The sequence below is a fragment of the Nelumbo nucifera genome, chromosome 5 (genome assembly GCF_055504915.1).
Source record: "Nelumbo nucifera cultivar China Antique chromosome 5, China Antique-T2T, whole genome shotgun sequence".
Lineage (NCBI taxonomy): Eukaryota > Viridiplantae > Streptophyta > Magnoliopsida > Proteales > Nelumbonaceae > Nelumbo > Nelumbo nucifera.
The window spans coordinates 82,177,541-82,249,629 of record NC_142653.1 but is presented as its reverse complement, the minus strand read 5'-3'; the positions used below and the strand labels follow the sequence as shown (position 1 = coordinate 82,249,629).

The 72,089-nt window shown below is 37.2% G+C and overlaps 5 protein-coding genes across 9 annotated transcripts; 4 read left to right on the top strand and 1 right to left on the bottom strand.

Moving 5' to 3' along the window:
- Positions 1 to 1,200: 1,200 nt before the first annotated feature.
- Positions 1,201 to 1,557, top strand: OFP17 (ovate family protein 17). The gene has a single exon (XM_010254117.3). The coding sequence runs from the start codon at positions 1,201 to 1,203 to the stop codon at positions 1,555 to 1,557; it is 357 nt and encodes a 118-aa protein (XP_010252419.1).
- Positions 1,558 to 18,590: 17,033 nt separating this feature from the next.
- On the top strand, positions 18,591 to 28,566 carry LOC104593790 (potassium transporter 2-like). Of its 5 annotated transcripts, none has more exons than XM_010253795.3 (12): positions 18,591 to 18,745; positions 19,151 to 19,319; positions 19,437 to 19,557; positions 20,580 to 20,678; positions 20,780 to 21,014; positions 21,130 to 21,375; positions 21,480 to 21,533; positions 24,088 to 24,348; positions 25,952 to 26,004; positions 26,297 to 26,420; positions 26,851 to 27,105; positions 27,202 to 28,566. In XM_010253795.3, the coding sequence occupies exons 4-12, from the start codon at positions 20,640 to 20,642 to the stop codon at positions 28,329 to 28,331; spliced, it is 2,397 nt and encodes a 798-aa protein (XP_010252097.1). In that variant the 5' UTR covers positions 18,591 to 18,745; positions 19,151 to 19,319; positions 19,437 to 19,557; positions 20,580 to 20,639; the 3' UTR covers positions 28,332 to 28,566. The 5 variants fall into 5 exon arrangements, with proteins under 5 accessions (XP_010252097.1, XP_010252095.1, XP_088743419.1 ...); XM_010253793.3 differs by having other exon boundaries at positions 18,617 to 18,696; XM_088887293.1 differs by lacking the exons at positions 18,591 to 18,745; positions 19,151 to 19,319 and having other exon boundaries at positions 19,375 to 19,557.
- A 5,331-nt stretch (positions 28,567 to 33,897) lies between these two features.
- On the top strand, positions 33,898 to 42,143 carry LOC104593791 (mini-chromosome maintenance complex-binding protein-like). The gene is made up of 14 exons (XM_010253798.3): positions 33,898 to 34,457; positions 35,206 to 35,319; positions 35,413 to 35,520; positions 35,875 to 36,009; positions 36,977 to 37,024; positions 37,939 to 38,043; positions 38,150 to 38,305; positions 38,859 to 38,930; positions 39,115 to 39,228; positions 40,372 to 40,574; positions 40,724 to 40,859; positions 40,960 to 41,187; positions 41,716 to 41,783; positions 41,884 to 42,143. Exons 1-14 carry the CDS (start codon positions 34,044 to 34,046, stop codon positions 41,993 to 41,995), a joined length of 2,013 nt encoding a protein of 670 aa, XP_010252100.3. The 5' UTR covers positions 33,898 to 34,043; the 3' UTR covers positions 41,996 to 42,143.
- Positions 42,144 to 62,463: 20,320 nt separating this feature from the next.
- LOC148791941 (uncharacterized) lies at positions 62,464 to 63,507 on the bottom strand. Its single transcript, XM_088888334.1, has 2 exons — positions 62,764 to 63,507; positions 62,464 to 62,529 (listed from the first exon to the last, which is right to left on the bottom strand). Exons 1-2 carry the CDS (start codon positions 63,505 to 63,507, stop codon positions 62,464 to 62,466), a joined length of 810 nt encoding a protein of 269 aa, XP_088744460.1.
- A 5,307-nt stretch (positions 63,508 to 68,814) lies between these two features.
- On the top strand, positions 68,815 to 70,113 carry LOC104593792 (CBL-interacting serine/threonine-protein kinase 14). The gene has a single exon (NM_001319693.1). The coding sequence runs from the start codon at positions 68,815 to 68,817 to the stop codon at positions 70,111 to 70,113; it is 1,299 nt and encodes a 432-aa protein (NP_001306622.1).
- The last annotated feature ends 1,976 nt before the right edge of the window (positions 70,114 to 72,089 follow it).

Here is a 72,089-nt window from a genome sequence, read left to right as displayed (position 1 = left end):
CTTTCAGTTCAAGACATTGAAAAAACAAAGCAGTTGGAGTGGGGTGGTAAACAATTAAGGGAAACAACCTATTGTACGTCCTCCACTCCTCCCTTTGATTCTAATAAGCATAGACTAGCTAAGCTCCATCACCTCACTCTAGTCATTATTTAAAAATCATATTTGCGTAATAAAATAAAACTGGTCGGTCCTAATGACCCTATAATGTGCTTCACATTCACTTGTTTATCATCTTGTTCATCAGGGACAGAGGAATAAATTACCTATCAAGAATCATCAACTATTACAATGTCATCAATTTCAATTACCACGAATTCAAAGGGCCCGCCTTTTTCAATTCCAACCACCAACCTAATAATACTGTGTAGTGCGCACCCTAGTCCCTAGCTAGCTACCAAAATCCTGAGTTTGTAATATATAGAATTGTAGCAAAAGGATCGTTTCGTTGTTTGTCATTGCCCATTCAATTCATCAACTCAATTCTGAGGGTTCAAGAATGGAAATTCAAATGGTCTATTCTTTCACTAATTTGGTGGTTCGGGCTGGAATTGGAATTAGAATTAGAATTGTTCCAGAGGAGGAAAAAGGAATGGTCATTCTCTCATTCTCTCAAATGGGGAATGTCATTCTACCAAGACTGAAAATGGGATTTTAATTCTTCCTAACTACACTCAGAATCGGAATGGTCTAGATTCCCATTCCCAACCTCTATTCCTAGCTATATGTCAAAAAACCCTTAGACCTTTTCTTTTTTGGTAAAAATAACGGACCCTGAGACTTTGAACCCCACTAGCACTGGGCAATAGGCATGAGTATAACTAACCACCGCCCTCCCAAATTCAAAAACTAACTCTCACCAAAAGATCTCAAAAGCACTCACACACTATTTCCAATTTCCAAAACAAAAGCAACCAAAAAGCCATAATTCCGGTCCATTAGTTCCTTCAATTTCACTCCCAGTCTCATTCATTATTCACAAATCAAACTGATGGTCTTCAGTGCCTTGGAATCCAAGCTTTTTCAATTTCAAGCCATGCATGCGGGAAACTCCTACAATAAGTAGAGCACAGGCATTCAGACTCAGACTAAAAACACCCCTTTTTTCGTAACAACCGTTAAATTCCGTCGATACCACTCTCTGCAGCTGGCTTCGTGGCTTACTCTCAGCTTGCCGGCCTGTCATCGACACAATAAGAAGAGATGGAGGAGGTTGAGGAGTTAAGGAGTGTAACTGACGCCGAACTCGACTGGTTTCTCTTCCCATCATCACCGCTTGCTCCGGCTTATGCTAGGATCTGTGAGGCAATTAACAAGAGGGAAGTGGAAAGGCAGAAGGACTTGAAGGATGCATGCCGGAGCTTTGAGAATTATTTGGTGGAAATGATAGTGGAGGAAGGGAAGGTGGGGGATTTGATGGACGTGGAGGAGTTTCTTTACTGTTGGAAGAATTTAACGTCTCCGGTTTTTACAGATTTGGTTTGTAGATTTTATGGAGAGCTTTGCAAGGACCTGTTTTCAGGTGACGAGGGAGAGGGTGATGTGAATGATCCCAACTAAATTGACTGCTTTCTTTTGTTATAAATAATGAGTGTAATATATATTGATTTTAATCCAACTCTTCATCAGTTCATCTTATTAATTTCTTCCGTTCTTTGTTGCCATGCATGGTGTAGTTGCTTCTTCCATCAGCAGAATTGAATAAACCAATGTTTTAAATTCATTGTTGACATAGACGGTTGGACCGTTCGACTTAGAAACAAGTCAGAAATTCAATTATATTTCACCCCATAACCATCTTTTATAAAAAAAAAATGTTGATTTGGTCAGAACTTTTGATATGAATAATTGAACTAGTAGATCATTTAACTTTGGGGGTGTTCTTTAGTGTGGATAAAAAAATTGGTGGTCCACACCACACCACAGTCTACAACTGTTTTAAACTGTAGACAAATTGTATGCATTGGACCCGTGGCGTTCTGTAGGTGTGGTGTGTGTATCTCATATATATTTATGAATGATCTACACCAACGTAAAAATGACCCGGAAACGGAACCGTTCTGGCTACCAGTTTTTGGGCTGACAGTCCAATCGTCCAGTTCAAATGGACAGCCCGTTCTGACAAACAAATTAAAAAAATAAAAAAAATAATTAAAAATAAAAAACTATCAAAAACCATTGAATGTATCGAGTGCCTAGGTCAACGGGTTATTGACTTTTTCAATGGTTTGGATAAAACAGAACCGCTTACTTGAACGATTCTAGGGCCGAACGGTTCGACCATCCAGGTCAATAGTGATTCGAAAACCTTGATCTACATAGTTAATCATAAATATCTAATTTTTGCATTTTATATGCTAAATATATTGAAAATGCATCAATGAATTAATATTAACCAATAAATATTATTTTTTTTATAAAAATAATAGTAAAATAATTAAAATTTTAAAAATATATATATTTTAAATATTTAAAAATATTATTTTATTGATAAATATATTAAAAATTTAAAAGTTAAGTAAAATAATTAATATTTTATTGACAAAAATATTAAAATGTAAAACAAATAATAGGGTTTCAGTCTTTCAAGGAGAGTGTGAAACAGGGGATCAAAAATAGAGTATGGACGAGCCCTAACCATGAGTTTATGCTATGGATGAAATATTGGAGTGTGGACGAGACCAATCCGGACCAGTCCCGTGTACAGCCATCCGAACGGGTATTCATCCCGTGGACAGGACCGAACACCACCTTAATGAATGATTTTCCAGTCAATTCTTTTGTAATTACTTTTTATCTTTATAATTAACATGTTCCATGCTGATCTATTCGAACCAAATTACCAAATAATTGAACCCCTGACTCAACAACCTGGCATCAAAGTGGTTCGATCTTCAGCTCGGTTTTTAAAAACTCGAAACTAATAATATCAATTATATACTGACAATATAGTCCAGCCCGGCCCTATTCGAGTCCAAAGAAGTTGGGCCGGAGCATAACATGGGCTTTAGCACTGGATTCTAGATGTACCCAGTACCCAATTCGAAGCCTGCAATAAGACCAAGGCGCCAGGGGCACCACCGCATAAAACCAATGAACATTAGATATGGCAGTCGGCAGATGAGTACAGATTAGGCATTGGCATAGTGTTTTCATTATTTTTTCCCCATCTTCTCAAATTGTGCATTGTTTGGTAGAGTGTAGAGACCGTACACTGATGAGGCACTTAAAAAATTGTGCAATTAGAATCTGACTTGTCACTCTGAAATGTGCCACATTTCATCTTAGATGGCAATGCATCAAAACCTCCCCACCCCTCCTGCCTTCCATTTATGTTGTTTTGCTATTGGTTATGTCGGGACCCTGTGATGTACCTAGGGGAGCCAAACAAGGGGGGAACTGGAAAGGAAAACTAGGACTTCCGGTCCAGAGTGGGGGCCAGGATGGACCTAGTCTTGTTGGGACAGGTTTACACTAGGCATTTCAATTTTGAAGGCCCCAATGAGCACACGGTGGCTCCCGTTTGGGAGGGCATTCCCATGGTGGCTTTTGGATTTGTGAGATGGGCCCGGCCCTATCCAGACAACATATAAACAATGCAAGTTTTGGGAAATTTTTCAAAGAATCTGAACTTGTTATCTTCCGGTCAGAAAAAAATAAATAAATGGCTTTCTGTTGAACCAATGCATCAGTCCTAGTAAACAGGCCCAAAATAGTCAAATTTTGAATGGACCTGGCCCAAAATCCCAGGCCCAACAGTGTAAATTCAATATACACACTCAGTCAAAGAGTTGCATAAGAAATAACGTACGTTGCAGTTCACTACTCACAACGGGCCAACGCCACTGAACAGTGGCCACTGAGGTGAAAACCACAACAGCACTACTGCTTTACAACATGTCTTATGTGTAGAATATTGGTGTCTTTTAACATGAAGTGAGTTTGATAACTAAACCACCCTACATGGGCAAATCTAACAATAATGATGAGAGTATTCTCTAATTGTAGTTACTATACTTACATGAGTGGGATTAGATCATTACAATTCTTCAGAAAGCCAGAAAGGGAGGAGAGGGTTGGCTTTGTTATAACTTTTCTTTTTTAATTTGGTTTATCTGACTAACTATTCATTAAGAAAGGTCACTTTTTTTTTTTTTTACATTTTCCTTTTCATATTCGAACGTTTAACCATCTATTTAGTTTCTTTAACCTCTAGGTCCGTGTGAGGTTAATGTAAACGAGATTAGATACATTATTTAAAAGTTAAGGTTAATCTATGTCAATTCCCCTACACCCTTTTCTGGTCCTCATTGAATAATTTCTATTTTTTTAATATTTTCTCATAAAATTAATATTTATTATTGATGGGAAAAAGGAAAGAGAAATGATGGATCTTCTTCCTACAAAGCTCATACAGACTTTTCCTCTCTCATTTTTCACACATAGTGTTTGGTTATAATACTTATAACAAATATTGGTTAAGTAAGAAATTATGAGATGCAGATTGAGATTAAAATGAAAAACAGTCTTCCCAATTCTAATGTCAATGTCAGAGAGAGCTGTATATCTACTGTCCAATTCCTCAGTTTAGTATACTCTCTTGGTGTAAATACCAATAAAAAAGACTATCAATGTTTGGTAAGATAGTGATGGTCCACAGTAAATTAAATGATTAATTTATGGAGAAGTACACGATAGCCCATTGCAGAAATCTGAAGTTACAGCCCTGTGGGGCCAAGAATTATGAAAACAGTTATTCTCCCATTAATTTATGGTACAGTATACTAATTTTTTTCTTATAATAATTATTTTATTGTGCCCATTAATTTTGCTTCCCCTTTTGATGTTTTGGCTCCATTCAAAATTAAATCACCAATACTGCCACACCACGGGTAGAACAGGTCGTGCTGGCCCGTACGGCATGGCCCGTATGCGGACCGAGCCATGTCTCCCTTTCATGAGATATTTTGGAGGGTTGGCTCGGCACAACTCATGGTCCGAGCTCGCACATGCCGTGTCGAGCCAAGCCAGGCTGGTCCATGGGCCGAGCCAAAATTATTTATTTAAGAAAAAATTGAAAAAAAATTAAATTTTAATTTTATATGAATTTTGATGTATACATTTACTTTTATATATATGTATATATATATATATAATAGCATAATAAAATTGAAAAAATTTTGTTTATTTTATATTATATATTATTATATAATTACAATTTATATAACATATAATATATTATATATAAATATATGAAAAATATATATGGGCTATGTCGGGTCGTACCAGCCTACGAGCCACAAGCGGTACGGCACAACAATGTGGGTCGTACCGGCCCAGCCCATTGACCTGAAATCCCAAGCCAGGTGCCCATCAACATATACAATCGTGTTGGGCCACGACACGGCTCATGCACCATCAGGTAGGGTCAAATTGGGCGAGACCGACTCAAAATCATACCGAGCCATGTCAGGCCACGAACGGCATGACCCAATTTACACCTCTACCACAAATGAATTAATTTGATATGAACTCACCACATGTCATTTAATTTGATATGACCACACCATGAGTGATTTAATTTGGTAGGGCACACGATGGATGATTTAATTTGAGATGGCACAAATTATTTAATTTGATATGACCACGGGGTGATTTAATTTGATATGAACACGCCATAGATGATAATTTGATATGACCATCACACATCTTAATGGGGTATTGATGGAAACATGAAGAAGACTTTAAAATTTAATATAATCTGTCAATTAAATATATATATTATCCGACTAGAATTTGGTTTGAAATCAATATTGAATAGTATAAAGATGTTAAAATCTTAAAATTATAAAATATTATATATTATTAATAAAAAGAATAAAAAATGACTTTAATACAAAATGAATTAGAACTTGCTTGTATAAAACTTAGCAACATCAAATCAACTTTAATAATATATAAAATTTAAATTCTTAGGGTCCGTTTGGTTCACAGTTTTAATCAGAATCAGGATCGAAATCAAAATCCTTCATTATCAAAATCAGAATGGTCTGTTCCCATAGCTTGCTTGGCTCAGAATCTTCAGACAGGAGTGGGAATGGAAATGACAATCAACAGGAATGGGATTACATTCTCAAGGGAAGGGCAAGGAATAGCCATTCCCTCAAATGGGGGAATACCATTCCAGCAAGAATGGGAATATGATTCCGATTCCGCTCAACTAAACAGTTGAAATCGAAATAGCCCATTCCGATTTCGATTTCAGACCCCTATTCCCGTGAATCAAATGGGCCATAGTATATTTAAACAGAACCCAATCGGATTATACCAAATTGAACAAGCATGAATTCATATTTGATCTAATTATTAATAGATCTATCACGATCATATAACTTTAATCACTAAAAATAAAAATAAATGTGTTTTAACTAAAAGCAATGCAATTTGGAAAACCTTGTTTACAACTTAGGCTGTGTTTGGTTGGAGTATAATTTTATTTGTATTAATAAAAATTTTGTCTTATAATTAATGCAAATTTTGGTTTAATTTTATTTTGAATTTTACTTTAATCTATTTTGTGTCTTATCAAAACTTGTATCCAAATAATTTGCATTACCATAATTTTGCATCAGTGCAAATGAAATTTTACAGCAACCAAACACAGCCCTAAATTTTAGTCATGAAGGAATTTCACAATTTCATTAATAACTTTAGTCAGTAAAAACAAAAATACTTTTTTTTTAAACAAAAAGTGAAAAAATTGTGCCAAACCAAGCCCAAACCGAATATGACTGGATTGGATTAAGGTTAAAGTTAGGGTGAGGTTTTCAATATCACCTGAATAGGGGTTATAATTGACCTCAACGGCTCAACTTCATGTTAGGGGTGCAACTTAGACGAAACTATCCCTTTAACTTCTAGGTCCGTTTGACCATCTCTTTATTCCCTTTAGCCTCTAGGTGTGTGTGAGATGAATGTAAACGAGTTTAGATGCATTTTTTAAAGGTTAAGGCTAACCCATGTCAACACACACACTTTTCTAATCCTAATTGAATAATTTCTGTCTTTTTTTTTTCATTTTCTCCTAGGATGTGTTTGATTGCAGTGTAATTTTATTTGTATTAGTATAAATGCATGACAGTACAAATAAAAAGAATGGAATTTCTGATTTAATTTTGTTTTGAGTTTTATTTAATCTGTTTCAGGTTTTTATTTTACTTCATTTGTACTGTAACCAAACAAAATAATTTTGAAATAAAAATAAATCATGATTTCAACTGAAATCATTTGCGTTACCATGATTTTGCATCAGTGCAAAACTAGTTAAAGTTACCCTTATATCCATAAATAATTTGGCATATTTTTATGAATAGGGCCATGGTAAAATGAATGCTCTCATAAGAACTTGAATGAGATGCCCTTCCTTGAGTCATTTGGACCCACACTAAATAGGTTTCACTTAAAAGAAATGTTGTCAAAATCAAATTGGCTAGTGGCTATCATGTGTCACAAGTCAAACTGCCTAACCACTGGATTGACCCAATGACACGTGGCATTATTATATACAGATGCCCTTAAATAGTTTACTATATTTCAATCGTAATATGTTATTTTATTTATATATATAAAGGAGAGCTTATAGTTCAAATCTCACTATCATGATTTTTTAAGTTATGCCAGAATGGCAATTGGGTCCCGATTCTAGTTTGGTTCAAGTCTGATAACTAACATCGCTTAAAAAAGCACTTTTCCAAATAAAGAAAAAATCAAACAAAACGATCGGATAAATTTAATCCATTTGATTTTTTAATTCTAATAGTAACTTATATATATTTACCTTCAGATAGAATTTAAGCAATTATATGTATAATTGGAATCATTAATTAATGGTGCTAATTTTTCTAAGTATTGTTTAGAGTGGGACTTATTGATGTTGGGTCCTCGTTGCTTCTATTACAAGAATGTCTTCGTTATATAATACAACTTCTCTCAAATGTTTCTGACTGTTTTGTCTATATTTATTTCTACAATATAAATATATAACCATATGGTTCACACTAACTATTTTTGGCCCTTAATTCTCTTTTTGCATCATATTGATGCATGATATTTGGTGGAAAATTTTTCATAAAAAAAAAGATATTTGATGGAAACTATTACATGCAGATCTAGATATGAACAATATGATTTTGTGTAGTGAGAAACTTTGTAGGGGGTTTTTGCTTTGCCTTCCACAATTTTTATGGTGAGAGTATCTCTATTAGAGCTGAATTTAATGCTCTCTATGATGACCTTCAGATTTGACTATCACACAACATTTTGGAGTAGAGATTGAAAGTGATAATCAATGCTTAATTGATATTCTCTTTGGAAAAATTCCACACCCTTGGCATCTAACTTATAGCTTTTGGAAAATTGAGAAAATATGTTCTGTTATGCATCTTTCTTTTGCTCTTATATTAAGAGAAGGGAACAAATGTGCAGACTTCTTTGTTAATGAGGGTATTAATGAAGAAAATTACTATACTTATAATTTCATCAATGAGGTTCTAAGAGAAGCAAGATTACTTCTTAAAAAAATTATTTTAAGATAGGAGAATAACGGTTTAGCTCAGGATCAAAATTTATAGACTTAAATTAGAGTAGGTGTCAATTCGAAATTGATGCCAATTCAAAAAAAACGTTGATGCATAAAATGTGGATTATTGACATTTTAAATATTTACTACTCTGCATTAGAAATCAGAGATTGCATTGAGCCTGTTCGTACTAAAATTTTTAGGTGACCACACCGCCCTTGGGGATAAAAAAAATAAAGGACTTTAATTGCAGCTCTATAGAATACTCTTTGGGTTGGGCTTGGCTGGTTTCCGACGTGACCAAAACCCAAGTTGTCAAGTTGAGAAGTCAAATCACGCACATCTAATATTGGTAATGGATGGTAATGGCTCTCATCTTAACTTGGAAGTTGGAGTAGATGTTAACGTGAATTATATAGTAATTTTTAAGTAGTCTTACCCCTCTGACTCTCTTGAGTTTTCTTTTGGAGTTCATGTTTTCGAGGGGATGAGGAGTCTATATCCTCCCACCAGGGGTTAGGTTTACAACTTCATTTCGACATTAATTTATAAAATTAAAAATTTAATTACTGGACCTCCCATGTCTAGTTTACAACCTTATTTGAATATAAATTAGTCCCCATTGGTTCTGGCTAGGGGCCAGGGAGCTAGGTAGTAGGTATTTATAAGTTAAAGAAAATCTACAAAATTAAATTATTTACATGTGATCATCGCTGCATTCAAAAAAAAAAAAAGTGACAAGACATGATTTCCATCCTATGATATATGACTAATTGTGGGTATAAATGCACAACGTCAAATCCTTACTAATTTGAAAATTTCTTAAAATGAACTAAAAATATAGAAAAATAAGTCTTCACTCTCCCTTTACTGATAACCATAACTTTTACGTACATACAGTTGCAGCAAACAAGGTTAACCCTATTTGGAGTCATTTGGTTAGATTTGAGGGCAAGCAGCATAGATGGGGTGTTGGGCGGTGTTAAGTTTTGTCATTTTTCTGATGTGATGTGGGGCTCTCCCTCTCTTAGGCCGGAGAGAAATTTCAAAACAGCAGGCTCCAATTAAACAAAAAAAAGGATAAAAAAACTGCACTCCACCTCAGAAACAACAAGGGCATATATATATATATATATATATGGCCTAAATAGGGCCCTAGGCTTTTATTATTATTATTAGTTGAATCCACATTTTTTTAGGACAATGGATATTCTAACTAGAAACTTGTAAATTAAAATCATCATCGTAGCGTACCCGTTTGGGCCCTTATTTTGTCCATACTTTACCTACTACCCATCGTATCATCCTCTACGTCTACCTTGTTCTTGTGATTTGTGAATCTAGTGCATGTCGTGTTAATTGCATGGACCAATCCAAAACATACTTCTTTGCCCGGCCCATTTGTCCAACTGTATTATGCTAATCCGGTCCTACTATCCGAGTATATCTTATCTTACTAGTTAGGCCAACTGGCCAAGGCAAGTCCAGGACTTACAAGCATTCAAAAGTTACTCCCTTAAACCCTACTTATTCATTTGTAGAATGGTAAACCAAAATTTGTCAGGCCTGAACATATATAACAAATGGGACCAATAGCATCAAATGCTTTGAGCTCAATTTTATATATAATACTCAATTATATATATTATAAGTAAGATGATATTTTTTAACTAATGTTATATTTACGTAAATGACAATAGTATTGAAAATAATCTGTAATACTATATTATGGAATTAGATGGCTAAAAGCCAAAAAGTCAAAACAGTCCTCAAAAACATATCTTTTACTGTCTTTTCCACGTACAGCAATCAGATGAGGATTGGCGTAGTCTTTTACAAAAGGAAAAGTGCTCAAGGGATAACGATTAACAACAAGATAAAAGCTCCGAAGCGGAAGCGGAAAAGGGTGAAACTTTGCTTATTAATTTGTTTCGTTTGAGAGAAACATGACGGAACCACTTGGTTTGTCAGTACTTAGAAATCAATGTGATAGCAACCTAACAACCAGGCAGTTGATGTTGACAAGACATTGGCAGTTGGTTAGGGTGTTTTAAGTAATTATGTGATCATTATTAATTAATTGTTCCTGTTATTGTTGATGCTTCTCCGTCCTCATAGCATCTGATTCTCACACAGCGCAGTTTGCACCGACCTCACGGACTTATCTTATCCCACTGTGTATTAGGAAGACCTTAGAATTTCAAACACTTTATCCAGCTGTTTGCATTTCTTAAAATTATTAATTTATTTTGTCTTTTCTCTTCTTTTTCTTAATTTTTGGTGAACTATGTTTATTGTTACATATCTGTAAAATCCTTGAATTTCTTTCTCCTTTCTTTCTTACGTTGAGAATTTTGTTTGGCTAGAAACGTTGAGGGTTTTGTGGGCAAGAAAAATAATATGCTTTGCTTTTCTTCATTTTGACATGTTATCGTCTCGTCTATCGAAAAGGAATTTTAGTAAATTAGTTTTATTTGTCAATGCAATTAATGGGGAGAGGTAAAGTATTGCAATCTCAAAGTTCAAAGGGTGTTTGGTGGAATTGAAATTTAAAAAGTGTCCAATACCCCCAAAGGTACAAAGTTGTAACGTGTAATTTACCCCAAAAAGAAACACAGTCCTTAATAAGCATGTGCCACCCGATTAGATCCATGAAGCTAGTCCATTATCTGTTGTGCATAATTTGTTGAGGCCCCGACTGTGTTTGGTGTTTCCAATAAATTGGGACAGCTGTACTCTATGCAATGTCATCTCTTCATTCAATTGACATGGCATAATTGTGTGTGCCCAATACAATAAAAAACAAAGAATTGTAGACTGTGTTGTTGACTTGTTGCCTTATTGTTTATCCCATTCAAGTTTTGGCAATTTTTCCTGCTGAGAAAATTATTTACCCACTGGGAAGATTAAAGGAAAATAATTTTTTTATAAACCCTACATAAATCTTAAAAAACATGAGTACCCATTGACCAATTTTTCCTACTCTCAAAATCCAAAAAAAAAATGGACCTTTAGGCATGTATATTTAATTTTTTTTACTTCTTCATAGCCATCTTCCGGTATTGTATGCAATTTGATTGGTTCTGATTTTGAACCTAAAGGAAACATTACCTGTGATAAACAATTCAGAAAGCATGCCACTACTTGAAAGAAAAGGAAAACAAATGATGTAATTGATTGAATCTGTTTCAAACAATGGTGCATTCCTTTTTCACTCTAGGTTGTTGAATTGTTTTGTGAGCTCTTGAATTTGAGGGGAAACTTCCCAAGTCTTAGTCTTTGGCATTGTTAGTTTTTCAAGAAGTGGGAGAGGGTAAGTTGGTAGGTCCTATAGAAAAAAAAAATATGTTCATTTTCCAATGTTAATGACTCTCACAAAAAAAAAAAAGATTTTCAAGTGGTTCATTTACCCAGGGAAATAATACTGTCCTCAAATTTAGATAAATTATTTACCCATGGATGTTGAAAATTACTCATACTTGATGGAACAATAGTGTCCCTTCAATAATGCCACATTTTTAGATAAATTGGTCATTATACACTTTTACCTGAGGAATAAAAGAATACTACTAATTGATTTTATAAGATTAAGTATTTTCTAAGAAACATTTCCCTAAATAAATACATTTATCTAAATTAAGCCATTAACCAATACACGAACGAAGCCTTTAAAGGAAGGTTGATTCTATCACACACACACAAAAAAAAAAGTTATGAAGGGTACAGACAGGCCCAATGCAAATTTTTTTATTTCCACTAAAAGCTATAAACATTCAAAATATCAGCAACCCACACTCTAAGCACCAACGCCCGCTCATAAGTTGGCAACAATTCCAAGCTGACACCTACCCCAACAGTACTTTGAGCCTACAAATTCTGACCATGGGCTGAACCGTCTTTCTCCCTTATTTATATGGTTATTAAGTGAAGGTTGGGTAAAAAACGTAGGCCCCGTTTGGTGCGTCTTTCCATGCAGTCTTTTGGCTACTTATAAGCTGGGAAGATTGAAAATCGGATTATTCCCGTTTGGCACATGGAAGATCTCGCCGCCAAAAGAGGGGGTACCGAAAAGACACGGGAAGCCCATTTTGGGCTGATTTTGGAAATCTCCTAATGAAGCTTCCTATGTCTTCTATATTTTCTTCTCACGCGGAAAGACCCGAAATGACGCACGGAAAGATGCGCGCCTGCCAAACGGTCTTCAAGCTGCCCAGATCTTATGTCAAAAGCTCAATGCATCTATTGACTGTCAGAACTACGAGAAGATCTTCTCAAAAAGACTTGCCAAACAAGCTCGTAATAAAGTGGGTCGTTGCCCCCTCCCTCGAGAAAAAATTGAACTAAAATGTAGATGATCACTTTCTCACACTCAAATTCCCAAAATTAAAAAAAAAAAAAAACTTTAAAATCCCTATTTCTTCAATTCCCCATCCCCATGGGGTGATTAGCAACTATATGTTCCCAATGTAGATCCGTAGGGTCCTGTGATTTTAATCATAACTCATTTATAGTTTTTTTGGCCTTTGAATTTTGATGATGGGTGTTTCGGCTAGCACGTTATCCACCTCTCGGGGCGGAACGGACTCCTAACGGCTCGGACCAAGGTTCTTGGAGGTGATTCATGAGACCCACGGAAACCCAATTATATAAGGACAGCAGCCCCTAAGATCCAGGTATACGCAATTTGTACTTACCGACTCTCTTGCATTCAAGTATTAGTTCACTTACACCGACTTAAGCATGAGAATGATCACCCCAAATTATATGTACTTTCTCTTCTTGCAGGTTGATTTACCAGTCAAGCAACCAGCGTCCAAATTGCCATCCATCCAATTAGGAACTCCAAATCGTTCACTATCAAATTCAATATCCCCAATTCCCTAGTGAAGAAATCGGATTTGGTGCACTCACCCGAATTGTATGATGACAATAGGAATTCTGAGGTGGCTGAACTCAAAGTACCCCCCCCCCTCCCCTTTTTTATATTTAACGCAACACACTATTAAATCTCTAAGATAGTTGAAAACAGAGCGGAACTCGAATATGCATCTCCGTTGGCACCACCTAGCTAACAAACTGAACCACTAGTTAGCTGGTGAAATCATATATATTTTTATACACCACTGTTATTTCTTTTACATCATTAAAATTTATGATACCAAGCAATCAGTACTCCCGGCATTTAAGTCCATTGTGCATTTGTACGACGAAGTCCACGAAGCCACTGCCAGTGCAACGTCTGACGTAGCGTGTACTATGATTCTCACCTTTTTATGCTCCTTTACACGGTGATAATAAAGCCACGTTGTCCTTATTTAAAAGAGTCTTGTACTTTTCATGATATACAAACATGGATGTGGTTGTAGTTTCAAGCTCTACGTACTAGGGTGATCTGGCGACGAAAATAACATATTGCCAGCCAAAAGCAAATTCGTACGACTCCCTCTACTAAACCCCTGAATTACAGCCCTCGGTGTAGTGACATAAGGTGGGGGTCACAAGACTCGCAACAAAGATGGAATTTGGCACTGATGCGTTTCATAAGCGATTCATTACTCAGAAAATCACTTAACCGTCGAAAAACATTCAATAACCATTTTACATGAACACGCATTTGATTTTTATTCATGCCACATCAATAAGAAAAAACGTTTTTCTCAAGAATGCATTTGTTATTATAATATTATTATAATCCAACAACATAAAATTCAATTTAAGGTATCCATAATTAGAAAAAGCGCATAATTTAACACATATAGGATGGACATTAATAGCACCCGTGAGCACTTTCAGAGTTAAATCGTTAACACGGGGAGCACTTCTTTCAATGTGGGCAGTGCCTGAACACCAGGGAGTGGGTAGTGCCTTAACTTCGGGGAGCACTTCTTTCCGGCGTTAATTTGTCACAAAAAGGGACAGGAAGGATGAACCATTAATAGCACAAATAGACATCGTTGACGGTAGGTTTAATAGGGTTTCGTCTGATTAACAGAGATCATTTATGGTTGAGAAATGGTGTATCAATAACAGGGGTTCATTTACCTATTATAAATGGTAAGTTTAACGGCAATATAGAAAACAGAGATTGGTGCTGCTGATATAAAATCATTTTTTTTTTTTTGTTTGGAATTGTTGCTGTCAGATAAAATTTTCTTTGAGCAAAAGTAACTTTTTTCTGTTTGGTATCAATGTTTTAGGAAATATATTCACCATTGGTACCCATTATTTAATGCCATATCACATTCCTATGGGCAATAACGAGCTGCAGTTCTAGGAAATACTAAATTCGGTATTGCTCCAAGCATTGTCTTCCTGATTTTCAAAGCGTTTTTTAAAATACCGTTTTTTATAGAATAACGTTTCTAAACAAAGACCTATTTTTTGGAACACCGTTTTTTCTGACATTACACTGATGTAGTGCTGTTTTCTGGAGCAACAACAACGATGCCAAATAAACGCTTAATAGCAAACTAAAAAACAGTTTAATAGGGGTTCATCAGTTAACAGAGATCATTTATGGGTGAAAAAGGAGTAGCATTATTTACCTTGGCAAGAACTCTACTCGATGAATGCAAGAGCAAAAAGAAATCCCGTCCCGCAACCATTTGCAATGGGATGCATTGGAGATTAGGAAAAAAAATAGTGTTGATGATGAGAAGAAGAAAATGGTGTTTAAACAGTGGATTCACCAGAACCAATGTCGATGAAAAGTAGCCCTCAACTGCGGCAAGAAATATGGAAGAGGAACACGAGGGTTTTTACTTTTTACCGTGGGTGTGTTCTTCACTACCATGGACGTGCGAAGCATCAGATCAAGTTTTATCCGATGTAGCGACTTGCCAAGTCGGGTAAAGTTGTAGCCACATTGATTACCGCAAACAACATCAAAAAGGCGTTTCTGCTTAAAAGGTGAAATTGGGGATTCTAAGGCAAAACGTTTTATGACCTTTTCTGAAAAAACATAATGCCAAACAGATGAAGAGCCAAGAAATTTTCATGAGGGCGCCAAAATCTAAGATATGGAGTGGGAGAGGGAGGGAGAATAAATGAAATTTTCGTACCAATTTCATTTATTTATTGTTTTATCATTCATGCCACATCAGCGAAAATGAATAAATTCTGAAACGCAATGCCAAACACCCACAAAAGATTCACAACAAACGGTTGGAAGACCTTATATTATTCTAATTTCTAGCTACTTAATAAAGGGGAAAATTATATACAAGTTTCTGTACTTTAAAGGTAGTCAAACTTATGCGGCTGATCTTTCGAGTGTGACAATCAAATGTCTAATTTTCTAAAATGAATACAAAATTCCAAGATTGTTAACCTACTTTATTAACTGTTAGAATAAATGAGAGAATAAAAACACAAAATTGTCAGCGGAAAACTTCAACCACCTAAACCATTGTGGCTTAGAAAAAGATCCAACACTTGTATGCAAATGCAATGAACCATATTGGTAGGACAATGGAGGAGTTAGGAATTTTCTATTGCGGGCAAAGAGATGAGAGAAAATGGAGATTAAGCATATTTTTCTGTAGTGTGCCTATTTGATGTATTCATCTAAAATTCAATAAAAAATTTGGATTTGAAGTTTCTGTTAAGATAATGGTCAAAAAAATATAAATTCTATTATTACTTTGGGGTTGGGCTAAGATTGAGGCATTATCCAATCCGATCTTACAATGTAACATAAAGTAAGGTTTTTAAAATCGATCCAATCAACTCGTTTTGACAATAAAAAATAAAAAATGATAAAAATCATTCGAACGGTTCAAACATTTAACCGCTTAAGTTAACGATTTACTGTTCAAAATCAACGGTTTTTGCGGAAAAATAGAACCGATCACCTAACCGATTCCACATATTTTTCTTGGTTCGATCGCCCGATTCAATCCGATTTTAGAAATCATGACATCAAGTAAACAATTCATTCCAATTTAAGCCCAACATGAAAATTCAATTCATTTTAAAATAATGTTAAAGTTAGAAAAGATAATTGAGGGTGGAGGGGAGGGGAGATATTAATCTAAGCTGGTTGTGGGTTGTGAGTACATGGGATGGGCTATAGGGATGGAAGGGATTGGGGACCCCACATAATAACTTTGCTTCGCTCATTTTTCAACGCGTGTTGGGCTTTAACAGATATTCTTAATGTAAAGTTGCAAAAGGATGTTAGAACAGTGTGGAAATAGATTTGCCCTGATCCTGGGCTTAGGCTTAGGCTAACTACTCGCATAACAGGGCAGGAGCAGTAGAGTTCCTGTGACAAACCACCTGCAGACATTCAGGAGTAGGCTTAGGCTACCGATCCTAGGCTCCTAGCGGGTTCGAATCGATACAAGGAAAACTTGACGTTGTTTCAGACTTTGAGTCGCATTTCACATTCATTAATATTAGGAATATATGCCCCGCGAAGATCGAGACAATCGTACTCGCACGTCACTTGATAAGCTCAAACCCCCAATACCAATAGTGCATACAATCATTTCATCTATACAATTTTCTTGTTCGTGTACAGAAACCAGCATCCCTTTTTTTTTTTTTCTGTTAAAAGACATTACATCGTTTTTTTTTTTTTGTCACCATGAAAAATAACACTATTTTTCTGTGAACTTTATAAATATTAGACTGATGAAAGGGGAGATCAAGTATACGACATGTTTATATTGAACGCGTAAAAAAAGGTGGTATTGTGTACAAACCTAATGGATTTTTTTATTATTATTTATGATAATTAAAGTATTACTAGGTGTGACATAGGTTAAAAAAGTCAAAATATTTTTTAGTCAAAGAAACATTATTTTGATATTTTCTCTCTATAATCATTTCACATAATCTAAGACAATTCGAATAGGACAACTAATTCACTTGAAATAAATCATTGAAATTAGAAATTAAGAAACACCTATATGACACCAATGGGGTGGTATTTTTTTAATAAATCACAATGATAAGAAACATATAAATAATTTACCCCCAAATGTCAAAGAGGTTTCGGAGAGATCAAAGTTCACAAGGAGACTAAAGTGATTGTGAAAAACCTCAAAGGAATTTTGAGGGAATGTTTAGTATAAATTCGGCTTTGGTCAGGATAAAGCCCGTTCGAGCAGCCTTTATCGCTTTGTATTGAGAATATCTTTATATTTATATATTTTATTTTATGAGAAAATATTTTTAATACAAAATTATAAAAAAATATTAAAATGGTATTGGCACAGGTTTTCCCTGATAGAAGCCAATCTCATTTAGTATGATTTTTATTTATTTGAAAAATATCTGTATTTGATTTTATTTTCAAGATCAAGAATAGGTATTTTTTTTGAAGGCACTAAGAATAAGTAATTGATAAACATTTTTTAGTGTTATTTAATAGCTATGCGTGATAAACAATCTGACCAAATAGAATTTTGACGATGAATTGACACCATTTTTTTAAATTAATGAAAGTCATACCAAACACCGTTAATTATAAAAGTATGAAAAAGAAAGAAAATACAATACTCCATATTATATGTTTTTTAATTACCAAAAAATATATATAAACAATTTTTAAAGTCCCACATTCCCTCCCAAGATGTGATTGTGTGCAACTGTGCATTATCACCAATACCATTACCTTGTTTGTTTGCAACTTGCGACGCATTTGCTGGCGCGTTCCACATTCGAAGTGAAAACAACCAACAAACAGACCCTTACATAACAATTAACAATACAAAAAAAAGGCCGGCCAGCACGTTCTGTGTTTCCTCTTTTTCCATTGCCTCGACAAGGTTCGCCGATGTCGGTTGGTCCTTAATTGAGCCTCCTGGCCTCCAGTGAATAATGGATAAGGCCATAAGGGAGGGAGGAGGTAGGACCCACCCACTCCACTTCACTTCAATTACCCCATTACAATTACATCGCTTTATTATTCCATTCTAGAATCTTCTTTTTCCCATGTATTGAAACTTGAAACGGCTCCATTCTCCAGTTTCCTCTCTTCAGATTCCTACTCCACTACTAGTAGTAGAAGTAATCTCTATTTCAATTCCTACAAAAAGCCACTGTGAGCGATGCGATCGGACGCGACTGAGCTTCAAGCCTTCATTGTTCTACAATGTACATTATCTACTGAGGTGATTGCCGGATTTGCATTTTAAACTTCTCATCTACTGAAAGTTAAAGGTAAAACGAGTTGGATATTCTTTTGTTCTGTGCACATCCACCTGTCCTCAGTACGTCTCAGTTTGGGATCTTGCATTAATAGTTGAAAATGACATATAGTTTGGTCTTTCTCATTGATGGTTTAATGGTCGCGTCAATTCGGTTTAATCCGTCTCGGCAAAAGCTTCCGAGTTCAGGTATTTCTACCAAGTACCAACTCACAAATTCACAGTTTCAGATGTGGAAACGCCAAAGCCGAATTATCAAGAAAGTAAAAAAAGAAAAGTTCCTGATTGTTATTGAAACAAAAATCGAAGCAATGTACTCAATTCGACTCCTGTAGTTATTAATTCTAATGATGGTTCTCAGGCTTTGAAGTTTGTAGCTTGGAAGTGTTTACTTATCGTCGTCTTGTTTCCAATGTAGAGATCAGGCGTTAATTAAACAAAAAGAGGAATCGACACGACGCAAAACGTGTGTTTGTGTTGAAATGAGAGACGACAAATGTCAGTAGTTGAAGAAAGCGCATTGGGGAAGACGAATACAAGGAGGCCTTGGATTTATGTTGTCAGGAAGGTTATCAAAGCGGCGGGTGGTGTGTAGTATGCTTTTTTTTTTTGGTAAAAAGTGTAGTATGCTTCGAGTGAAGAGCATATTTAGCTCTCATTTACAGAGCAGATACCATCCCTCACGTGCTCGTTCTGCTTTTCAGACACTTATCCGTATAAAGCCTTCACTCCACTCTGTTCATATTGCTTTTGGAGCTCAAAACTTTCTCTGTTTCTTTGTTCGAAGTTCTTCTGTATATCGTCTACTGGTGCGGATCTGGTCTGGTAAGCCCCAAATTCCTCTGTATTTCGTTTTACATATATTCTGATGCCTAAGCAATTTCAAACCCTTTTAACATTGCATATTCCTTCGCTTCAATCGAGAGTTTTATTCTATAAGCAGCACTTCAAAATTTTCAAGGGCGCACCCCTTTCTAAAATAAGTTCCTTAATAGCTCCATCCACCATGGTTGAGGGGAAAAAGAAAGAAAGAAAGAAAGAATCTCTCTCTGTCTCTCCGGCTTTGCAAGGTTGATCAACTCCGTGTTTCGGTGGGCTCTTGGCATGGTCGTATTGTTTTTGAGAATCTTGTTATCTTTGTCGCTTGCAGCACGTGATTGCATCTCTATACTTTTATTTATTTATTTATTTTTTTATGATAAACTTCTTCGACTCTATCCTCATTCTAAGTTGGTTGGTTCTCCGTCCCCTTCTTTCTTCTGTTTTCCCCCTATGGCTCTTCCTCCATTTGATTACTTGTTAGTTGGCTCTTCCTACCAAAATTCTATTGCAAAGATTACTTGTTAGTTGGCTCTTCCTCCATTTGATTCCACATTTGGGGCGGAACTTGTAGTTTAGCCTGAAGCAGCAGAAACTTATCTGTTTCCATGTTTGCTTGAGTAAATAAATATCTCTTCAATATTCAATGGACTGTGTAGTGTATTGTGGGTAGGCGTGGGTAGAGTTCTCGTGGGCAGGAGATCCGGAGTCGTTACATGGTGACTTGGCTTTGGACTTTGGGGTTTTACCCATTTTCTGAAAATTTACTTGAAAAGTAGCATATATTTTGTAAAAAGCAAAAAATACAGAATGGTGAATATGAGAAGGGTACGGATATCAAGTGGGGAATGTATTGAGAAGAGTGATAGGATGTTTCCTGCTTTTGTCTCCTCTACGATGCATGCGACGGAATTAGAAAAATGGAGCAAATTCATTAGATGCTTTGTTCTTGAAATTCCTCTTTTTCTGTTTTATAATCTCATTTGCTCCGTGTATTCCATACAAAAGCTTGGACTTTTCCTGTGCAGATCTACAAATAGCTGTGGGCAGGAACAGAATCTCAGTGCGAAGATCGAGGCCATCGAGCCATGGATCTCCATTATGGCAAGTGTTGGAGTACTTCAAAGGTTTATCCTTTACACCTCTAGCAGTCTAGCTCAATTTCATGTGCTTGTTCTTTTGTAATCTCATTTAATGCGGAAAATTGGATGAATCAATTCCATTGCAGAAAGACTCTTGGAAGACAGTTTTGCTGTTAGCTTATCAAAGCCTTGGTGTGGTCTACGGGGACTTGAGCATCTCCCCTCTCTATGTTTTCAAGAGCACATTTGCGGAGGACATTCAGCATTCTGAGACTAATGAAGAGATTTTTGGTGTGCTTTCTTTCGTCTTCTGGACGCTCACTCTAGTTCCTCTATTCAAGTACGTCTTTGTGGTTCTTCGAGCCGATGACAATGGAGAGGGTAAACATTAGAAGTTCGTCTAGAAAATTTTAAGGGATATTCACAATCCATAATGGTTCGAGATGTATTATATGTTCTCTTTTCACACTCGTGCCTTTTGTGAATGGTTTTGCAGGTGGCACTTTTGCTTTATACTCCTCGATATGCAGGCATGCCAAAGTTAGTCTTCTTCCAAATAGGCAGGTTGCAGATGAAGCACTATCTACATATAAACTAGAGTCCCCTCCGGAGAAGAAAAATAGCTCACGGGTGAAAATTTTGCTTGAAAAGCACAAGGCCCTGCACACTGCTTTGCTAATCTTGGTTCTGCTTGGTACCTGCATGGTAATCGGAGATGGGTTACTCACACCAGCAATTTCTGGTATTCACTTTTCCTACAATTCAAGTTATATTCTTTTTCGCTGCTTTCAATTTTTCTAACCAACGAATTGCTGTTCTTTCTCTGTTTCTCTTCTCTCTTTTTAGTTTTCTCAGCCGTTTCAGGCCTTGAGTTATCAATGTCCAAGGAACACCATCAATGTAAGTTAATCAGAATCTTTAATTCTGGGTACTGCCTTGGTTGATTTTTCTTAATCTACTATTTTCAATCCATTAACAGCTCATTATCAATCAAGTTAAGTGACAACCGAATTTCGTGATCTGATGCCGAATCGCTGATGTTACCACTATTTGAAATGTTCAACAAAGCAAACAATAAGCATTTCCAATTGTTAGTGATATTTCATTGTGTTGTCAAAGGAGAAGAACAAACCAGTACCCTGCTTCTGCAGGTCTATATCGAGTTAATTGCAGGGTCTGCATTTTCTGGTTAGAGAGAACCAATTCACCCTTTCATTCTTTATTTGCTCTGGGCAATAACTTCCACCCTATCTATGAGATCTGAACTTGATGTTCTAGTAATTAACAGAATTGCGCTCAACACTTGAAGCTTAGCTTCATCTAAGAACATAAAGTTTCTGCTGTTAAAGGGTCAGAAACATAACCTAAATATTTCAGGATGAAAAAATTTCCATCTTTTTTACTTGTTGAGTGATGGATCCTTTTCAAAAGGGGGAAAAAGGTAAAAGAGACAAAATGTATTAAAGAGTTATTGGTTTCAAATTTGTTCTCACTACGGATTTGGCCACATAATAATAGTGTCTTTTCGATAAATTGATGACTACACAATTAATGGGAAAGAATGTAAGTGATATAGACAACCAGGGATTTACTGGGGTGGGTGGTGACTATCACTGAAAGTAAGAGGGACCACTTGGTCCATCTGGACCAGTCAGTGAGAAAAAGCTCCAAAAAAAGTGGGCCGAAATAGAAGCATCAACCAACTTGTCCAATTTATTGTCAGAAATCTCCCGTTGCTTCTTTGAACCTATCACCTTATCAATTGAAATTTGTCGGTTACACATTATCTAAAGTTCATCCCATCTTCCTAGAGATGTTACCTATTTTCTTTATTTTAAATTGAAGCTTGACTTATTATATATACAAGCATATTTTATGTATACAAACACATTTTCATGAGATGCATATATAGATGAATAAGGGAAATGATATCATGTCTGGAATAAGTTGGTTGATTTCATCACTCAGGCAACAGGGTTAAATGGTGATACATATGCATCCAAAAGTACACCATGGTTTATGCACATGTAAGATGTAACAACTGGACGAAAGGTTGGAGTGGGGTTTTTTCCCCAATAAGCCTGCTAGTGGGTGTCCATGATTGTATTGGCTGGTATGGTGTCTCCTTAAGTATTGTTCTTATTTTCTTGTAGTGTAACTACTCCCTATATACAGATAACAGTTTATCTAACATTCTATATACTGATTTTGGTAGATTCCAATTTTGATATGATAAGTCAGAACTTGGAAGTGTTTAGTCTTTTAAAACATGTACTTGTTGTCTCATTATTAGGGGTGTGCCCCCTTCAAAAATGGAATGTGCCCAAAGCAATCCCTCATTTTATGATCGTTTTCAGTACAAAATATCTACTATATTTTTAGTGTACCATAGAATTATGAATAGTTTAGATCATTATTGGCATCTAAGTATACACTTTTTTTTGAGTCATGGGTCTTCTCACTGCTTAAATAGAGGGAGTGGTAAATGTAGGTGCACAGGACAACAGTCTTTTGGAGATTACAGAAAGAAATTGCATAAATCCTCCAAGAAAAAAATACCAGAGCTAAATTTCATTGTAGATCTGGTCACTCTAAGAGTGGCTCATTGGATCTCCAAAAAGGAAGAGTTTGAGTGGGGTCCCATTGGTTTTATCTTTGAAGGTGACATGAAGTGGTAAAATTTGCTCAAGCCAGACATTATATTGAAAGGGAATGAAAACCTTCTCCACATCCCCCAAGTAAAGCTCAATTGTCATGGTTACTCTTTCAGAAATTCTGGGCCTGGCATTGTGCTTTTTATGAACCACTTTGGTTGGGTTAGGTGACTCATGACTGCACCATTCTTTGACTGTATTGGAGACTATAGTGATAAGGGCAAAGATGTTATTGCTGCTACAAAGGCTGAGAATATTCTTTGAATGAAATAAGGATTGGAGGTGGAAGGAAATATGTTAGTTGAAATAGGTGGCACAATGACACTCTCTGATGGTCCTTAGGCACTTTAATGTTGCATAAGAGAGGCAAGATCACTGGCTGTCATGGTGAACATCTTGTTAAGCAGGGTTCCTAGATCAATTAACTGACTATATCTGCTCTAACCAGGGATGGGGGTTTAAAGAGAATCTTTGTACCGAGGGTGGGGGAATAGACTTAACAGGTTAGTCATCTAAGGTAATTCTCTACTTTCAGCCTTTCTTTTGGCTTTTTTATCTCTATTTTCCTGCAATTTTGTTCTTTCTCTCTCTTAAAGTAAGAAGGCTTACTGTGTTCTGATTATTTGTTTTAATAAATGCTTTTGATCTTGTTACTGATAAAAAAATTGGTGGACAATTGAGAAACCATCAAATCTTTCTTTTTCTTTATTTGATCATTGAAAAGTATCAAAATTATCAGTTACAGGTTATACTTGATATATTCTTTCTAATATTTGTTTTGCTGTGTCCCATGATTGCAGATGCAGTGGTTCCAATTACTTGCTTCATTTTAGTGTGTCTATTTGCACTTCAACACTATGGCACACATCGGGTTGGATTCCTTTTTGCGCCAATTGTTCTGATTTGGCTCCTGTGCCTTAGCACCCTTGGCTTGTACAATATATTCCACTGGAATCCACATGTTTATCAGGCACTTTCTCCATATTACATGTATAAGTTCTTGAGAAAGACAAGGAAAAGTGGCTGGATGTCTTTGGGTGGAATCTTATTGTGCATAACAGGTATAATTTTATTACATGAGCATATTTTCGGGAATGCCATCTATTTTCAAGGATTCAGTTTTCAGAACATTCATACACAGTGCCGTGAGGTTGTATATTCAACCAAGGTTATATAGGTTAGTTCTGAGCAAAAATTGCACTATGAATGGATGCTTTTTGAGGTTAGGAGTGAGTTTATGGACCCCAACATCTAGACATCTTTCATTATGGAGAGATTAATGAAAACTTGGTACTAATGCAGCAGTTGGAAGGAAATCTTGCTGGATCTATCAAGGATAGGTATATGTAGAAGGAGCATAAACGATACAACTTTTTTTACAAAAAAAAAAATCTAAATTTCTGGCTATCTTTTGTGTTGTTCCATAAGAAATATTGCCCTAATTTCACAAGTCAACTAGAGAAAATCCTGGGGCTGATTAGTATGGAACTTCCATTTGCATTCTCATGGTGATATCATCCCTATAATTATCAAACTCAAATATAGACTGGTCCACCATCTTCCAGTATAATTCAATAAATGACCCTTGGTACGGTCTAGAAAATCAACCATCATTAATTCTAGACACTAAGACCAATTGCTATCATTTTCAGACTTTCATGGTCATTAAGAGGGACGCCAAGCCCATAGGAATGGCCTTTTTGGTGAGCATAGTGATTGGCCATAGCTTTGATGTCAAATATTATAAGGACTGACTACTCTAATGCCTAATTGATGTAAGATTTTTATGACCCAAGAATGAACATAAGAAAGTATTGATAGATTAGAATAGTGTCTAGTAGTGATGATTTAAAGGGATCGGGGTTGAAAGGGTACTAGGACAAATCAGTGAGAATTGCAATTTCTCTTTGAAGTTCTGGAAAAAAATGAAGAACTTAAGTATAGGGGTGGACTTCTTTATTTTTCAAGCCTCAGGGAGAATATGTTATTCTAACCAATTTGACCTAGAATCTTTCCAACCTCCAACCAATCCCTACCTTTAGTTCTTAATGAACCTTATACCTTATTCTAGCCAATAAGTGCCTTCCTAGACTCAGCCAGTCAGCCTTGTGTGATGGTCATCCTGTATCACATGGCTCTTAATAGAGTGCAATGGCAAAACAGGATTTGTACAGCTGATTCAAAATAATTTCGCTTAAACCTTCATTGATTAGAACAATGTATTCACATATCGAAAACTCTGTACTCATGATAATTAAAAAATGGACCTTGTAAACTCAGTCAATTAACATCCTAAACGTAATGAGTTGTGTCTTGAGTTGAACAAATAAATGCTGGATCAAATATATTTTTTTAATTGGTAATGCTGGATCAAATCTTGATGACTGATCTCACCAGCCAACCTACAAATCATGAACTATATATGACCCATAGTCCTTGCAAGCATGACGCCTGCCCATGTGGAGGAGTTATACATGATCAGGAATAATAACACCCAACAAATATTTTTTTCTGAATTATTTTATTTATTCAACTTTCTTGTTTACTGCGCAAATTATAGATTGCATTTCAGTCTCCTATAAGACACTTCAGTTGAAAACTTCTCAATCTGCACAACTTATAAAAAACTGCAAACAACCTTCATTAATGTCCTTATCTTTGCAGGCTCAGAGGCAATGTTTGCTGATCTCGGCCACTTCACATACACTGCAATTCAGGTACTTTCTAGCAGAATTGGGACATTTGGAAGAAACCTGCCAATAAAAAACATTAAGGAACCTGGAATTGAATGACTCCATTTTAATTTTTCATTACATTTGAGACAAGTTTATCATCCTGTAATGTACATTCAAGGAATAGCCAACAACAAATGAAATAATGTCATCTTAGGATTTCAAGAAATTAAGATGAATCAATTTTGTGCACAATGGCTACTAAAAAGCCCACTAATAATTGCAATATTTGAAATCCTATTCTGATAGCAGCATCTTATTCTTTGTCTAATTGCAGATTGCATTTACTTTTCTAGTTTATCCAGCACTAATTTTAGCATACATGGGTCAAGCTGCATACTTGTCAAGGCACCACCATATTTACAACAGTTACCAGATTGGATTCTATGTCTCAGTTCCAGGTAATCTTTTATTCATGCTTGACTGTTACAACATTATTCATAATGGACCATCTTTTGTGATAAAAAAAATTTAACAAAAATCCCAGCAATTTGTGAGCACTAACTGGGTGGCTCTTCCTCACCTATAAATCATATCAAAGTGTACAATTTGTCTGGCAGAAAAAAATCATAGAAAAACCCAGGTTGTTGGAGTTATAATTTACAAATGGGTTGCAACACTAATCTGGCCCTCTTAATGACTTATATGACGCAGGTAAAACCCATTAGTAGTAGTTTCTTAGCATTTGCAAATACTCAACTCAACTTGGAATTGATCCCAACTTTTTGCAGTCATGTGCAAAATACTCATCCAATTAAATATTGAAGCTGTTGAAGAAGTCACTTGCACAAAAAGAAAAAAGTCTGATGTGTTGAAGTTTTTGGTTTTCAGAATGTGTGAGGTGGCCAGTGCTTATACTAGCAATATTTGCTTCAGTGGTGGGAGGCCAGGCGATCATTAGTGGAACATTTTCTATCATCAACCAGAGCCAATCATTAGGTTGCTTCCCGAGGGTCAAGGTTGTTCACACCTCTGATAAGATACATGGCCAGATTTACATCCCTGAGATCAACTGGATGCTCATGATCCTCTGCATTGCTGTGACCATTGGGTTCAGAGACACAAAACACATCGGAAATGCATCAGGTTAAATTTTAACAAATTAATTGGTTTCTCTCTGCATCAAGCCTTTGGAAAATACGTAGGTACTGTACTGAAAAGGTATAATTTGTGGGTTTGCAGGGTTAGCAGTGATGACAGTGATGCTGGTGACCACATGCCTCACTTCATTAGTCATTATCATCTGTTGGCACAAACCCCCTATTTTGGCCCTTGCTTTCCTACTCTTCTTTGGAACCATTGAAGTTCTCTACTTCTCAGCTTCGCTGGAAAAGTTCCTTGATGGGGCCTGGCTCCCTATCCTCCTAGCACTTTTCCTCATGACCATTATGTTTGTGTGGCATTATGCAACCATCAAGAAGTATGAATTTGATCTCCACAACAAGGTATCCTTGGAGTGGCTTCTGGCCTTAGGCCCCAGCTTAGGTATCGCACGAGTTCCTGGAATTGGGCTAGTGTACACTGAACTCACATCTGGAATTCCTGCAAACTTCTCTCGGTTTGTCACGAACTTCCCTGCATTCCACCGTGTCCTGGTCTTTGTGTGCATCAAGCATGTACCTGTACCTTATGTGCCCCCAGCCGAACGTTACCTTGTGGGCCGTATTGGGCCCTCAGATCATAGGTCCTACAGGTGCATTGTTCGTTATGGGTACCGAGATGTTCACCAGGACATTGATTCATTTGAATCTGAACTTGTTGATAGGCTTGTTGACTTCATTCGGTTTGATGGGTATCGGACCCTGGGGACCAATTCATGTGTTGAGGTCGATGCATCTCGTTCTAGCGAGTCCACAGGCGAGTGTAGATTAGCGGTGATTGGAACAGTAGCATTCTCAGGCCTACCAGCTTATGAGATTGAGGAAAGTGTGCAACCGAGTAAAACTGTTAGGTTTCAGACAGTGGAGAATAATAAAATAGATGTAATAGAGATGGAACCGGTAGGTGCTGTTGAGAAGAGGGTAAGGTTTGCCATCGATGATGAATCGGGTGGTGGTGATGGTGATACACATTCGGCGATGGATGATCGGGTGCGGGAAGAGATAGAGGATCTGTTGGAGGCTCAACAAGCAGGAACGGCATTTATACTTGGCCACTCACATGTAAAAGCAAAGCAAGGATCCACATTCCTGAAAAAAGCGGCTATTGATTTTGGGTACAATTTCCTGAGAAGGAATTGCCGGGGACCAGATGTGGCTCTCAAGGTACCGCCAGCATCTCTCCTTGAAGTTGGCATGGTCTACGTTGTGTAGTCTGTAGTGTAGTACTAGTCCAAGCGCGCCTCGTTTGGCCTTTGGATCATCCAAAACTTCTTCTAGTCTAGACTCTAGAGGGAAAAAAAGTGTGTATAACCTGAATGTGCGGCTTGATAGTTGATACTTCACACCAACCAGTGTTGTTGTTTGTAATCTATGTATTGTATTTGTATTATAAAATGACTGATCAGTTTCCGTGCATTTGGCTCGGCGAGAGCCGAGAGGCACAAAACAAGAGTCAACAAGAACCTCTGGTTTTAGATTCTAGATGAAAATATGAGTTCAAATCAGTACACGGCGGGGATGTGCTGTGGAACGTTGTGGGGGGGAATCTTGTGGGGGCTGATTTGATCTCTGAAAATATAAAATTATAAATACACGAGTATTAGCGTAATGTATTTTAATTTATGATGGAAGTTTTGCACCTCGTTGCAAGTACCAGTATACGATGTGTTTGTGTCCCATTCCACAGAAAGCATCTTTTCCACTAATTAATCAGCTACATATATCATATATGCATGGTCAAGGTCAATCCTGTTTGGTGGTCTCTTCTAGTGGGGCCCTGTTTTTTGCGATTAGGCCAGGTTTACTTGGCTGAAGCCAACAGTTTATGTACTTGTTAGGATTGTGCTGAAAATCAGGAACTAGTATACGTGTATATCTCTTTTCCTAGTATTTCTGTATATCCTATTCTTGGCATGTATATTTCAGTTAGGAAAGATATGATTTAGTTGCCATTAGTTTAGGAATTAGTTGCCATAAGCTTAGGAGATTGATTGCTTGATTGTAGGTATGTAGCCGTGTATATATTTGAGTTTTCTCAATGAATGAAAGAACAAGAATTAACTAGCCAAGCTCTGGCTTTTTCATGGTATCAGAGCCGAACATGGCTGAAAACAAAGAACAAGAACAGGGTGGTGGTCAATTGACAAAGAATGTGATCTCGCCCTACCTTCTATCAACCAATGACAATCCAGGTAGCATTATCTCACAAATCTAGCTTAGAGGCGACAATTATGATGAATGGGCTCGAGCGATAAGAACGGCACTGCGAGCCAAGAAGAAATTCGGCTTCATCAATGGATCGGTGAAATAACCTTCGAACGATTCGGTGGAATTGGAAGATTGGTGGATGGTGAATTCCATGCTTGTGTCATGGATTCTGAATACGATTGAACCAAATTTACGTTTGACCATAACGTACACGGAGATTGCAAAGACGCTCTGAGACGACATAAAGGAGCGATTCTCTATTGGTAATGGACCACGAGTTCAACAACTCAAATCCAAGTTGGCGAATTGCAAACAAAGGGGTATGATGATTCTGAATTACTATGGCAAATTCAAGATGATTTGGGAGGAATTGGGAAATTATGAGCAATATCCCACTTGTCAATGTGGTAAGTGCAGATGCGATATAAGCAGGGCATGGGATAAGAAGCGAGATGAGGAGAAACTTCATCAATTTTTGATGGGGCTAGATGACACGGTCTATGGAGGTGTGCGTTCGTATATACTAAGTACAGAACCTTTGCCAAGCTTGAATTGAGCCTATGCCTTGGTGATTCAGGAGGAGCAAGTTCAAACCATGACCCGCGCAAAGGAAGAGAGGAGTGAACTTGTGGCCTTCGCAGTTCAAGCAGGGAAGAGGCAAAGCAAAGGCAGAGACAAGAACATGGTATGTACTCACTGCAACAAGGCAGGCCACGATGCAGAGTCTTGTACTCGTGGAGCAAGCCGTGGGCGTGGTGGACAGAAACAAGGTGCAAGGGCAGGAGGAAGAGGTCGTGGCGGCCAAGTCAGGGCCAATGCAAACCAAGTCTCTGCACAAGGCAATGCGTCTCAAGGAGAATCAATCGATGCAGTCAAGGCTGGGTTAAATGGACTAAGTAGTGAGCAATGAAACATGTTACTCAACCTTTTGAACACACGGAAAGAGGGGAGTCAACGACTAAGTGGTAAGCAAAAGTTGTTAGAGTGGATAATAGACACAGGGGCTTCTCATCATATGACAGGGAGCCTCGAGTCGGTGAGAGGCATAAAAAATGTCATTCCATACTCTGTCGGGCTGCCAGATGGGAAAGCGACAATAGCAGAGAAAGAAGGCATAGTTGCGCTAGACGATCATCTGAAACTGACTAATGTTTTATATGTGTCTAGTTTGAATTGCAATTTAATTTCTGTGTCGCAATTGATTGAGGAGTCGAATTGTATTGTTCAGTTCACTAATAAATTATGTGTGATACAGGACCACACTACGAGGATGCTGATTGGAGCGGGTGAGCAGCGAGAGGGACTCTATTATTTCCGGAGCATTGCATCTGCAAGAGCAATGAAGACTACAGAGAGAAGAACGTGTGATATTTGGCATTGAAGGTTGGGGCATCCTTCTCATAAAATTGTTAAGTTGCTGCCTTTTGTCAGTACTAAGAATAATAATGATGATAGTATTAAGGGTTGCGATGCATGCTTACGAGCTAAACAATGTCGAGAATAGTTTGTTTCTGGTAATAATAAAGCATCTGATATTTTTGAATTAATTCATTGTGATTTATGGGGTCCTTATAGAACTGCAGCTTCTTGTGGTGCTCATTATTTCTTGACAATAGTAGATGATTTTTCTAGAGGCGTTTGGATTTATCTTCTATTTGATAAGACGGAAGTGGGACGAGTTCTTCGAAATTTTTTTGCTATGGTTCAAAGGCAATTTAAGAAACCTGTAAAAGTGATTCGTACTGATAATGGGACTAAGTTTGTCTGCTTGGCTAGTTATTTTGCTGAAAATGGTATTATTTATCAAACTACTTGTGTCGGGACCTCTCAACAAAACGGGAGGGTTGAATGCAAACACCGCCACATACTCAATGTTGCCCGAGCATTACGTTTTCAAGCTAGCTTGCATATTGATTTTTGGGGGGAATGTGTATTGACCGCATGTTATTTAATTAATCGGACACCGTCCATTCTGTTGAAGGGAAAGACTCCCTATGAAGTTTTATTTAGGCGACCTCCTTCTTATGATAATGTGCAAGTTTTTGATTGCTTGGCATATGCGCACAATCATGGACATGGAGGGGATAAATTTGCCAATCGGAGCAGATAGTATGTTTTTGTTGGGTATCCTTTTGGAAAGAAATGATAGAGCTTGTATGATTTAGAGTCCGACAGGTTCTTTGCATAAAGAGATGTTACCTTTTTAGAGCATGAATTCCCTTATGCATGCTAGGAGGATGAATAACCAAACAAAGCACAAGGCCAATTTAATTGTGAAATAGGTGGGACAGATGAGGTGTTGGTGCCGTCCATTTATTTACATGGACAAGCAAATGGCGAGGTGGAGCTTGACCAGCGAGGTGAATTAGCTGAAGAAGGAACCTGCGTAGAACCGAATGCAAATGCTGGTGGACTCATGCATCATTGTGACGCTACCATAGAAAATGCATGGGAAGACAGTCCTGACGTAAGGGGGGTGGCGATATTGAGCAGCAACAGCAATCTGAATCTCAGTTGTAGCAATCTGAATTTTATTTGGGGCATGGGCATCGACAGAAACAACAGTCCACAAGGTTGAGAGATTATGTGCTTCACACCGCACAACGATTGAATCCCTCTCCGCGTCTCATTGCAAGCTCACTCGGCCAATCACATTTTGTAGGTAGTCCTTATCCCATAGATAACTATGTGAACTGTAACAATTTTTCTTGTCGACATCGTGCTTTCTTGGCAGCTATTACTGCAGGAGTTGAACCTACTTCTTTTGCTGAGTCCGTAAAGGATAAAAAATGGAGAGATGCAATGCATAAAGAAATACAGGCACTTGAAAATAATCAGACATGGACTATGGAGCCTTTGCCATCCGGAAAACGAGCCATAGGATGCAAATGGGTGTATCGAGTCAAGTATAATGCTGATGGGACAGTGGAAAGATACAAAGCTCGTCTCGTGATTTTTGGGAACAAGCAGGTTGAGGGAATTGATTATAATGAAACTTTTGCCCTAGTTGCAAAAATTGTTACTGTCCGCACCTTTCTTGCAGTTGCAGCAGCTAGAAATTGGGAGCTTCATCAAATGGACGTGCACAATGCATTCTTGCATGGTGACCTTCATGAGGAAGTTTACATGCGAATGCCTCCTGGTTTTCAGTCAGATAAACCAGGTATGGTATGTCGGTTGAGAAAATCTCTATATGGCTTGAAACAAGCGTCGAGATGTTGGTTTGCTAAATTAGTCGCAGCTTTTAAGACATATGGATTTGAGCAATCATGTTCAGATTACTCCCTCTTCACCTTTCGTCGAGACAATGTGCATCTGTTTGTTCTCGTGTATGTAGACGATATTATTGTGTCAGGTAATGATCGTATGGCTATTCAAGTCTTCAAGAAATATCTGAGTGACTGCTTTCATATGAAAGACTTGGGACCATTGAAATATTTTTTGGGCATTGAAGTTGCCCGAAGCTCAGGAAGAATTTTTCTATCTCAACGTAAATATGCATTGGATATTATCTCTGAAGTTGGATTACTTGGTGCAAAACCTGCTTCTTTTCCTCTGAAGAAGAATCACAATCTAGCCTTGGCAAATGGGCCTTTCTTATCTGATCCTTAGCGATACAGGCGCTTGGTGGGCAGACTTATTTATCTCTCAGCAACTCGTCCAGAGCTGTTTTATTGTGTGCATGTTCTGTCACAATTTATGCAGCAACCACGGGAAAGACATTGGGAGGCCGCATTGCGGGTGGTGCGCTACTTGAAAGGAAATCCTGGTCAAGGAATTCTGTTGCGGTCAGATTGTGACTTGCAGTTGTATGCATGGTGTGATTCAGACTAGGCGAGCTGTCCTTTGTCCCGACATTCTCTATCTGGGTGGTTTATTCTACTTGGGAACTCGCCTATTTATTGGAAAACTAAGAAAGAACATACTGTGGCTCGTTCTTCAATAGAAGCAAAGTATCGATCTATGGCCACTGCCACGTGTGAATTAAAATGGCTGAAAGGATTGTTATTAGTTCTTAGAGTTACGCATCCAAACCCAATGAGATTGTATTGTGATAGTCAGGTAGCCTTACATATTGTAGCAAACCTAGTGTCTCATGAGCGTACGAAACATATTGAAGTTGATTGCCATTTTGTACGTGATGAGATTCAAAATGGTTGCACTCGTCCTGCTTATGTGTCGACTACTGTTCAGCTGGCTGATATTTTTACAAAGGCACTGGGTAGCAGAGAATTTGAGTACTTTCTTCACAAGTTGGGCATTCACAACCTACATGCTTCAACTTGAGGGGGGTGTTAGGATTGTGCTGAAAATCAGGAACTAGTATCCGCGTATATCTCTTTTCATGGTATCTCTGTATATCCTATTCTTAGCATGTATATTTCAGTTAGGAAAGATATGATTTAATTGCCGTTAGTTTAGGAGTTATTGCCATAAACTTAGGAGATTGATTGCTTGATTGCTTGATTGCTTGATTGTAGGGATATAGTCGTGTATATATTTGAGTTTTCTCAATGAATGAAAGAATAAGAATTAACCAGCCAAGCTCTTGGCTTTTTCGGTAGTCAAATTTTTTGGGCTTAGGCCTAGCCTAGATACACTAGTTTCAAGAGAACATAAAGTCGAATTCTTGGCTGAAGGACAACGGCACTGTACCCCCCCCATCCCCCACCCCCCCAAAAAAAAAATAAATAAATAAAAATCAACCCATGTCCCATGCAAAAGCTCAAGTTACACCTAACAGGGATTAGGTTGGATCAACCCATGTTGCAACCCTATCCAAACCAAAGGCAAAAGGGCCAAAACTATCTCAAGTCTAATACCAAAATGGCGGGAAAATGGCAGACAAGATTTAGCGGGAAAACCTTACTCGCTTTGCGCGGGAAAATCATTGAGTCACCATACAAAGCAAAGGTACTGCACTGCAGGCTGCAGCCAACACAGGCAAACAAGCGAGCAAGAATGGTGGGTGTACCCTTTGATTGTCTCACGAACCCTCTTGGAGTCGTTCGCTTGACCTTCGAGAAGGCAGTTTCATTAGGTTCCGATCCAGCAACATTCGATGGCAAGGACTGGGGCGCCATTGATCTTTTCCGGGAGTTCCTCTTCGACAAAGGCGGACTTTCTCAGGTTAAATTCATCTCCTTCTCCAATCCCTTAACCTCATTCTTCTAACTTTTCTTCTTTATCCTCTTTCCTTGCTCTGATGTCACGATGAACAGGAACTCTAGATCTCAGCCTCAACCTTTTAATGGTTCTTTGGAACGAGATCTCCAAAGCATGAGTTTGCATTGGAATTTCATTTGCTTGTATTTATGTATAACGATGATTAATTGGCGTCTCTGGGTGTTTGTATTTGTAAAGCGATAGTATAATTTATTCTGTGACAAGCTATATCACAGTATATTTCGCATTTCCGTCTTAACGGTAGAAAGCCCTTTCTGAGTTTCGTGTCCTCCCAATAGGTGACTGGGGTTTGATCATATTGTTGGTAGCACAGTCGCCTCTTTCATGCTGGTCGGAGATTTCTTATCATCTGATAGAAGAAAGATTTCTTTAGGCTATGTTTGGTTTGAAGAAAAATGCAAGGAAAGGTAGGGAACCTTTACAAACCTTGTATAGGTTTTCCTGTCTTTCCCTTCCTTTCCCTACCTTTTCCTTCAAACCAAACATAGTGTTTGGGACTGTTAAAATTGTTCTCTCCAATTTTCAGTCGGAGGGCTTGTTATGTTATGGACCCTTGGTTGATGGCTGGATGCTTATCCATCATTCCGTTATATTTAATTTTTATAATTGGGAGTAGTTAGGGGTTACTTAATGTCGTTTCGTTCGCTGCATCCTTGTTAATTCACGTACCCTCTTTGAAACATTGATGTAGGTTCCGATCCTTGATCACGCCAGTATCAGATGGATTGAACCCAATTCTCTAGTTCGCTTTAGGGGGATGGTGCAAGACATGCTTGGTAATGAATTCTATGCTGGAGCTTTCAAGGTAACCTTTCCACAAGTTCTGTTGGAAGATTTCGCTTCTTTTCTGCAATTAATTTTCAGCTAATTGAACTCTCTTGGGGGGATTCATTTGCAGGATGGCTCCACATGGAGGACAAACAAGTTTACGGATGTTGCTTCATTCCCTATGGATTCATCTACTGAAGTAAAAGTCTGGGAACGTCGTCTTTTATATTGTGTCCCAGTAAGCCTTTACAACCTCGAAAAAAAACTAAAATGTTTAGAAAATCATAGCCATCCAAGAAAAACGAGGATTGTAAGCCTAAACGTCAAAGGAAAATATTTTGTTAATAGTTGGGATGTCAAAGGTCCATTGATCAGAGCTTTCCGTTTACTTGGTTGGCATGATATTCTTGGGGCTTGCCAATCTTAATCGCCGCTTTATGCGAATGGTGCACATTGACACCTTGAAGGGCGAAATAATGGTTTCTGGGTCCTATCTGATTTGCCTACTCCATCATGTACATTTTCGTGGTTAAGTAACAGTTTATGAGTTGATTGTTGAATATTGCCTTTTCTCTTCCCCCATCCTCTATAGGTTCCAGCACAGAACTCGTGGACCCAACCACGTCCTTCTGAACCTGTGACAACCAGAAATAAGGATCAGGCAATCCAACATGGAGAAAAGCGCCTAAGAGAGGATGATGCGGCTACTCATAGCATGAATTTGCATGTACGTTAGTATGCTTTTATTTTTTGAAAATAAAATTATCTTGAAATTGTTTACTCATTGAGTGTGCAACAAGAAGCTAAAGTCGTTGAGCTACTTGATTTCTAAATTCATTGACCAGTAACCAGTAAGCATTGCATAATTGATTGCCTAGTCATGCTCTATAAAGAATGACGCAATTGAGGGTCATATTAACTTGTACTGAGCAAAGTATGCAAACGTATAGGTCCTGCGTCTGATTAGTCTACCAAGAATATCTTCAAGGCTTAAATTGTTTAGAATCTGGTGAACCTGGCCATGTGGTCTATATCAGTGTTGTTAAAAAAGTGGACTGGATGTTGACCTGCTGAGGTTGGTGTCTCACAGGTCGAATGGTCCCACTGTCAAGTCCAACCTTGCTTAAAGAAAAAAGTAAAAAAAAAATGATAAAATGGTAAAAGCTTATAAAGTTATAATACATGTTTTAGATATATTTGTATGTTGTATGTTAAGTGTCAACAAAGTCTTAAAAGTTAAAAAATGAATATCAAATATCACAACCTTTATTGGTATAGTTACTTGTGAAGTCTTTGACAAAGTCAACTTTTATTTTGTGAGAACTGGCATTTCAAAATCCATTTTTGATTGGTCGTGATTCAAATGTTGTAACTGTCGAATCTGGTCTGACTCTTACAAACTAGTCCATAAGGTTTTTCCTTTTTCTTCCATTTTTCCTATACCGTTCCAAATAGTATTAGGTATGGGCCATCCAATTGGGTATATTATTGGCTCGAGGACTTCAAATAACTTAACTTTTTGAGAAACAGGTAATTGTTGCTCTTCTGAATATGTTTTTTCTTTGATAAATAGTTCTTCTGAATATGTTAGAGTATATTAATTGCTGCATATGTTCCTCAGTGATATGACAAGAGGAAGAACCCAGTTTATGCTTGTAATATCTTTCATTCTGATGTTATGTATTTTCTGACAGGCTTCAGAACATGAGTTGCACAGTTCACCTCCATGCACCAAAAAGCTGGTAAGTGACAAGGATCTGCATTGGTTGATTGGTTGGCATTCATTGAATTGAAAGAAAAAGTGATGATTGTGAATTTGTGAATAAGGGTCTCAGTCATCTACTTTTGTCAAATTTAAACTTCATCTTGGTTAAGAACCCTTGTTATGTGGTTCTTACAAACAAAATTGCTAGTACAGATTTTCTTGTTGGCCCCCATGAAGGGAAGTGGCACCCAACCATCAATGGTTCGTATAGGAGACGTGCTATGTTAAAAGTACATATACACTGGATGATTTTAAAGCATTTTTCAATGTTTTGTGTCTCAAAGGCATATATGATGCTTAAGCCTTGAGATTTGCCGTGAAGTGAGGGTCAATGAAAATGCTCAAGTCTTAGTGTGTATGCTTACGAGTTCAAGTTTCAAAGCATATCCTTCACACCTTGAAATTCCTTATGTTAAGAAAACACATTCATACATTGATAGAAGAATGCTTATCAATGTGGGACTAAATTTATAAGAATCATGTTAAGCTCTTAATGTGTGTGCAATGCATAAATGTGTATATGTATTTATTCTTTAACATAGTTAACACCATTTCAAGTCTTATTTTATATTTAAAATTTTCAATTGTTACTTCATAGTTTGTAAGAATGTGGCAGGTTTCTTTGAAGTTCTTATATTATCAGTCCTTGATGATGTGATCATTTGTTCATTTATATGCTCGTGTAAAATTATAATGTGCACACTTCTATAATTTTCCTCATCTTTATTTTCATGTTTTTCTTAAAGAAATAGCATCTAATTAATCCTTATTCATGTGTTCTACAACCGTAATTGTACTTGAATGCCATTGTATCGTAGTGGATGAAGGTGTTAATTTTGCTTGTAAGCTTGCTTCTAGTTGCTTCCTTATAAAGCTATGTTTCTTTACCAGTGTCAAGGTATGCTTCCTTCTCAGCCACAAGGATTAGTAGATAACTGTTCTAATCTGAGCATGATGCCTGATTTTAACCAAAATTCTCTCCCATGTCTCGTTAAGGTAAATCTTTTGTTCTGGATTCTAGAAACCCATGTCTTCACTGTTTTGTTTTCAATTCTCAAGTACTGAAGGAAACTTCCTGACCTTTTGACTTTCAACTGTGCAGATATATGATTCGCCAGAATCTGATTTGAAGCTGAATGATGTCTTTGAATTTGTTGGTGTATTCACTTTTAATCCCGAACTTTCTGTTCATATAGATGAATCTGATGAGTTCTCTAATGGTCTTGAAGATGCACTGGTCCACTTGCCTCCTAGTAAGGTACACACCGATACGTTCTAGATTTTAATTAATGTGCCAAGGAAACGTGCAGTATCTTTCTACCCATAATTTTTTCCATATCTATCTGTATTTTGTATACTGAGTGCAGTGTACCTGTGCATATCATTACCTTGCATGAGTACAGAACTTGGAGTTATCTTATTTATATGAATTGGAGTATTTTGCACCCAACAAGTTGTCTGTAAATGAATTGTCTTTTCTTTTTTGCAAAAAAGGTATAAGATTATACATCAGTCAAATAATATACATCTAGCACCTAAGAACTCATAGCATCTTATTTATTAAAAATGATGGTTAAGGAAAGAAGGTGCAGAATCTTGTGAACATGCATGTATGGTTTTATGAAGTATCTTTACAGCCTGAGAAGCATTGAATATACTCAACTCACCAAGCTCTCTTCTCAATCATCTACACCTCTCTGACTTTCTCCATCCGGCTTATCAAGGGCCAAATCTTGTGTACCCAAAACATATCCATGTTGTAATTGTGGAAGTTCTTTTATCTGTTTTCATGATTGCACTTTTATTTGCAGGTGCCACGCCTACATTGCTTTATACATAGAAAGCTTTCAATTCACGATTTCCTCAGTTTCCCCATGATTGAGGTGATAATCTTTTCCTTGTACTAAAATGAGCTATTATTTTAACATATTTTGCTCTAATAACTGATTGTTTGTCTGAAATATTACTTGCTAGATATATCACCATTCCATGTCTAATTCTTGCATGTTTTAATTTGTGCTTTTTTCTCTTGTTATTTATTCATAAAATGTTTATTTCTGCCCCCAGCCAATGCCACATTTGGTTAGAGGGATAAGAGATGGTCTGCTAAGGCATCTTACATCTCTTCTTGGCAATGATGGAGTAGCAGCACAGTGCATGTTGTTGCATCTTCTCTCCAAGGTAATTTTTTTCCTTATTTATAGTTCCATGTACTTGATTTTGGATGTTTACAATTATCTTGTTCCTTTTATCACATGTATGTTATACTAGCAGGGACCCGTGTGATGCATGGGATTTGTTAAGCGAAAGCTAAACAATAGAAACGCATAAGAGTATACAATTGTTTTATATTTTTAACTTTTTAAATAATTAATACTTATTTATATTTTTTATACTATTTTTAACATTTTTTTTGCAGTACAAAAATAACAATAATTAATTTCAGTTAGGGTTGTTTATCAAATTGATGAGACCGACCAATCCAACACACTTGATTTGATATGAGTTGGTTGGTTTTTTAGTATTTCCAGTTAGCATTGGTTCAACAATTTCCCAACCCAACTAGGTTGGACCAATTTTTTTAAATTATAACATAATTTCATTATTTTAACTATTTAAAATCTAGTTTTGTTAAATATTTAAATAATGTATAAAATATTTAATTTTTTTTATTTGAATTTATTTATTTTAAAGTTATTACATAATATTAAATATTTTGTTATATAAGTATTTAGCTATTTTTAATATTTTGTTATCTAAGATATTTAGTTATTGAAATATTTAAATAAAATTTCATTTTTAATGTTAAATATTTATTATTTGAATAACATTTAAATTGAATCCGGAAAATCATAATTTATATTGTTAGTACATAATTTCGTAATGAATTTTGTAAGAATATAAAATTATTAATAATATGAATAAATTAAATCTATTTTAATTATTTTTATGTTTTTAATAAATATTTTAAAGTTATTATATAATTTTGTTAAAATATTTAAGTATTTCTTAAGTTTTTTAATTCAAACTTTCTTTAGATAGATATAGATAAAAGGTGGGGAGAGAATAAATAGGAATTAGAGATAATTTAAGAGAAAGTGGGGGCGGGTAGTTTAGGAGAAATTTTAGGAGAGAAGATTATTTAGGTTCTTTGAAACATGTGGGAGAGAGAGAGAGTTTTTAGGAGCATCACATTGGTGCTTTCAAAAATGACATGGAATAAAAAAAATAAAAAATTCAAAAAAAGGAGAATTCCTAGACTGACTTCATTTTCTCTCTCATATATGGAAACCGAATGAAATCAAGTAATTTCTTTTTGAGCAGGTGCATGCTAGAGTTGATACTGTAGCAGTGGGGAAGCTGTCATTAAACCTCACAGGTTTCACTGAAGAAAGTATATCTGTTTTCAGAAATCAGCTTAATCTTGCAATGCAGAGCCTCCTACCTTTCACACAAGTAGTGCCTCTTACCGTGGAGTATCTTAACAGTACCTCACTTGCCCCAAGAAAAGATTACCAGACAAACAGGCAAGTAGATTCATATTGATATAAGATGGGATGCACCAAAAAAGGATGCTGGTTATGGTTACATGAATGCAAATGCTATCTACCATTGTACATTGTTGTTATAATTAGTGCCTTTCAAGATAAATTTGTTTGATTGTTTTTTATTCCAGGTTGGTCACTGGAGTTCTGCAGTTAGCTGAAGGAACGCACTTAACCATTGATGAGACTCAACTTAAAGCAGGGACCCTTAATTCCACTGGAGTCGAGAATGTGAGGTTGCTTAAGAATCTAATAGAGTGGCAGAAGGTATTTTAGATATATGTTGATCTTCTTGACCTTGCTTAGTGTATTCATTTAGTACCATTTGGATGTTAGATGTTCATACTAAATAGTATTTTTATTTCAGGTAGACTATGATTTTGAGTACTACAAGATGGAAATGACCAGTGATGTTCAGTTATTGATCCTCTCAGAGGGGAAGTCTAACATCTTGCCAGCAGACTTGGTCTTACCTTTCTGTCCTTCTGCTGTATGCTCTTGTGAAAATGGTGGTACTGAAGTTCAACAAGGTTGGAGGTGGTATTTGACTACTCTAAGGTCATTGCCACATTCTATCAAGCCAGAAATGCAGAAGGTAGGGCCCTGTGAAGCCAAACCACCCTGGTCCTGGCCTTGGGGATAGAGTGGTTAAGGGGTGCCACTAATTGGGTGGGGTCTGACTGAAGCTCCTTCACCCCTGGCCTTTTGATTTAAAAAATGCAAAAGTTATATTGAGGTTACTCCTCCAATGAGCATGTTTTCTCCTGATCTCCTGAATACCGTCCTTGAGAACTGCAGTACTTGCTGCAATGTAAGAGGAAGCCCAATATTTCGCCATTCAAACTAGTGTGTTATCAAAATTTCTTGCCTTTGCCAGTTAAAAAAAAGTGAATGAATTCCTTCCTTTAGCATCTTCTATGCTTGTCTCTCGAATCATTTTGTTGCCTCTGTTTTTTACTACTTAGCTCTTCAAGTTCAAGCTGAGTTGACTACTGTTTGTGGTTTTTGACACTTGATGTGTGGCAATTGTATGTTGGATGATCTTTCATTCATAGCCTATTTTTGTACTTTGGGGACTGTTCGACTTGAACTTACAAGATAGAGGTTTATACTATGTGTGCAGATAATAGAAGATGACCTGGTTGCTGCTCGGCAAGCAGATAGGAGCTTAGGCAGCCAGGATTTTAGCAGGTTTGTCTCAGGGATCTAGAAATCAATTACATGTGACGAGTTGTAGCTTGATCATGTCCTTATAGTTCTATTGAACTTCTTCAATCTGATTGCTTTATAGGTGGCTGACAATGGCCCGTTTAATGTCGGTGAGTTTTGGTGAAACCTGCTTGTCATTGGAGCATTGGCAAATGGTCAGGGAATTGGAGAGGTTGAGGAGGGAGAGAATGTAAAAACGAGGGATATTGATAAAATTACGGGAGTCGATTAGGGATGTTGATATAATTTTGGGATTTATGCAAGTTTTTCTATAATGTACATGTATCTTTAACTTTTCTATTTGTAATTATGCATTTCTGAAGTGCAGCCCATTCTCAACCATCTGGACCCTTACAATTCTTCTGATGATGTCCTTGCCTTACATGTTACCTACTGAACTCAATGGTGGTTGAACGACACAGTGAAGAACATTGATTATTGTAGAAAAAGCCTAAAGATTTCTAACTAAACTAGCATTGATGCATGGGCCGCTGTTCAAAGTGATTCACCAAAGTTTTTATAATTTATATTTCTAGTTCTTTATATATAAAATATTAAAAAAATAATATTATTTTCTATTTTAATTAATTTAGCTTCAAACTTTTTTCTTTTTATATAACTTATATGTTATGAGAAATGCATAAATCAACTGTTTAATGTGAAAACCAACTAATGGTGGTTTAGGTCTCTTGGCTAGAAACATTTCAAAATTGAATTGACAAAAATAACCAAAGCTCATGTTAAAGTGTTTTTTATCGCATTTTATTATTGAACCATAACAATCCATGAAACAAATATATATTAAATTAATAAAAATGAGAGAAAAACGTGGTAACCATGAAAAGAGGCTTAGACTTTCGTATAAGAAAGTTGGTTCACTTGAGGTACTAGGTGGGCAAATTTTGGGTGACATCAGTTTGGGTTTAATTTTAGGTTCATATTTAAGAAGAAATTATAAAGGTGTTGAAGGGTTCTTGGTTAAACAGATTTTGGTGCCACACTAATTCTTTTATTATTATCTTATAAAAAAAATATATTTTGAATGCGAGAAAATAACTGACAGTTTAGCATCACCGGTGGACTATTTCCAACTTTTGATGTTCGGTTTGAAGGAAAAGGTAAGGAAAGGAAGGGAAAGGTAGGAAATGCACATCTCTGTTTTTTGACTTGCTGGAAAATCTTCAAACAACACAAATTTGAAACTGGATCTCTTGTCACAAACATAGTTGGTCAATATGTTGTAATCCCAAATTGTCATTGAATTCCAAATGTAGATATCAAGAATTTGAGATGTCTTCTTTACAATGAATTAAATTAAAATTAAATGATGATGATTTGTGCCTTGAATTCCTGTTTATGGCCTGCTCCATGACTCGATCCAGCATTTGTTGAGAAAAACCCGAAAAGAAAATATCATTGAAGTCTATGGTGGATGTGGAGGACTTGGGCCAATAAAGGGGCTGAGGTTAGGCCCAACCCAACCTTTTCCTATCCAGATCCACTTAAAACGTCAAAAATCTCCCAAATTCTCTTAATATTTGATTAGGATTTGAAACCATATACACATGATATTTTCTTGTTATTTGCTTGTTTGATGTTTTATTGGTTCTTTTAGTACAAAAATGAAAAAAAAAAGATAATATTTCAAATGATTGGAACCTTTATGAATTATGACAGTCCCTTATTGAAAATCTAAAATCATGAAATAAGCAATAATAAAACATAAAATTATGGGAAAAAATCACTGATGACATCAAGATTAGGGTTCAAGAGTTAAGAGAAATGGATTTATAGTATGTGACGGGACTATAGTACATATATAATAGCAATAGTAGACTCAGGTTCAAGTTGGGTTGGGTTTCCCAAGGGTCAACCCTAACCCAATCTGAAGTAAAGTTGGATTGGCAAAATCCAACCCTAACTATAACCAAATCATTAGCCAGACCCAACCCAACCCGTGTTTTTTAAATTGGGTTAGGGTTTATCAGGCCCAAGTTGCAGCCCTACTTTACACACATAAGAAGAAGAGAAAATACTCAAGGGGGTGTATTGGGTGTATAGGGCACTAGGGTTTGTCTGAGGTTGCTCAAGTTTATACTCGATTGTTTTGTTGGTGTGGTGGATTTTTGCTCTTCTCTTGTAGATGCTTGAAGGCCAGACCATCTTAAGGCTATGTTTGGTTTCGTGGGCATTTATTGAAAAACACCACCATATCAGCACTACATAGGCGTTGACGTTTATTGTGTATGAAACCACTGATTGATTTCAATGTTTATCAAATAAACACTGAAAAACAGAAATGCTATGATTATGTGCATGAGGCACTAGGGGAACTTCAAATTCTTGTTTCTCCCAACACCTGGGCATTTATTGAAACAAAATGCTTATATGAATCACTTTAAGCTGAGGTGGAAAGTAACTTTATGGGGTGTTACTTGAAACATCCAACCAAACAACAAAAGCAATAAACATTTAAAGTAGCATTTTTGAAATAAACATTTATCTGATAAACACCCCATCAATAAATGCCCACAGAACCAAACACATACTAAATCTTTGTGTTCTTAAGTGTTTTTTGTTTCTCTATTTGCTAATAATTTCAGATCTTTGGATTTATCTCTGAAAATGAAATATAATGAAAAGAAAATTTGATGCTTTAAGCATTAGATGTATTTCTAGAAAAATTGATGTTGATGGGGAAGACGATACCAAATTGAGAATATAACAGAACAAAAGAACACAACCACAAGTTTTTCTTTTCTTTTTTCTTTCAACATTTGTTTAGGAGAAATGATAAAATTAATGGATCCAAGTAATTGGCTTGTGGATCATATTTCTTAATTTTAGGGTAGACCAAAAAGAATGAGTCGACGTAATGAGAAATGATTTAAGCAATTATATAATTTAATAATTGACATGGCATTAAGTTATTAAACAAAATGTCAAAATAGGATTCATGAACCAACCCCATATAATTGAGATGAAGTTTGGATGATGATGACAACTAGAGGCACACATGGCATAACGAAGTAGCTCGTCCCTAAGAATCCATAAAAGATGAAAGTAATGCTTTCCTAAGACTGTAACTAATTTAGAAAAAAAAAAGAAAGCTGAAGTCAAGTTCTTAAGGCTCAGTTTGTAAGGAATATAAATACAAATTTGTAGAGTATAAAACCTTATATTTTGTATTATTTTGTATATATTAGCACTGTAATTATTTGTATTTGTACTCCTTCCAAATACTGAGCTTAAAAGAAATTCAAAAAATTTATTAAGTTTCTCAACTTGCACCCTAATACCCAATATTTTATCTATGTCCTGAAGCTAAGTTGTAATAGTCCAAAATCATAATAGATATGCCAAGCCTAAAGATTGGCTTTTCTGGCTGCCAAGGCGTGTGGCTCCTTTTTTATTTTTTTTATTGTCCTTTTCCAACCCAATGTATTTTGACCAGGCCCAGAAAAAGGTCCGGTTTAGACCAATTAACATCATTATGTGAATCATGATTTTTAAAATTGGACTGGACTAGATAGTCAGACTGGAAAAATTAGGAATCGGTTAGGTGATTAGTTCTGTTTTATCCTATAACCGTTATTTTGCAAAAAATTGTTGATTTGGTCAGCAAATTACTGACTCGGGTGGTCAAACCGTCCAACAGTTTTGGCCGTTTTTTATTTTTTTGTCAGAATGGGTCATCCATGTGGTTCGAACGATTGGACCGTTCGACCTAGGAACCGGACCCCTGACCGGTTTGTTGTCTGGTTCAGTTTTAAAAACCTTGATGTGAATTATTCCCAAGGTTTTAAAAACCGACCCGGAAACAGAACCATTCTAGCTACCAGTTTCTGGGTCAGCAGTTCAACCGCCTGGGTCGAATGGTTTGGACAGTTTGCATATTAGGGCAAATTTATATGAGATTTTAGATTTGAGAAAGGAGAAAGAAAAAAAAGAGACATTGGTTGAGAAAGAAAAAAAAAAAAAGAAAGAAGAAGGAAGGAGAGGAGGGAAGAAGAAGAGGAGGAGGAGGATTTGATGTTCATCGGCGATGATAGTGGCGACGACGACGGTAAGGCGGTGGCAATAGATGCAGATTTGAGATTTGAGTTCTTGGATCTCAGATCTGAGATCGATTTCTCTAAAACACTTGTAATCTTCTTCTTCTTCTTCTTCTCCTTCTTCTTCTTCTTCTTCTTATTCTTCTCTTTGTGCTATATCCTAGATCTGAGTTCGTGTCTCAATCTGGATCTCAGATTTGAGTTTTCCTCCCTGCAACAGTGCAACTTTATATTGCGAACCGCTGGCCGGGTCAAACGAGTCAACGGTTCAACCACCCGACTTAGCGGTTTTCTAACGAAATCAACGGTTTTTGACCCAAGAATAGATTAGGGGTGAAATGGAACTGGTTGCTTGGATGGTTTCCAGGCCGAACGGTCCAACCGTCTGTGTCAACGACGGTTCAAAAACATTGATTATTCCTCTCTATCATTGTTGGCTTATGGGTCATACTTGAATGGTACGAAATAACCCCGTTATTGCAGATGGCCCAGTAGTTGAGATGGTCACCTGGCATCCCCAGGTTGTGGGGTCAAACCCACCCCTCCCCTCCCCTCCCCACCACTTAGATAGATAGATAGATAGATAGATATTAAAATTGGTCTGTCCATGTCAGCATGTCTCTCCTTTGAGAGAAGCTATATATCTTTTGTTTTAAAAATATAAAACAATAATCATTGCTTATCTTGATTAGATTAATAAAGTTGCACACTATTAGAGAGAGACTTTTGGATTTTCCAAGGCCTTTTATTTTAATGCATATTATTACATTTTAAAAATACGTTTAAGAGAGAGAGACCTTTGGATTTCCAATGCCTCTTATTTTAATGCATGTTATTATTACACTAGCGGGGACCCGTGTGATGCATGGGATTTATTAAGCAAAAGCTAAATAATAGGAATTGTCATTTACTAAAATACCCCTTATAGTTTCATAGATTTACTAAAATCTACCCTGTAGTTAGCATTTTACTAAAACACCACTTATAATTTGTAATGGATTTAATCAATCTTCCATTAGATGACATTGGAAAATAATAGTGTTGACCATAATGTTCATTTAAATAAATTTAATTAAAATTAAAATAAGACACGAGCAACCACACTATTGGCTATATTTGGTCAGTTTTGTTTTCTATAGAAAAAAGTGTTAAGGGTATTTTTGAAATAAAAAATCATGGGCCTAGTAAATGACCCTAATAGATATTGATAATGAACAATAGTTATTGAAAATTTATAGCAAAAATACACAATTAATGAAAATAAATTGATAATGAACAAAATACAATAAGTACTAAAAATGTATTAACTTAGTCAATAAAATCTCTAATAAATATTAATCAATAAGTTATAACAAAAATACAATAAATAAATAAGTACAATAAATTAAACATAAAAATTTTAATAATGTTTAATCTCCAAGAATTATTGAAAGTTTTATGTTAAACAAAAAAATGAAATAAATTTATGCATAGTCATTGAAAATACATTTATGACAAAAAACAATAAATAATTACTGAAATATAATACATATTAATTTTAGTATATATAATTATATAAAAAATACATATTAAGAGTTTAAAATTATTATTAATAAATATTATTTTTTTGAAAGTTATTTTCTCGAATTATTACTTTATATAAGTGAAATTAGTTATTTACAATATTATGTAAAAATATTAATTTATTATTAATTTCAATATTATGTTATAATTATTTTTCTACTTTTCAGATTTTTTAAAATTTATTACATAATTTTTTTGAACAATTTAAAATCTACTTAAATAATATGTAAAATATTTAAATTATAAAATATTAATTATTTAATGAATATAATTATCCATAAAATCACAATTTATACTATTATTACATAATTTCATTATTAACTTTGTAATATATTAAATTATTATTAATTCCAATAATATGTTATAATTATTTTTCTAGTTTGAAAAAAAAGTTAAATTGATAATTCGGAAAAACATAATTTAAATTTTTAGTACATAATTTCATGATATATTTTGTAAAAATATACAATTAATTTTTTTTGTGTTTTTAATCAATATTTTAAAGTTATTATACAATCTTGTTAGAAAATTTAAATAATTCTTAATTTTTTTTAATCCAAACCTTCTTTAGATTGATATAGATAAAAAGTAGGGGAGAGGATAAATAGGAGTTAGAGATAATTTAGGAGAGAAACTCTCTACTAAATTAGCGATAATTTTGGAGATAAATAGGAATTAGAGATAATTTAGAAGATAAATAGAAATTAGAGATAATTTTGGAGAAAGTGGGGGATAGTGGGGAGGTAGTTTAGGAGAAATTTTACGAGAAGAGATTATTTAGGTTATTGGAAAGGTGCATCTCATTGGTTGTTTCAAAAATGACATGGAATTAAAAAATAAAAAAATTCAAAAAAGGAGAAAATTTCTAGACTTTTTTGTTTTAATATAAAAATTAATGAAAATTTAAAATGCAGAACCCATTTTACTAATAGTGTTTTATTGAAAAAATTACTGAATAAAAATGAAAAAATATAAACAATGAATTAAAAATAAGAAATTTAAATATAAAAATATTAATTAATAGTTTTAATAATATTATTAGATAGATTTGTATTAATGCATTTTTAATTAATTAATAATTTTTATGAGTTGAGACCTTTATTTTGCATAAAGAACTCATTAAAACTGATAAAAATTAATGAAAATTTAAAATTTAAAACCTGTTTTATTAATAGTGTTTTATTGCAAAAATTAATGAATAATAATGAACAAAACCAACAATTAATTAAAAACCCAAAAAAATAGAAAAATACAAACATAATTAAAATACTAAAAATAATTAAAAAATATTGAAAATTAACAATATTTTATATTAAGAAGGGTATTTAATAAAAATAATTAAAAAGTAGAAATTATTGAAAATTAGCTGTATTTTTTATTAACTATGGTATTTATTTAGTTATTTAATTTATTTTTACTGAAAGCATATGCAAATTAATTTTGAAGTGACTAATATGCAAAAATAAATGCTGAAAATACTGAAAATTATTGAAAAATACTCATATGCAAAAGTTACTGAATAATAATGAAAAAACACCAAATTAATTAAAAACCCGAAAATTCTAAAAAACCTAAAGCTTAATTAAAGTACTCAAAATAATTAAAAATTAAATTAATTATATTTTATTGAAAAAATACTGAATAATAATGAAAAAATAATGTATTTTAATTATTAATAGTAATATAATTAACAATATTATTTTTAAACTATAATTAACAATAATTATAATTTAAGCTATAAATAGTAGAAAATTACAATATTTTTATAATTAATAATAAAAGGTAACAAATCGTTTCTAATTTAACCTAACCCGATTAGATCTATAAATTTACAGGCTCACGAAATTATTTTCTTTTGAGCTGGGTCTAGTTGAGATATGCACCATGCCCACACATTATCAGAGATAATTAGATTCGAAGTCTAATTGGGTATCAAACTTTTAGAGTCTAGTGATGGCTTTAGCAGATAGGGCCCAAGCTAAACAACCCCTAATAAGCTCAACTTGAAAGTTATATGCATATATGGTAAATATTATTCTATAATATTTAAATAACAAATTTTATATTAATATATATAGAAATAAATAATTTTTTTTATACTAGACTAGAATTAATTTAATTTTTAATTTATAAAAAATCATAGTTTTATAATTAACACGGGCCTCTTTATCAATAGAAAATGTGCAAGCCCGAGCCCGAGCCTGGCTTAACCATTGGGCCTAGATCTTGAGCATGAGCCCAGCCCTTATATAAAGCCTGAAGCTCAAGCCCGAGCCTGATGCTCGATCTGTACAAAAAATGTCTTATTTTCAATATATTTTTATAAACTAATATTATATTAATTTAGTAATAATTTAAGAAGCATATATATATATATATGTAATAGTATCGGGTTGGGCTTATTTGGGAAAGCCTGAGCTCGAACCCATAGGCCTGAAATTTTGTCCAAGCTTGAAAAATAACGGATCAGTCTAGGTTGGGCCGTCGGGCTACCTGACCCACGAATAGGTCTAGTTGTATATATAAACAATTGTATACATAAAAAATCATATGAAATAAAGATTTAAAACATATTTTTTCAATTTTTTTTTAAATGGACCTTTAATAGCTCGGCCCACAACACGGCACGAGCTTGTGTGGGCTCAAGCAATGGACTGTGCAGAACCGACCCCTAAATTATCCCAGGGGAGGGAGGCACGGCCCAGGACACCTCGGGGGTCGGTACGGCATGGCATGCACTTTGTGCGGGCCGCATGCGGGTCGTGCCATGTTGGTCTAGCATTACCTGATTTACACCTCTACTTGAACCTGTCCAACACTAGGGACGGGGCAAGGAAATTTGAGGATTCCCCATCCTTGATGAGGAGTGGGATGCCTTGCCCCTGAACCTGCCAGACATTGGGGAGTGGCTGCCTTGCCCTGAACCCGTCTGATACTGGGGATGGGGTAAGGATGGGGTAGAGTGTCTTGACTATGGGGCAAAGACAGGGATGGGGTGCCCCAACCTGAACCCACCCCGTTGTCATTCCTATATAATTGTTAATTATTAGTGAAATTAATAAAATGTTATCTTTTTTAATTATTTTTATTTATTCAAAGTTAATCAAAATTTTATTTAAAATAATAAAAATAATAAGAATTATTAAAATTACTACAAATTATTAATAAAACTAAATTTATTAAAAAATATTTGTTCATATTAACTTCACAATAATTATTTTTTGTAAATCAATATTAAATGAAAAATACAATTACTAAAATTTTAGATATTAACAATAACTTTGAATACTTTTAGTTAATTTAACAATAAATTTTGATTATATATATTAAAATTGGACGGTCCATGTTATTATGTCTCTCCTTTGAGAGAAGCTATTTATCTATTTTCTCCATTTTTTGCATTTTTTCTTATTTTCTTTTGTTTTAAAAATATAGAACAATAATAATTGCTTATCTTGATTAGATTAATAAAGCTACACACTATTAAAGAGAGACCTTTGGGTTTTCCAAGGCTTCTTATTTTAATGCATACTAGCGGGGGCCCGTGCGATGCACGAGACTTATTAAGAGAAAGCTAAATAATAGAAAGGGTCATATACTAAAATACCCCTTATAGTTTCATGGATTTACTAAAATCTACCCTATAGTTAGAATTTTACTAAAACACCACTTAATAATTTCCAATGGATTTAATCAATCTTCCATTAAATGATAGTGGGAAATGACAGTGTTGACCCTAATGTTCATTTAAATAAATTTAATCAAAAGAAAATAAAAATAAAAATACCATTTTTTCCCTTAATATGACAAGGGCAACCACTCATTGGCTATATTTGACAATTTTGTTTTTTATACAAAAAAGTGTTAAGGGCATTTTTGGAATAAAAAATCATGAACCTAATGGCAAAACAAACACTCCTTAATGAAAGGTTGATTAAGTTAATAAGTTGTAAAATATATGGGATGTTTTAGTAAAATGAAACCTATAAGGTAGGTTTAAGTAAATATGTAAAACTAGAAGATGTGTTCTAGTAAATGACCCTAATAGAAACACATGAGAGTATACAATTATTTTATATTTTCAACTTTTTAAATAATTAATAATTATTCATATTTTATATACTATTTTTAATATTTTTTTACAATACAAAATAACAATAATTAATTTTAGTTAGGTTTATTCATCAAACTGATGAAACTGACCAACCCGATCAACTCGACCCGAGTTGGTCGGTTTTCTAGTATTTTAGGTTGGCTCTAGTTCAAAAATTTTCCAATTCGTCCAAATTGGATCAATTTCACTTTGGCCATTTGTAAATCAACCAAAATCGAACGACCTAACCATGGATATATATTGATATTTTATATTTTAAATATAAGTTTTAAAATAAAAATTTGGGAAATTTCCCATATATTTCTTCTAAAATGTTTTATATCATAAATGTAACTTTTAAATTTACTTTTTAATAATTGCACTATAATTTTTAAAATTTAATTTATTTTTTAAGTTTAAATCTTTTGAACCGACTGACAAAACAAAAAAATTGACCAAAACCGATACAACTTGAGTGGATCGGTCTTCACAAAAGGTTAGTCGGTTTGAGCTGACCAACTCCTCAACCTGACCAGGTCAATTTGGTTGGCCAAATAGCCTACAACTTAACTGAACCACCTCATAAATACTCATAATTTCAACTAAATTAATAGTCTCATCTTTGATAAATAACAATAGTTTAATCTTCGATAGTTATTGAAAATTTATAGCAAAAATACACAATTAATGAAAATATATTGATAATGAAAAAAATACAATAAGTACTAAAAATATATTAACTTATCAATAAATAGTATAATCTCAAATAATAGTTTAATCTCTAATAAACATTAATCAATAAGTTATAACAAAAATACAATAAGTACAATAAATTAAATTTAAAAATTTCACTAATAGTAGTTTAATCTCGAATAATTATTGAAACTTTTCTATAAATAACAAAACAAAATTAAATTTATACATAATCATTGAAAATACATTTATCACAAAAACAATAAATAGTTACTGAAATACAATAAATATTAATTTTAGTATATAATAAATATAGATTCAGTGTTTCAATTTATTATTAATAAATGTTAATTTTTTTGAAAGTTATTTTCTCGAATTTTTACTTGATATATATAGATGAAAATAGTTATTTACAATATTATGTAAAAATATTAAATTATTATTAATTTCAATATTGTGTTATAATTATTTTTCTACTTTTCAAAGATATTTTCAATTTATTACATAATTTCTTTATTTTAACTATTTAAAATCTAGTTATGTTAAATATTTTGTTATTTAAAATACTTAAAATAATAAGTAAAATATTTAAATTTTAAAATGTTAGTTATTTATGGAATATAATTATCCATAAAATCATAATTTATACTATTAATTTTGTAATATATATTAAATTATTATTAATTTCAATATTATGTTAAAATTATTTTCTGCCTTAAAGAAATTTTTTAAATTTATTACATAATTTCGTTATTTTAATTATTAAAAATCTAGTTATGATAAATATCTAGTTATTTAAATATTTAAATAATCTATAAAATATTTAAATTTTTTTGTTATTTGAATTTTATTTATTTAAAGCTATTACATATTATTAAATGTTTGAAAAACATTTAAATCGATGATCCAGAAAAACATAATTTAAATTGATAGTACATAATTTTGTGATATATTTTGTAAATATATAAAAATATTTATTATATAATTTCGTTATTTTAACTATTTAAAATATAGTTATGATAAATATTTATTTTTTTAAATAATCTATAAAATATTAAAGTTTTTTTGTTATTTGAATTTTATTTATTTAAATCTATTACATATTATTAAATATTTGAAAAGCATTTAAATTAATAATCTGGATAAACATAATTTAAATTGTTAGTACATAATTTTGTGATATATTTTGTAAAAATATAAAATTATTTTTTTATGTTTTAATAAATATTTTAAAGTTATTATATAATTTTGTTAGAATATTTAAATAATTCTTAAATTTTTTAATCCAAACTTTACTATAAATTAATAATAAATATTATTAATTAAAATTACTATAAATTATTAATAAAACTAAATTTATTAAAAAACATTTATTCGTATTAAATTAACAATAATTATTTTCTGTAAATCAACATTAAATAAAAATATAATTATTACAATTTTTTATTTAACAATAACTTTGAATACTTTTAGTTAATTAACAACCAATTTTAATTATTAATTAATAGTAAATAAAATTGTTAAATGTTTCAGATGTTCCGGTGCATTGTACAGATCCCGCTAATGGCCAAAAGTATAAAATAAAAAAAAAAAACATCTGAGAACAGTGACAGATCAATCATCCAATGGCAATTAACCACTCGGTATTACAGGAACCGAACTTTTCGAAGTTGTGGTGCGAGTGGAATGGGTCCCCTCACGAGTCACGTTTCACGATAGAACGTAGCTTTTTTAGTTTTTTTTCAAGGAAGATAGTATAACACGATACGTTGAAGGAAAGCGATTGATGGCGTACGTTAACGTCACTTGCAAGATACCTCAGATTCATTCATACACCCAAACAAGTCCTAAGTACTAGGCGGATGCTGAATGAATGTACCGGACCCAAATTTATCCATGACATATGACATGGATGAGGATGATTAGACTTTGAACCGGTATCCATAAGTTCCTTTGTATTTGTAAATTGTAACCAAGGGTCCTCCACAGACCACAAGCACAGTCTCATAAACTCAGAGTAATGTAGGCCCCTGTTTTGGAGTTCTTTTAAGCACTTACAATATTCCAAACGCATCTGAAAAAATGCTATGGGCATTTGATTAAAATAAAGCTCAATAAATGCTATGGGCAACTTTTGGGCCCTAATAAAAGTAATAATTTTAATAAAATCTCTAAAATATAAATTTTTAAAAATGATATTAAATGAAAGCAAAAAAAAAACTGTTCATCTTTTTACTTTTGCAAATCATTCATACCTCACCGCCGCCGCATCTACCACCTTCGCCTCCACCTCAAAAACAAATTTCTCTCTCTCAATTTTCTATTCTCTCCATCTCTCTTCAATGTAGGCAATCTCCGATAGTTAAGCTGGAGAAGTGGCCGGAAAATGGCGAAGTATCAAAGGAACAACGTTGGACCTGTGGTTCTAGAGAGGGCCGGAGGAGGGAATTTCCGGCTATGGCCGGCGATTCAGGGAGCTGCATTTCGTCGGAAGCTCTTGGACACGGTGATGTGTGGTGTTTCGTGCCACCGGCATGCGATGGATTCTGGCGTTGCATCGCCGCTACAGATGCAGATACTGAAGCAGAAACAGAAACCGAAGCAACAGGAGAAAGAGCAGCCGAAGTCGCAGCAGAAGCCAAAATTGAAGAAGAATGGTGGATCAGGGAGGATATCGTAGCTTTTGAACTTGTCGCAGACATCGGAGGCGGGATTGGAGGATGAAGTGGAGGTTGAGACGAGGAGGAAGCTTGAGGTTTTCGAGGAGCTTAAAGGTTGCGGTTTCAGGAGGGATCGCAGCAGAAGGAAGCGACTATGGATGTTAGGAGGCTAGCGAAGGAAGATACCAAGGCGAGAGCGACGCTCGCTATGCTTGGAGCGATTCTTCCTCTTGTAGGAATGTTTGATTCCAGTGATCTAGACTTTTAGATCGCTTCGCTCTACACTCTTCTCAATCTAGGGATCGGAAACGATACGTCTGATTCACCATGCTTTTCTTCGCGACAAATTTGATTTTCTCTGTTACCAACCTTCGGTTTTTCCAATATTTTATTGTTCAAGTCTGTTTGATTTCCTTTTACTTTTTTCAAGATCTGTCTCTGTTGCGTTTGATTTTTTCTATTCATGCTTCTTCGGATATATATATTTTTTCCTCTTCTGAACTTCACTGACAAGTGTTTATTTTCGTGAATCAGTTCAACTTTTTTAGCACCATTTCTTCAAAATGTTAATTATTTCTTTGTTTGTGTTCAAAATGTGAACCATTCACGTTTCCTAGGGATTATAGTCGATAAGGCTAACTTTTGGGCCCTTATCACCATTTCTTTAACTTTTTTTATTAAAAAATATTGTTCAAGGTGGGCAGAGGTGGAGGCATTATCGGAAGTAGGCGGAGATAGGCCTAGGCGTGTTGTGTAAGGCGGCAATAATACTGATAAATGATTTGTAAGAAGATAATAGTATTTTTATCTTTACTTAATATTATTTTTAAAAAATTAACCTAATTTAAAAATTTTATTAAAAATATTATTTTTATTGATATTAAAATCCAAAATTTGTCATATCAACTATAATCGCTTTAATGAATGCTGTTTGAAAATCGCTTATTGTATTTGTGGCCCGTCTTGATCCGCGCCACCTAATCATTAACCCAATTATGAAAAAAGTAATTTCTTGGTCACCAAACCCTTACGGAGACATGATGCAAAATTCTGAATTCCAGCCCCCTCTACAACTTGTCCCCCTAAAAACCACATCCTGCCCGTAAATTTAACATTAATTCACGGTCAGATGCATTCCCCCTGTACTTTTAAGCCTAATAAATTCTGAGCTGGGTTGATTTGTACTTTTCCCTAATCTATAAATAATAAATACTCCCGACATGGAGATTCCGGGTGAGAGAAAGTTCGTGGCTGGTATACTTACTTTGGAAATTGGAAAGGACATGGACAAATCAACCACTATCCCAACGAAACCGTACAAATGATTCTGATTGATGTAATAACCAATAATAGTTGGACCATCTCCCTCCCGTCCCTGGCCGCGACAACAGTACTGTAGCATCAATAATTAGTCAAATGCTTCTTCGGCTAAGTTTTGAGTTTCAATTTTTTTTTTCATTATTATTATTAAAAAAGCGGTCTCTATGAACCCTACACTTTTCCTGAATTTGATAAGTTATGTATTTATGATGTCAACTTTGATAAATTGAGAGGTTTTTTAGAGTGATTTAGGTTTATCAATGTTGTATAGGACATAGATAGAAGTAACACTTTCAAACCTTCTACTCTGCTTTTTGTTTATCTAATCTTATGTAGGGGACAGCCTTTTAATGCCCATAGCATATCTTATTCTTTGATGTTTTAATTCCAATTTATAATTGTTGATGCTCCAATTGGCCAAGGACAATAAAGTAATTTCACGTCTAGACTTTGGAGGTTGGCCGAAGATTTCGAGGGTTCAGAGAGGTTGCGGTTGAGGCCAAGGTACGTAGGCTGAGGTAGAGGAGGCTTCGAGTGTTATAGAAGCTGAAGGTAGGTGGCTGGGGTACTGCAAGACAGAATACGTTAGAGGCCCTAGGTGAGAACTCGAGGCAAATTCTTCGACGGTAAAGTTAGTACGAGGCACGAAAAGGGGAACCCGAATATAGTTTGTGAGCCCAGTTCCAGATTCAGACTGTAGATTGTATATGATTCCTCCCTTTACCTAGAGGGGGCACCCCTATTTATACTTGAGCTGCTTGGAGGTAGGTGGGGATGAACGCTTGTGATAGAAGCCGTACAAAAGTGTATAGTGGGCTTGGCAGGACCAGTGAATGCTCCACAATTGGCTCCGTACAAGGGGAGCAAAGTAACCCCTGCTATAGCAGATCTCGTTCCTGGATCTGGCGCTCGTGGGTTGGGCCTCCCAGCCCTGAATGGGCTGGGTTGTGTCACCCCACATCACTTTCCCCCCACTCTCGAGGCCGAGGAGAAAAATTCGGGTTCGGCTGATGGGAGTAGTAATGGTGAGCGCCAGTGGGCTCGGTAGCCGAGGTGTACCCTGCAGTGGCATCCTCTTTCACATCTCTGCCTTATTCGTCTTCGTAGGTTGGGCCGAAACTGTGAGTGGTCTATGGCACTACTGCTTCGGACAAGTGACCTGGGAGGCGTGCTTAGTGCAGATGCTCTGGTGCCATCATTTGGGCTGAGGACCTAGGGGGCTGTAGGTTGTTTAGGCCAAGGACTTGTGAAGCCGAAGGCTGAGGGGCCTGTGAGGCCCGAGGATCCATGCATGGGATGGCTTTTTGGTTGAACCGGTGTGCGTGCTCACGGGAACGGATCACCCGGACCGGTGGGTCACTTTGGGTAGACACGCTGGTCCGTCTTCAGCACCGTTTCGTCTTCCGAGGGTGAGTGCTTAGGGGTTTGGTGCGGCTGAGAGTCGTTAGATTTGAAATGATCGGAGTCGTTATCAGCGCGTCGCTTCGCCTTCTGAGGCTGAGCATCACGCGATGCATCATGATTGGGTTGTGGAGGCGGTGGCTTCTCAGCCGCTAGATCTCGAGAAATCTGGGCCATTCGTTCTTCTTTAAATAGGGGATTTGACAGCATAATTCTTGTCATTTTGCCTCCAAGTGCTTTCTTCTTCAAGTGAACTTAGCTCCCAGATTCTCCAATCTTCAACACTCTACTTTCACTTATTTTTCTTCTACTCCCCTTTTTAGGTAATTTCCAACAATGTCTTTCTCAGATTTTGGACATGAGTGCTATGAACTTCTGAATGTATCAGAGGGGAGCTCCATTCGAATCTCTTCTCCTCTTTCCCCTCTAAGCTCTTCTGTTTTCGTTCTCCTTCAGTGCGAGGTGGAGGTGCTTCGGGAGAGGATAACCTCTAGGGGAGTCGAAGGCATCCGCCGAGGCAATGACCCTTACTGTGAGAGCGCCGCATCTGTGACATCGAGGGAGGCCGAGGGGGAGTAGGACTCGAACCTCGTCCCCGGATGAGGGTTGAGAGTGTTGTCGGGGTGGCGGCCGAGACTAATCCTTCTCGCCCAGAGTTTGAAGGTTCTCTGGATTGGGATCAGGTCAAGGCCCTGATGAGGCAGTATTTAATCCTTTCGTCCTATGGAGTGAGGGCACCCGAGGCGGGTGATCGTCCATGGACTCCCAAGGAGGGGAAGATCTACGTTTATCAACACTTCCTCCAATTCGGTCTTCGGTTCTTCCTCCATCCATTGATATCTAACCTGCTAAGGGTGTATGGGATTACCCTTAGTCAATTGGTGCCCAATGTGATAGGAACCATTGTGGCAATGCTGGTGGCGGCCCAGCTCCAGGGGTGGAGCTGACGCCGAAGCTCTTCCAAGCGGTCTTCGTGCTGAGGAAGCACACTTCCGAAGCCGGTGTCTTCTACTTCCAACCCCGCAAGTCTAAGCCCGTAGATAACCCTTTTTCCATACACAAATGGAAGAGTGTCCCTGAGCCCGTAGATAACCCTTGTCTCAAGGGTTGGTCCTTCAAGTCAGGTTGGGGAGAGGCCAGCTTGTCTGCGGAGAAAAGTGTCCCCTTGCTTACGAGTGAGGATAGTGACGATCTTGCGTGGCTGCTCAACCTATGGAGAGTCCGAGCCCAACCCTTGGTAGAGGAGGAGATCCCATTGGTTTTCGCTGGGCTCAACCCTACCCCCTCGATAGGATAGTCCATGCAATTCCTTTCCACATTTTCCTCATCTTCGTCTTTGTGTAACGATACTGACTGTTGTTTTGTTTGCAGAGGTGCCAATGGATACTCGGAAAGCCATACTTGACCATGCTTGCGTGATACAGAAGGAGTGGGTGAAGGCTGGCGGATAGATGCCTCAGAGGCCCGCCAGCCCAGAAGGAGAAGGTGCTAGCCCCTACGAAGGGGGGGTCTTCCTGTCAGGTCCCTGTCAAAGGGACTTCTTCAACAATTCCTCCGAAGGGAGCCACTCCACAAATCCACACGAAGGGGAAGGGGCCCGTCGAGGAGGGCCAACCGAGGCGCGAGGAGCAAGCGCCACAGTAGCCGGCTAAGGTGCCGAGGAGACCTACCCACGAGGTTGAGGCAGGGAGGAAGAGGCTGACCGAGGAAGCCGTAGGGGGTCAACCACAGCAGAAGATGGCCCGCACCGGGAGTTCTGCCGGTGATGCCCCAAGGAAGCCCTATAAGGAGTGAATGGGGTCATTTTTTGCACCCACGTCGTTGGAGGAGCTCGCCTAGTAGTTTGACCAAATCTTTCGCCCTGAGTGGGAGATCCACGAGGGGAACTCTATCCACAACGCGGGAGTTGGCCCGGCATTGGTGAGTGGGGCTCTTCTGGCACGGGACCGCTTCCAGATGCTGGGGAAGACCCCAGATAAGTTGTACGACTAGGGGTTGCAGAGCCTGGTTGAGGTTGCAGTTGGATCCCCTTCTCTTTTCTTCTCATTTTTTTTCGTTTTGCTGTTATATACTGACTGCTTCCTCGTTACAGGTCTGCCTTCCTTTTGTTGGGCTAGGGGATCAGCTGAAATTGACCCTAGCCAACATGGATAAGCTGGAGGCTGAGAAAGAGAAGCTTCAGCAAGCTGCCACCAACGTCGTGGAGAAGCGCCACGAGTTGCAGCGATACTTTGGGCGATGAACAAAAGTTCCGCATGGAGGCCAAAGAAAAGCTGAAGAAGACGTAGGATCTCCTTTCCAAAGAGCAAATGGAGAGGGCTCGCGTAGAGAGCCTCATTTCTGAGGTCGAATGGCGAAGAGGCGAATAAGCGGGTGGCCAAGGCAGAGAAGAGGGCCAAAGAGGCGACTAACAGGGCTGTGGAGGTCAAACAGAAGGCAGTCGATGCTGAGAAGAGGGCCCCGAAGGCAGGAAAATGGGCCGATGAGTTAGCCGTTCTCGCCTCTGGGACTTACTTGGACAGGATTGAGGACACCAAAAAGGCACTTGCGGCGGTGCTTCTAGACTTTGATGTCGAATCTTTGAAGGTGATCACTGACTCTCTCAAAGAGGCTACTGATTCTGCACTTCCTCCTCCGGCTGGTGGCGAGGCTTAGGCTAGGCTTTTATAAAGCCAAAAAATTTTTGTGCATGATGAAAATCAGTGGCATTTTTTATCTTTGCCTCAAATGTTGTACTTGTGCTTTGTTGTGTTGTTTTTCCTTGTATTTTTTTTCATTGTTTTTGCACTTATGCTTTTGTTGCCGAAGGGTGATTGCCTCTCCAAGAGAAAAATCACAGCGTGAGACAAGTGTAGTTCTCTTCAGTTTACTTTACTTTGCACATTAGAGGAATGGCGGAGGGGTGGCTAAGGCGAAGCCTTCGCAGCTAGGCCGGTGCTTGCCTGGCCTGACACCCTTCTAAGTGTTCACTTAGGCAAGGCAAAAGAGGCCTATGATGGGGGGAGGCTGGAGCGAAGCATGGGCTCTCCTGGCTCTCTTCCCCTTACTCCTTGGGTAACTAGCAACATGACCTATCGACGTGAGAGTGGGGGTCGAGGCTAAGCTGAGGCTCGTCTGTCTCCCATTCTTCAAAGTGTTAGCTTCGGCGAGGACGAAGTGGCCTACCGTATTGAGGGGTGGCCGAGGCAGAGCTGAGGCCTGTCTGGCTCCGTGGGGCCTAGGCAGAGCCGAGGCTCGCTTGGCTCCCATATACCCGCGCATTAGCTTCGGCGAGGCTGAGATGCACTGCCCTGCTGGGGGGTGGCCGAGATAGAGTTGAGGCCCGTCTTGTTCCATGGGGTCTAGGCAGAGCCGAAGCTCGCCTGACTCCCATGTCCCACTGCATATGTTTCGATGAGGTCGAGCGCAAGACTTCGAGGAGGCTGGCTTCCTTTGCTGGTAGCGCTAAGTGTGAAAGTTCAGGAGGCTAGCCACTGTCGAGGTGGGGCGCTGAGGCACATTGGGCCTTCAACCGTCCTGGTATATTCTGACGCATTAAGTCATAGCTAAAGTGTTCGCTACCTATTCGTTAAGTCTTGGCGTCGGTCTAGTGAGGGGGTATAGCCCTCGGAGTAGGCTGTAAGCCCTTGCTAGTCGCGAGGCCGAAGAGTTGCAAGAACTTAGTAGGTACACACACTGAGCATTGAGACAAAGAGGAACTTTGCTTCATTCATTCCATAATTTCAAAAAGATGTTACAATCACTCGTAGTACATCCGAAGGTTCTCCGAATTCCATGTCCGAGGTATAGGTCTTCCATCTAGGTGTTCCAGGTGAAAAGTGTTGGGACCAATGACTCGCTTGATTCTGTAGGGGCCTTCCCAGTTGGGGCCCAGCTTCCCTACTCTAGGTTCGAGGACCATGACTTTTCTGAGGACAAGGTCTCCCTCTTGATAGTGTCTTTCCTTTACCTTGGAGTTGTAGTAGCGGGCTACTCGATGCTGGTAAGCGGTTGCCCTTATCTGTGCTTGTTCTTGGGCTTCTTCCAGCAAGTCTAAGTTTGCTTGGAGGGCTTCATCATTCTCGACTTCATTGTACGCCTTAACTCGGAGTGTCGGCTAGCCAATCTCTGTTGGGACTACTGCTTTTGCACCGTAGGTTAAGCCGAAGGGAGTTTCCCCCGTGGCTATCCAAGGCGTAGTTCTTCAGCCCATAGCCTTTTTGCTCAGTCCAATCTGGTCTTCAGTCCATCCAGTATTGTCTTGTTGGTGACCTCGGCTAGGCCGTTGGTTTGAGGATAGCCTACCAAGGTGTACTGTTGCCTGATACCGAGGGAGGCGCACCACTCCTAAAACTTGGTGTCATCAAATTGCTTCCCGTTGTCAGCAACTAGCATGTAGGTTAGGCCGAAGTGGTAGATAATGTTTTTACAAAAGAAATTTTGGATGGCTCACGCCATGATAGCGACCAAAGGCTCGGCTTCCACCCACTTGGTGAAATAGTCTACTACAACCACGAGGTACTTTCTTCCCCCCGTGGCCTGAGGAAAGGAGCCAAGGAGGTCCATGCCCCATTAGGCGATGGGCCATGGGCTGCTAAGGGCTGAGAGTGGTGGCTGGTCAGTGGCATAAATTGGTGTGCCTCTGACATGGGTCACACTTTTGCACCAATCTAGTTGAGTCCTTGTGGAGGGTAGGCCAGAAGTAGCCCTGCCTTATGGATTTTTGTGCTAGGGCTCTTCCGCAAAGGTGGTTACCATAGATGCCTTTGTGAATTTCTCGTAACACATAGTTGCCCCCTTCCGGAGAAGGCACCCATGAAGCTAAGTAGCTCGTACCCTGCAGTGGCGTCAACGAGGTGGTCTATCTTTGGCAAAGGAAAACTGTCCTTGGGGTAGGCTCAGTTAAGGTCTGTGAAATCAATATAGATCCGCCATTTCCCATTAGCTTTCTTCACCATAACCACCTTTGACAACCAGTTAGGGTAGTGTACCTCTCGGATGAAGTTGACGTCGAGTAACTTTTCAACTTCCTCCTCTATGGCCTTCCAACGTTCTGGTGCAAAGTTCCTCTTCTTCTACTGAACTGGCCTAGAGCTCGGGTCCATACTCAGCCTGTGTGTAATGACTGAGGGGTCAATTCCGGGCATGTCAGCGGCGGACCAAGCAAAGACGCCGGCATTGAGTCTGAGGAAACTTACCAGTTCGGATAGGCTCTTGGGGGGAAGGTTGGACCCGATGCGGACTGTCTTGTCGGGCTCATCCTCTTCTAGGGGGACCGAAACGAGGTCCTTGGCTGGCTGGCCTTGGCTTGTTGGCTTCTCCCTAAGGTCGAAACCCTCTAGTGGCAGAGCTTCTTTGTTCTTTCCCTTCAGCGTTGCCACATAGCACTGACGAGCGGCATGCTGGTCCCCACGAATAACTCCGATGCCGTGCTCGGTGGGGAACTTCAAGGCGAGGTGGTAGGAGGAGATGGCTGCCCGGAGTGCATAAAGAGCTGGTCTCCCCATGATGGCATTGTAGGGTGAGCCGATCTTCACGACCAGGAACTCTGTCATCCTTGTCACCTGTTGGGGCTCCGTCCCTACTATGACTGGTAGAGAAATCTTGCCCTCTGGTTTGATGATGCTGCCGGAGAAACCGACTAGTGGGGCATATACTGGTTGGAGGTGTTTTGGAGCTATCTTCATCTTTTCAAAAGCTTCGTAGAAAAGGATGTCAGCTGAGGAGCCACTACCAACAAGGATCCTCTTGACTACGGAGTTTGCAATGACAACTGAAACTACCAATGTGTCGTCATGGGGGACTACTACCCCCTTCAGGTCCTCACCCGTGAAGGAGAGGGATTCTTGCTTCTGCTTCTTGGGGGCCGGGCCCCGGATGTTCAACTGCTTGGCATAGGCTTTGTGAGCCGAGGTCGAGGCCGAGGCTCCACCCGAGTCCATGCCTCCCACTATGACGTCGATGGCACCTGCTACTTGTTGGTGGTGGTGGTGGTGCTGCTGAGAGGATGAGGCGCTGACCTCGCCTCCGACCTACTGCTTGAGGTGGCCCCGACGAATGAGGGACTCTATCTCATTTTTGAGATCATAACAGTCCTCGGTGTCGTGGCTGGTGCCTCGGTGGAACTTGTAGTATTTTTTTGGGTTCCACTGGCGGGGGTTCTTCTTTAACTTTTTAGGCCACTACATAAATTTCTCCTGCCTGATTTGCATCAGAATTTGTGTGCGGGTGGAGTTGAGTGGCTTGTTCTGATTGTAAGCCAAGGCCGAGGCCAGTGGCTTCCTATTGTTGTTGTTGTTGCGGCTCTGGTCTCCGTTCTTCCTCTTCTTCTCGGGGGATCCGTCTCAGTACTCTGTGCCTCTCTCATGGGCGTCCGTAGCCAAAGCCTCTTCGACGGCAATGTATTTCTGGGCCCTTTCTAGGAAGTCCAGCTTTGTCTTCGGCTGGCTTTTGGCAACGAAGCATTTGAGAGCCAAGCCGGGGAGGAGACCGCTGATGGAAGCATGCATGGAGACCAGGGGTTGAGGTCACAGACCTCGAGTTCTTCTTTTTTGAAGCGGTCGATGTATGACCACAAACTCTCTCCTTGTTTCTGCTTGACAGTCATCAACGAGACAATGCTTTTCTGGGGGCATCAACTATTGACGAAGCGGACGAGGAACATGCTAGAAAATTTCTCCCATGAGGTGATGGATCGAGGTGGGAGGTTGGAGAACCACTGCCGAGCGGCTCCCTTGAAGGTTGCTTGGAAAGTCTGGCACGTCAAGGCGTCAGAGTACCCATACAGGATCATAAGCGTCTTGAATCTCTCCAGGTGGTCGTCCGGGTCAGTGTTCCTTTCGTACGTTTCCAAGCCTAATCATTATACATTTTTGTATATGTATGCATGTATGCATATATGCATGGTTCATTAAAAAATGTCCATATACATGTATTTAATTAGGCAGGGTTTGGGCTTTCTAAGGACTAAGCCCGAGCCCATCTTGAAAAGTTTAAAAGCCCAACATTTTGGACCCAGGCCTAACCCGATGACTGAAATTTTAAGCCCAGCCCATGTAAAATTGCAGAATGGGTTAGCCGGGCTCAGGTTGGGTCCATCCAAGTTTCAACCCCCAATCAACCCATAGGTTCAAGAACAGCCTCCTTGTTCATTTAAAGAGGACAGTCCGTATACATAAAAGTATTTTCAAAACTTAATATACATAAAAATATTTTTGTTTTAAAAAAATAGTCTTTCTTATTGTGATTTTCTATCATGTTTTAACTAAAATTTTATGGCACATGATACATTAGCTTTTGTAGAAATAGAAAAGCTTTGTCTTAACAAAAATAACACCCTATTTGGTTCGTGGGAATAGGGGTCTGGAATCGGAAACAGAATGGGCTATTCCAGTTCCAACTGTTTGGTTGGGCAGAATCAGAATCCCATTCTCATTCCAGCTGGAATGACATTCCCCCATTTGAAGGAATGGCCATTCCCTGCCCCTCCCTTGAGAATGAAATCCCATTCCTCCTTATTTTAATTCTCAATGCCATTCCTGTCTAAACCAAACAGACTATGGGAATGGACCATTCCGATTCCAACTGCAAACCAAATGGACCTAAATAATTAAATAAATAATGTGACTAAAGTTTAAAATCATTTAGTCAAAACCCATCAGTTAGATGGTTACATTGTCGAATTGTTGAATCCATCTGACAAATCACATGCTGGACCCTTGGTCTTTTTTAATTATAGAGAGGAGATATCTTCATATGGTGTTCATTGATCTAAAAAAAATATATTATAAAGTTCCTAGGAAGATAATGTGGTGGATCTTGAAGAAGGAAGGGCTGTCAAATGGTGAGAGAGAGAGAGATTTCTGTCACAATGCCTCTTTACCAAGGTTTAGAACTTAGCCTTTATTTGCACTGGTAATAGATGAATTGGCTAAACATATCCCGGAGGAGGTCCCATGGTGCTTATTGTTTGATAGTGATATTATTTTAATTGATAAAACTAATAAATGATTAAATACAAAATTAAGTTTATAGATAATTACCTAAAAACAAGAAATTTTAATATAAGTAGAAAGCAAAGCATAATATAAGCAATATAAATTTAAGAATAATAGGAATGCAAATGAGGGCACATTTAGGATTGGAGACTCAAAGGTTACTCAATGTAACCTTTTTTGTGGTACTTGGTTCAATAATTTATAATAAGGGAGAGATTGAAGAGGATGCCGCCCTTAGAATTGGAGCAAAATAGGAAAAATAGAAAGGGCGCATTGAAAGTTTTTCTGATTGTAAAATTTGATAAAGCAGTTGCAAAGTCAGTAATATCTTATGGAGCAAAATGTTGGATGGTCAAAAAACATGTCCAAAATGTGGATGTTGAAACAAATGATTAAAAAACCAAGTATGATTAATAATGAAGTCCTTTGAAGGTACCTAGAAGTAATTCTAATAGATGATAAAACTAGAGAAAGTAGACCTAGATGATTTACTCACGTGCATAGAAGACCATTTATAGCATCCATAACCCTAAGAAAAACTGATTAGTCACAAGTTGAAGATGTTAGAAGGGCTATGGACAAACCAAAAAAGAACATGAGTTCAAATAGTAAGAAATGGTTTAAGCCTTCATAATTTTAATAATGAATATGACATTAAATAGAGCGGAATAGTGAAATACAATTCATGTAACTGACCCCAGAAGTTGAGATAAAGCTTAGATGATGATGATGACAACGAGGATGATGATGATGACAATGAGGATGATGAAAGCTTTTTTTATAATTTGAGTAATAAACCCCTTTTTTCACATATTCCCCACTTGTCATCCCTCTTTCTTTGATCATTAGGACGGAGTAGTAAGATGACTGTGTTTCTTTCATAAGACTTGTGGATCTATTTAGCTCCTTCAAGACGATAGGGATATGCTCCCATTTTACCCATGATTTTCATGTCTCTTTCTTGCCTAATTTTTCTTGCTATTCTATGAGAACTGAGTAATAACATACTCAAAATTCTTCAATCAATACTTCTTTCATCCATCTTCTAAAAGTAGCAGAATCCAATGTTGACCTGAATCCATACACCTCTTCCATATGGGCATTCTGCCATTAAGTCGTAGTCGGTTTCTTGATTCAACCATTATTTTGGTGTCTCAAATCTCTAGATTAATTTGGTATATCCCTGCTGATGCTCTGGTTGAGATGGTCATTAGGCATCCCTCCAAAAATAGAGGTGTTAGATCAAACATATGCAACTGCATGTTCTCTTTGATTATGACAGTGGACCTCACATGCACTCTACTCTTTCCCATCCTTGAGCCTATTTAGGTTGTGTTTAGGGGTGCAAATGGATCGGATCATGATTCGCTCTTGATTCGATCTTATTTGATTAAATTCGGATCACCCTTGTTCGGATCTTCAGATCAACCCCCCTCCCCTCATCCAATCCAATGCACATTATATATTTATAAATATAAATATATAATATATATATATATGTTATTTATTTATTTATAAATTTATTTTTATATTATATTTTTATAAATTTATTATAATTTTTTTATAAAAAACATGTATATATGATGAAAATAGTTAAAAAATACTTGTATTTTTTGTTTTTACTTTATTTAAATTAGTATATTTTATTTTATTTTTAATAATTTATTAATTAAAAGAAAACAAGTCGGATTGGATCAGATCTGAAGATCCAACTTACTGATAGGATTCAAATTCAAATTGAGTCCTATCAAATCCGATCCGATCTTTGGATCAGATCTAACATGAACAATATTGGATCAGATTGGAACATACCCTAATTCGAATCTGATCTGATCCATTTGCATCCCTAGTTGTATTTGGTATCATTGCCGTTTGGGGTTAAACAATAGATATTAGTGTGAAAGATGGATTGTATTGTCACATAATTAGCAATGTTTGGGGATCAATACATATTGCTATTATTATCTGAAAGGTCAAATTTGATGTTTCAACTCTAAACGGCAATTATCAATCACCACATGCACTTTTTTTTGGTTGAAATGACTATTATGTGCTGTAACACTTATATTTCTCAACTACCCCCCATGAATTGGGAACATCTCCTCCTGCATACTATGCAGAGGATGAGATGTTCTCCATGTGTGGCTCCAATAAACGTGGGTAGAGTTCTCGTGGGCAGGAGATTCGGGCTCAGATAGGCAATGTTTCCAAACACAACATTAATGTATACGTTTTTTCTTTTTTTCTTTTTTTCGAGAGAAGATATGTATACGTAATACTAAGGTCCATTCACTTTTCAGTAAGTTACTTACCCGGGTAAATGTTTCTTAAGAAAGACTTACTCGGGTAAGTGCATTTACCCATGTTCTTTCGTTTTCCAAGTAAGGCAACGACTATTTGAGCCATAAAAAAATCAATTATTAAAAGGGACATTTTTATTCCATTTAAGTGTCGACAACTTTTCTCCTAACGGAACATTCTTTTTTGGGATTTAGAGAAGGGAAAGTTACCAACACTTGAATGAGACTAAAATGCCCCTTTTAGTAATAATTTTTTTTTCGCTAAAATAGTCATTACCTTATTTATCTGAAAAATAAAAGATGATGAGTAAATGCACTTACCTAAGTAAATGCATTTACCCAGATAAGTAACTTACCAAAAGCAAAAGCAAATGGGCCTAACTGAAAAAATTATTTATCCATCATTTTTATACCACTTTCATAGACTTAATTACTTGAAATTAGGGGTAATTATGGGCCTGGACGGGCCATATCGAGCTTAACACTAATTACATATAAGGGCTATAGCTAGTTTTATTCATAGAAATTTGAGGACCCACGTCACCGGCAGCTTAGAAGACAATTTAAAATTACATTATGCCCCAGCTTCCCCTCCTTTTCGATTATCATTTCTCGTGATACCGGTTGATTGGTTACAAGTGTTTCCGTACTCTATATTGTCTACGCGAGTGGGCATAAGAAAGAACGGATTGAGAACGAACGATAACCTGAAATAGTTTGGCTTCAAAGTTTGTTTTTTAACTAGCGCGCACACACACTGCAGACTAGACTTACAAGTGCAGAGAGCACCAGAATCCTTTCTCTCCGTGCGCTCTCTGGCTCTCTTTCCAAGAATAAAAATTCCGATAAGTCAATAGTATCTAGACTTCGATCGAGGGACCTCCCTCCCCCAGGAAGTCGATGTAGCTGAGAAAGTCTAGGAAAGAACAAGAGGTTCGTTCTCTGAATCCTTATGCCAGAGGTTGAAGTAGAATCCGGCAACTCCATGCCAGACACTGGCTTGTCATCACCCGATAATTTTCTCTTCGGAAAATACGAGCTCGGGAAGTTGCTCGGCTGTGGCGCCTTTGCGAAGGTCTATCACGCAAGGAACGTTCGGACAGGACAGAGCGTGGCGATTAAGTCTATCAGTAAGCACAAGATCATCAAAGGGGGACTGGTTTCACACATCATACGGGAGATATCTATCATGCGCAGTCTAAACCACCCTCACATCGTCAAGCTCTTTGAAGTACTCGCCACCAAGACCAAGATCTACTTCGTGATGGAGTTCGTCAAAGGCGGTGACCTTTTCTCCAAGGTTGCCAAGGGTCGTCTCAACGAAGACGTCAGTCGTGGTTACTTCCAGCAATTGATATCCGCCGTCGGATATTGCCACTCCCATGGAGTCTTTCACCGGGACCTGAAATTAGAGAATCTCCTACTGGATGATCACGGCAATCTCAAAGTTTCGGACTTCGGCCTCAGCGCCGTGACGAACCAGATTCAAATGGACGGACTGTTACACACGATCTGTGGTACGCCCGCGTACGTAGCACCCGAAATCCTGGCCAAGAAAGGATACGATGGTGCGAAAGTGGACATCTGGTCGTGCGGCATCATCCTCTACATTTTGAACGCCGGCTACCTCCCATTCAACGACCCAAGCCTGATGGTGATGTACCGGAAAATCTATAAAGGAGAGTTCCGGTGCCCTAAATGGATGTCTTCAGACCTGCGAAGACTCCTAGCGTGCCTCTTGGACACAAACCCGGATACGAGGATTACCGTTGATGAGATCCTGCGCGACCCTTGGTTCAGGAAGGGCTACAAAGAGAAAGAGGTAAAGTTCCACGAAGAAGATTACGAGGATGGAAGCGCTGCCACGTTCCTCAATGCTTTCGATATCATCTCGATTTCTTCGCGTTTCGACTTGTCGGGTCTGTTTAGCAATTCGGGCGACTTGGTGGTCAACCGGCTATTCGCATCAGCCGAGTCACCGGAGAAAATAATGGAGAAACTAGAGGAGGTAGGGAAGAAGGAGAACGTGACAGTGACGAGGAAGAAAAACTGGAGGGCAGTGTTGGAGGAGCAAAGCGGTAATTTGATGGTAATAGTCGAGGTGTACCGGTTGACGGAATTTTTGGTCATGGTTGAGATCAGGAGCAGGGGCTGTGAGGCGCGGTCCTACGATGAGATATGGAAAAAGAAGATTGGACCCCAGCTGAGCAGCTTCATTTATCAGCCAGCGACGCCGGTTTCCGATAACTAGTCCAGAGTCCAGAGTCCAGAGTCCAGACAGACATCCGCCCTTCATATTTACTGGGGATCGGCCGGGAATTCCATAATCCATACGCAACGGTATCAAATTAAATTTTGCGTTAATGACTTGAGTACACAATTTTTATATTTTACAATATCTATGAATTATGATACCGGAAAAGTTTGACCAATCAGACCCCTTCCTCAAGGGTGTCAATGGACCAGTTTTGGATTGAATCTGTTCAGTTCAAAATTAATTTGGACGGAATAGACGGACCAACAAGATATATTGGATTGTACCATTCCGGTCTAAAATATTATTAGATTGGATTGAATCCGGTCCGTGCTTAATAAATTTATATTAGATTGGGTTGGATTAAACCAATATTCGGTCTATTGATATAAGATAAGAATATAGGTGTCAACGGATCAGGTTTGGATTGAAACCAATCTAAATCAAAACAAATTTAAACAGATTGTATGGTCTAGACATCGGATGGGCTACATGTGAATCTTGATGAATACCAGCTGCTCGGTTCGGTTACCACCTTAAGTTTATCACTTCACTTATCAGTACTTTTTGGGTTTTTTGGGTTAAGTACACTGCCATCTCTATTTTTCTTAGAGATGGCGAACTAGCACTTTGCCCCAGCCTCAGGGAGGAGAAATTTGTATTGTAAGTTCGTAAGGGTGGAAAAAGGAATAAAGGAGGGGAAGCGGGGGCAGAATATCAATTTGTAAATTGTCTTCTAGGCTGACCCGTGATCTGGGTGCCTCTTATTTTTGGGTAAATTATAAAGACCCCCCATCTACTATGGGGTCTGTGATAAAGACCTCTCTGTATTTTGTTTTACCACTCTATACTATGACCGTAAAATAAAGATCTCCTTCCGTTAGTTTTTCGTTGAAATTCAATGTTAAAATATTTTTTAATTCTCATATTATCCTCGTAATAATTATTCGAATAATTAGAAAAAAAACACTGTTCATCTTCCCAACTTCGCCATACACGAATAGCAGCTGCGGTAATGTCTTCCCCTCTACCATAGCTGCCACAACACATTGTCCGGATGCTTGGCCGACAAGCATTTACCAAGTTTCAGTAATTGTCCTACGAACAGCAGTTACGAGTAGTGAGTGAAATTCTTGAGATTTTTCACTAAGCAGGCGGAATTCAATGGCTCTTTTTTTAGCTGTTGCCAACATGATACGCTAGTGTCTCTTCCGAAGTATAGAGGAGAATTTTCAGTCATGTTTAGCATAGAAAATTTCCCTTATTTTTACCATGTTTCGCATTTTCCCCTGCGGCCCAGAAAAAGACGTGACATTCTACATTCGTTCGTTGTAATTAGAAATTTCTTCAAATCTCTCTACGCTTATACTCCAGGTCTGCAACCTTGATTTTTTCCCTACTATTACAGGGCGCCATGGATTCTAGGGAATCTAAGCTCACATTCTTTTAACGGTGGAGCAAGAAAAATACATATGTAGAAGAGACTTTGCAGAATTTATACACAATTATTCAATCTCTTGAAATCATTTAGGGCAGAATTCTTCAAAGAAAAATTCGAATATAATTTCACAGAGAAGTTGATCGAGAATTTGTATGCCAAATTCAATCCCGACCTCTTCTACTTCTTCCAACTTTGACATCTCCCTAGAAACCCAAACGGAGGACCTCATTTCTTTTTCAGCTAAATTGCTAATCACTCCCCACCACTCCAAGTATGAAGTACCCCTGATCATCATTCTTCCTTGTTTCCTCAAATTTCTCTTCAAACGAACCTGATCCCCAATCATCTGAGCTCGTAATACAAGCCAAAGGTGGAGATACACAATCGGACTTTGCAAGTGTTGTAAAAATAATAAAGAGGGCAGAATGGAACTTGCATGAGTTTGTTGTCACAGAATCTTAAAACTAGGAATTGTAGAGAGATGATGGTTGAGTCGTGCCACTTTGTCATTTTCCTTAAAACCGCATTTGCC

Coding starts and splice junctions, on each gene's coding strand:
- OFP17 (XM_010254117.3), top strand. CDS start 1,201: ATGGAGGAGGTTGAGGAGTTAAGGAGTGTAACTGACGCCGAACTCGAC.
- LOC104593790 (XM_010253795.3), top strand. CDS start 20,640: ATGGATCTCCATTATGGCAAGTGTTGGAGTACTTCAAAG. Junction 26,005..26,296: donor TCACATACACTGCAATTCAG/GTACTTTCTAGC, acceptor GTCTAATTGCAG/ATTGCATTTACTTTTCTAGT. Junction 27,106..27,201: donor ACACATCGGAAATGCATCAG/GTTAAATTTTAA, acceptor GTGGGTTTGCAG/GGTTAGCAGTGATGACAGTG.
- LOC104593791 (XM_010253798.3), top strand. CDS start 34,044: ATGCAAAAGCTCAAGTTACACCTAACAGGGATTAGGTTGGATCAACCC. Junction 38,044..38,149: donor CTCTCCCATGTCTCGTTAAG/GTAAATCTTTTG, acceptor TCAACTGTGCAG/ATATATGATTCGCCAGAATC. Junction 41,784..41,883: donor GGCAGCCAGGATTTTAGCAG/GTTTGTCTCAGG, acceptor ATTGCTTTATAG/GTGGCTGACAATGGCCCGTT.
- LOC148791941 (XM_088888334.1), bottom strand. CDS start 63,507: ATGGACTCGGGTGGAGCCTCGGCCTCGACCTCGGCTCACAAAGCCTAT. Junction 62,530..62,763: donor CCAAGAGCCTATCCGAACTG/GTAAGTTTCCTC, acceptor TGGTTGTCAAAG/GTGGTTATGGTGAAGAAAGC.
- LOC104593792 (NM_001319693.1), top strand. CDS start 68,815: ATGCCAGAGGTTGAAGTAGAATCCGGCAACTCCATGCCAGACACTGGC.